At 45.1% G+C, this 72089-nt stretch overlaps 2 protein-coding genes across 2 annotated transcripts in view; both read right to left on the bottom strand.

The window, feature by feature from the left end:
- Positions 1–19660: 19660 nt before the first annotated feature.
- cpne7 (copine VII) lies at positions 19661–51337 on the bottom strand. Its single transcript, XM_018752499.2, has 15 exons — positions 50694–51337; positions 41106–41288; positions 40810–40884; positions 38690–38764; positions 34333–34416; positions 34055–34144; positions 33138–33236; positions 32938–33024; positions 32340–32399; positions 31235–31368; positions 24662–24716; positions 22881–22932; positions 22326–22459; positions 21241–21477; positions 19661–20381 (listed from the first exon to the last, which is right to left on the bottom strand). The coding sequence occupies exons 1-15, from the start codon at positions 50868–50870 to the stop codon at positions 20244–20246; spliced, it is 1680 nt and encodes a 559-aa protein (XP_018608015.1). The 5' UTR covers positions 50871–51337; the 3' UTR covers positions 19661–20243.
- A 15082-nt stretch (positions 51338–66419) lies between these two features.
- gcshb (glycine cleavage system protein H (aminomethyl carrier), b) overlaps positions 66420–72089 on the bottom strand; it is an 11544-nt gene continuing 5874 nt past the window's right edge. Inside the window, exon 5 of the mRNA XM_018752659.2 lies at positions 66420–66448. Coding sequence (XP_018608175.1) covers positions 66426–66448 — 23 coding nt within the window. The 3' untranslated portion in view covers positions 66420–66425. The remainder of the gene's footprint in view (positions 66449–72089) is intronic.

Here is a 72089-nt window from a genome sequence, read left to right as displayed (position 1 = left end):
AAAAAAAATATTGTGTGCACTTTTATAAATGCACGCGAAAAAAAATGCGCATTCAAAATGCGCTTAACAAGGGATATTCAAAGTGGCAAATGAAACATCTTTTCTCCCTTTTCGCAGAACTGGCTAATTTATCGTCCTTCAATATAAATATGGATGTCAGACCAACCACTTTGCAGTTTAAACCACGGTCAGACCAGCTGTCCGAAGGAATACTCTCGCAACGCCTTTCCCATTAAGTCTCTCTTTCTGCGCACAGTGCCGGATGGTGAAGGTTTCTCACGAAACATGGCGTCTGCCGGTGTAACATCCACTCATACGCTCTGGACAGCCAGACACCCCTTGTCTAGTCTGAACGTGGTGGTCTATGAAACGTGCTCAACCGGGAAATCGCTCGCAGTCTGTGCTGCGTTGCCTCAGTCTGGTCTGTTCTCCGTGGCTGCATCAGCACCCCATGACCTGGCCCTTGTCTCCCCAGGGCTCTGTGCGCTGCTTTAGTGCATAATGATTAGTCGGACACTCGCTAGATAGGAGACGTCAGTGAGGGCTGGATGGTTGGATACAAGTCGCTGGACCCGGAGACTGAGCCAGTCAGGTCAGATCGCTGGATCGAACCGCAGGAATCAAACCTGCACCATCACGACCTGTACCCCTTCCAGGTAAGAGCATTAAATACTTGAGTTCCTGATTGGACAACTGGTTGTATACAAAGGGATGACGATCTCTGTTGCATTTGATACATAAATACAAAAACACACCTAGGCTGTCACACACATTTACAGAAAAAATGCAGAGTGTGCTCTTTTTCATGTTCAGCTATGATTTACAGAGCCCACACAGCCTGTACCACACCGGATAACCATGGACACCTATGGATTCAGCCACCAACATCTACTATCACCCCTCTCCCTTCCTTGCCCATATCAAGCTGAAGACTCTGTTATGGCCTACAAGACCATTAGCGGATCTGCTCCTCAATACCTGCTGGACCTGATCACTCTCTACACTCCAAGACTGCTGAGCTCCTCCACCTTTGGCCACTTGTTAATTCCACATGCAAGAGGACTAAAATAAAAAACGACCAAAGGTTCTCAGTTCCGACTACAATGTGGTGGAACGAGCTCCTTCTGTCCCTCAGAGCTGCTGAATCCTTCTTAACATTCGAGAAGGATCTGAAAATGCGTCTGTTTTGGACTCACTTCTCCTGTGATCTCCTATGGGCTCCATAAACTTGAACTATATTATCTGATTAAAATAAAAAAATGACTCCCTATCAGTTGCATGTACTGCTGTCTGTGTACTGTATTTACTAACTGACTGTACTTTGAGAATCGTGTGTCCGCATCTGAATCTCTGTTGGTGAAACGCACTTGTTTTACTCTGAATTGTACATGTTGTTGGATATAAAAGTGGTCTCTCGCAGGAGGCAGGGCCAGCAGCATGTCAAAGCACACAAACACACACACACACGCACACGTACACTCACAGTCTGCGTGGAATCAGCCGATCGCATGCAATTTTCCACCGTCGAACTAAAGGCACGAAAGCAGTCCTGGTGGCTCATTAGACACTTCCCTGGCGGTGTGCACCATTACTAATGGACAACACGAAGCTATTAGCGCGCCGACAGAGGAGACTGGTTCAGTGTCAATCACAGATTTATAAAGTCATCCTAATTTGATAACGCCGTCTCCTGACGCCATGCATCCTGTTCGGTCATAATGGTCCGAGTGCAGTTCTCTCTGCTTCCCAGCAGATCTTCCCACACCCTCCTCCCGCGTGCCGCCTAAAAGAAGCCTGAAAGAACAAATTATTGCACTCAGTCTGCGAAGCACAGCCTAGTTGCCTTGTTTGCCTGTGCTCGTCGTACTTCGAGAAGGAGACTATAAGAACTTTGCATTACCTGTAAGCCTCAAAAACGCCGGACTGGACCTGAAGCCTTGTTCCAAGACCAAGAAGAAAAAATCTTGAAAAAGAGACCAAATATCATAATATTTATTTTTTCCCCACTGTTTAATGAGATATTGTCATCACTGCATCTTAATAATGTGATTTGAAATACTGCAGCTTACTGTATACACTAACATCCATCTGTCACAGGACACTATGTGCATGTGCATACATATACTGTATGTACATGTGCAGCAGGTGGCGTAGTGGTTATAGCCTCGGTCTTGCAACTGGCGGGCAGATGATTGAACACTTTTTCCCATTGTAGTACCCTTGATCGAGGTACTTCCGCTGACTAGAAACGCTAAAACTTGCCCAGCTGCATAAAGGAGTAAATGACTGTACGATGCTTAATATACAAAACTAACGTCCGAATGTGCGTAGCAGCTTACAATGGTGCCAGACAAACAATGGCTAATAATAATATAGGAGAAGCACGCAGCATAGTACTTAAGGACATGGTGTGGTAATCAGATTTTCGCCAGTTCCTATTGCCTAAGGCGCCCTGCTTTTGTTTTTCTGATGATTGTTCCAGTACAATATACAGCTAGAGCTATATGTGCGAAACTGTAAGACGGCTAAGCGAGAAAGCAGTAATACACCTGATTTCATCACGGAATTTGTACCTATTTGTTTGTTTTTCCTTTTGTTATCCATTTTAAAAAGAAAAGAAGAAATTGTTCCGCTGACAAAAAGAAATTGTTCCCCTGACATTTGTAGCATGATAATTACATTTTGGGGCATTCATCTGGAATGAAACAATACATAGAACTTTTATTACCTCACAGTGCCAAATAGCACCTACTGAAAAATGTCTAATATTGCTTTTCTGGGGACTTCTTTTTTTGGATGGTGGAAAAAATAAAAAAGGAATCTTATTCAGGTGAGATAAATTTATAGCGCTATCGGGTGCTGAGAGACCTGCCTGGTATTCTTTCCTTCGCCCAGTGAAAACACTCACGCGAATCACTGATGTGGTAAGACAGTACGTCACACTAACAGAGAGCTTCCGCTGAGTGGGCACCACGTTCGCTGAGCCTACAAGGTGCAAGGTTACAGGTTTTTCACTGTTCTCATCCCACCTTCCCAAGCACATAGTCCAGCAGATCTGGTTGCGTGGTACACCCCGCCTGTGAATTCATGCACAGTTTTTATTAGGATTGTGGCCCCCAGCAAGGCAGAATAGATTTTCTATAGAAAAAAATATGGATAGACTCAATTTTGAACAGACCTGGAGGAGATACAGTAATTAAGGAACCAGATTTGTAATAAGAAGGTGAAAGAGTTGGGGGTGAGATGTTAATGGTCAGCCTTCAAATAGTGCATTGAAGTATTTGACCAAAAAGAGACTCGTCTTTTAAATCCCTCTTACAAAAGCCTAGATGCGGAGTGCAGAGGTCAGAAAAATATTATAAGAGCAGAGATAATGGATGAAGAAAAGTGTTTCAGTTTCTCAAACACAACTGAGCTTGATAATATGACTGGGAAGACTGCCAGAAGAAATTTGTTGAAATTCACTCATCTAAACAGGCTAAAAACAGGTATATTCCAGTATTCAAAGAGAAATTTCTCAGAAACAATATATAACGATTCATTATTACCCTTATTTTTACCATATCTAGTCGATGCATTTCTCCAAAGTAACTTTACAGTGATAAATTTCAATTTTTACAGCAGGACAGTTTTTACTGTATCAATGCAAAGTACCTTGATCAGCACAGTGCTTCAGTGTGACTGGAGGTTGCAGGCAGGTGCCCAGGTGTACATCTCCACGTATGAAGAAGTGCACTCTAGGTTATTACCTAATGACCCGTGGACACAGATTAATCAGGACAACTTGCAAATTATAACAACGATGCACATTACAAAATAAATTAACATACAACCACAACTAATATTTATTAACAGGGGCAGCAGGTGGTTGTTGATGCCTTGCTATCGAAGGTCGCAGGTTCAAATCCCTGCTCCTGCTCTAGTAGCTTTCAGCTAAATACTCACTGTGAATTGATGCAGTAAAAATTACCCTGTTCTATGAAAGGGTAAATAATTGCCAACATCCAAAAGCTTCGCTCAGTGAATAAATAATAATTTTTGTCTTGATTACTTTCCTATCGCTGTTCTCTGGAGCTGATAGATGATCAGACACTGACCGTACTATCAAATAGAGACAACAGTGGTCAGTGATAGAAGGGTTCAGCTGACCAGTGGGGGTCGCGTTGGGAAAAGTCATCATTAAACCTGATCCCATCAGTTCACTGAACGGTCACAGCGTTGGACGTCAGTCTGTGGTGTTCCATCTTCTACGCCCCTTCAACTCATTGATTGGACCCCACACGCACTATGGATCGAGGGACCTGAGCATCAGCACCACTGCTCAAGAGGAGACCCTTTTAATACATTTTAAAGCCTTTTAAATTTGCCTCATGAAGCCTAATCGATTTCTGCACTTAGTGACACTTGGCGAAGCAATGACCGCCGGGGCTGCGGGAACGATTCTCAACTCTCCCCCTCTCGCGGCACCAACCATCCAAGCAAATGCACACGAGTGAAGTCAAGACAGGGCACTTTTCCTTCCCATTAGCCTCCAAGTCCTCGCATAGCTGCAGAGGTGCGTGAAGTGGCCAGGTCTCTGATTGCCGTCTCACTGGAGTGCAGATGAAGAACCCCTCAGGTCAGGCTGCAATGAGACATAACTGCAGGCTGATTGGTTCAAGTTTGCCTGTCCTTCAATGATTTTGAGACTTAGGATTGCAATTATAGTAACAAAGTCGATTTCCGAATTGAACAGTTCACCCCGCGCACTTTCTTCACATTTGCGTTATTATCCAAAGGCATTGCCAGCTCACCCTAGGTGGCCTCTTTCACTTCTGCAGCCAGAGAACAGTGTTATTCATCTTTACTGAACTCTCTTTATGCAGCTGCCCATGTGATGTACAACGGTTCATATGGTGGAATGTGACAAATCGACTGTCCTCCAGAATCACGTGTCTTCATACAGGTCTCTTCTTCTGTTGATGTAATGCACTCTTTGTATTTTTTCTCGGAGATGTATGCTCCTTCGGAGAAAATAACGAATCGATGACTGCATGCACATGGAAATGTCTTGCCTCCCTTCACCTTGCATAATTAAGAAAAATCTGGTGAAATGAAGCAGTCATGCGTGAACTTGTGCTGCGCAGATGGATTCGGAACGTAGTCTTAATAAAAATAAAAACATCATCGGTACTGGGTTTTCCTGTTCTTTTTCTTGCAGTTTTAGCTGGGGCATGGCTGAATGTTCGCCAGGTATCTCCAGCCTCAAAGTAGTAGCAGAGGCTTGACTTGAGGAGAAACTCATTTTTAATGCTTTAAAACATGAACAGACCCTTTGAGACTGGAAGGGAAATAACCACGAACCCTACATCCTGAGCGTTCTCTGTTGTACAGATCTTATCCTGCTCACATTTCTGGAGATATGAAAGACGGTGGTTTGAAACTGGATGGAGCTGGCTGCAGGATAACGCTGGAACGCGATGGTTACACATCTCTCACGTCCCTGGCTACAGTAGCCCAAGGCTTTTAGCTCTTTATTGTGCCCATGACTCGTCCACTCGCAATTTACCCACATGTCAGACTTCATAGAATTTCCCATCACCTTCAACATTGCATCTTACCCCAATCAGGGAATGCTGTGTATATGAAGAAAAATAAGATTTTCATGAAATACGTATGGGAAAAATCACGAAATTCAGATTACATTGGCAGAATTAGTGTCATAAATGCTATGGAAATACCATTGTACGACATGTACACTTTTGAATGACTGAACAGGAAGTCCAATCAAAGGTTTTGACTAGATTAAATAAAAAGAAAAATACTTCCATTTACAGGTGGGAAATGTAGATAATTTTTCAGCTTTCCAGATATATGTGATAACCAAAGCAGATAACCCCTCGAAAAGCAAAAGGTGGCCTTATAGCTTCAAAGCTGCTTCCTTGAACTTGACGGAGCGAGCTTTGAATCCTGCTCCTGCTATACTACCTTAGAACAACATACTTAACCTAAATATAGGAAATGTTACTCAGCTATAAAGGAGTAAATCACCTCAAGCTGCTTTGGCCAGTCAAAGCCTGGCAACGCTCAATGCACCAGACCGGTAGCAACACCTGAGAGGATCCAGTAATAGAATAACCATGAATGGAGTCCCATCTGCAGCCAGTCGGCCAACGGACTCAATAAAGACCCAGAATGTAGGAGTTTGAGAGACGGTGCGAGAAGGGAATGTTTGCTTGGACGGCAATGGTTTTACAGGTTTGTGTCTTTAGTTTACAGTTTATTTTGTTTTCTTGTGTTCTGTTTTATTGATCTGACGGCTGTCTTTCATTTACATTTATATTTATTCTTTTACATCTATTAATTTCGAAGATGCTTTTCTCCAAAGCGATGTACATCTCATAGAAAGTACAATGTGTGCATTACATTAGCAGGAAGAGACACATAGATGCCAACACATGATTCTTAAGTACAGTTAGTTTCTTTCCATCGTATGAACCAATGTTCATCACACAAGTAGCTGCATAAAACTTTATCTGAATATCCACGATTCCAAATTACCTTCCTAGTAATATATACATATGTTTTTGAGATAGATATAAACATTTACATTACATTACATGAGTGGCTGTGTAAAGGTTTATCCAGGCATGATGTTAAAGTTATGGTACATGAACATTTACGTGAACCTGAAAGATGATGGGCAAAGCGAGTCTGGAAAAGGTGAGTTTTCAGACCCTTTGTAAATGTGGACAGAGATTCAGCAGTTCTGAGTGAGAGGGGGAGGTCGTTCTACCACAATGGAGCCAGAACTGAGAACCTCCGCGCTTTACCTTTCGTGCGCGGGGGACCACCAAGCAAGCAGAAGCAGACGAGCGAAGGGGTTAGGGTTGGGATGTAGTGGTTGATCGAGTCTTGTAAATAGCTAGAAGCAGTTCTGTTGATGCATTTCTAGACAATAATCAGGGACTTGAATTTGATCCAGGCAGCTATAGGAAGCCAGTGCAGAGAAATGAGTAGAGGAGATACATGGGAACACTTTGGCAAGTCAAACACAACTCGTGCAGCAGCGATCTGTATCAGCTGTAGAGGTTTGATGGCAGTAGCGAGAAGTATTCAGACATCCCACCTGAAACACCACACCATTTCAGATTATATGCATTTTTATTCTTTTTCCTCTTTATCTCAGGATGGAGTGGATTTCCCAAAATGACTGAGCTTAAAATGGACCTTTAAAATATTGTTCACATTTTATAACATTTGATGAAAGGAAAAGCAATGATTGACACATCATTCTTCTGTTAGGGTTTTCGAAACTTCTGGTCTTGTGCAGAGTCGGAGGCCCAGTTCTCAGACTTTCAGATTTAATTCGGAGACTTGCCAATCCATCATTGAATGTTGCATGCTACTGATTATGTGTTAAGTGAGAAATGATCACTGGGGAGAAGGAAGCCAAGGTTTCATTTCACCAGTGACATACATGGGGTTTTTCTTATAGATACAACACATATCTGCATATGGTGGCAGTTTGGTGGTCGGGGGTTGGTGGTCTGTGGATCTGCGAGAGAAATAAAGAAAGTGGAGGGTGTGGGATGGAGAAAAGGAGATGGACAGCAACTGTCACCCACCTAATGGAGGAGCTCAAGGCTCAGGCCAAGAAAAACCTCAGTGGCTGCACTGAACAGTGTAGTGGAGTGATGCGATAAAGCACTAAATGACACTGTTCCTTACACATACTGCTCATGTTTCTCCTTGAGCCATGTATTTTTTCTCATCTCTAGTGATTTATTTTATGACATGGACAGGACATCTTTAGTAAATGTGATGACATGGACATTAAACGGAATACACAGAGGTGCCAAGTAAGAAAGTGGTCAAGGAAGTTTACTTGTACTCCAAAGGATGATGAACAAAAGGGTCAGATCAAGCATATCTCAAAGAAACCAATAGAGAAAAGTGAAGTTCTATCAAACTGTGTGACTGCACCAGAAGCTAAATGTCACGTTTGACTGAATGGAATCCAGGTGTTTAATGCCTCAGCCGGGGGAAAAAACTTTGGACGCGGTGAGTGTCTGAGACGGATAAAATCAGCAGCAATCAGGATATGTGCACCTGTCCGTTCCTTGGGGATCGTTCTCTTTGGCTTACAGTGATGCGCCAAGATTGAGTTCTCATTTGTGTGACTTCCAGTGCTTCTTTATGCAGTGTAAAACTCATTCATACCGTCTGTCAAGTTATCCGAGACAGGACTGTCAAGCCCAGTCATCACATGGGGAGTGGAAGTCTCTCGGTGCTCCATGCCAACACTTCAACCAGCTGCACGAATACTCCAAAGTGATGAACGGCGAGGTCTTCGCCCGCGGCTGCCTGTGGATTGCTCAGTGACAAATGTAAGAAACCTTACACTGAAAGGACATTGGGATTGTATCCTCGCGATTTCTTGGAAGAGTGTCAAAAATATTTGTCACTTTTCGCACACAGAAACTGTTTTACACTTTTTTCCTTTTAGATTGTTGAATTTTATTCATTTATCTGGTGCTTTTCTCCAAAAGGTTTGTGCACTAAGGTACTTGCAGTGGGGGGTGTGGTAGTGCAGCAGGTTTGACCTGGTCCTGCTCTCTGGTGGGTTTGGGGTTCGAGTCCTGCTTGGGGTACCTTGTGATGGACTGGCGTCCCATCCTGGGTGTGTCCTCTCCCCCTCCAGCCTTATGCCCTGTGTTGCGGGGTGAGGCTCCAGCTCACCACAACCCTGCTTGGGACAGGTGGTTTCAGTCTGTGTGTGGGTACTTGCAGGGATTTATCCATTTATTCACCATAGTATTTCTGGTGAATCACACACACACACACACACACACACACATTTTCGGAACCGCTTGCTCCATACGGGGTTGCGGGGAACCGGAGCCTACCCAGTAACACAGGGCGTAAGGCCGGAGGGGGAGGGGACACACCCAGGACGGGACGCCAGTCCATCGCAAGGCACCCCAAGCAGGACTCGAACCCCAGACCCACCGGAGAGCAGGACTGTGGTCCAACCCACTGCACCACCGCACCCCCTCTGGTGAATCACACACACACACACACACATCTTCAGAACCGCTTGTCCCATACGGGGTCACGGGGAACCGGAGCCTACCCGGCAACACAGGGCGTAAGGCCGGAGGGGGAGGGGACACACCCAGGACAGGACGCCAGTCTGTCGCAAGACACCCCAAGCGGGACTCGAGCCCCAGACCCACCGGAGAGCAGGACTGTGGTCCAACCCACTGCACCACCGCACCCCCTCTGGTGAATCAGTTCAGTATAAATACCTTGATGAAGGATATTACAGCAGGAGGGGAATTCAAACCCAGGTCTTTTGGATGTAAGGCAACTGCTGCAACCACTACACCACCTGCTGCCCCATTCCATCTACCTGAGTTCCAGTCCTCCAAAACACCAAAGGGATGAGCCAAGATATTTTCCAGAACATTTTACCGAGGTATATATTGTAAATATGGGTTGTTACTCCAACAAAACTCATCAACACTCAACCACATTAAACTGACTTTTCCAAAAAACACTGAACGGCCCCAAATGCAAGCAAAAAAAGTCTTTACAGTTGCTTTTTGTGAAGTAAATCATAGCAGTGTTATTACATATTGCTTTTTCCTCCCACTGCAGAACATTTCCAAGAATTTAATATTGGCGGTGCAGTTTTTCATATATGGCATGAATAAAATGTGTAAAAGGGTAAAGCGCGAAGAACTTCAACCTTATGTGGCCATACGACTCGTATTAATAAGTCTCACGTCTGGCAAGAAAAAAGATTCAATAAAAACAGCATTAAGCTTCAAATTGCAGTGATCGAGTGCAGAGGCTAAACAAATTAAATTTATTTTTGTATCGCGCCCTTGCCAGCAAGCTGCCTCAGGACATCGGACAGAGAATACGAAGAGCACAAAGGCGATCGGCAATTAACGGGAGTAAAAACAACAAGATGCACATTTAAACGCTTGTGTAGGAGAAAGGCAGAAAGCAAGAGAAGAGAGGTCACAAAGTATCTATCAGAGCTAGAGCAGAACGAACCTTGGGGGTTCATGGGAATCTGGCTGGCCGCCCCTCCTGGGCACACACTGGCACGTGTACAGTTATAACAAGGTGTGACGTGGTTCAGCAGTGTCCTCTCATTTGGTCGTAAAGAGATCTTCAGTGGGCCGCAGTGAGCGCTTGTACGTATTATTCAAAGTGATGGAGTTGCGTGAGCACCAGGGGGTGACAGATGGGAGAAGAAACATCCATCCGTTTGTCCATCCATCCATCCATCCATTACTGTTAACCACACATCTGGGGCACGGTTGTGTTATTTATGTAGCGGTAACCCTTGACAGCCATGTGGATAAAAGTACCAGCAGCTTCAATCAGAGTACTGTATGTTAAATTTTATTGAAAGGAACCCCCTTAACACTGGTTGGTAGACCCTCCCACAGTTTAGGTTCTCTGTAATTGAAAGCATTGTATACAAATGTTGATTTATTTAAGTGAAAACCTGCATCCTGTGATCTGAGAGATCATCCCGGCCTGTGAAACATTTATTCACTGAGCTAACACTTTTCAAAGGGCTCACAGTGTTTTACCCATTTACACAACTGGGTAATTTTTAGATTTATTTACTGAGCAGATGCTTTTCTCCAAAGCAACTTCCAATGAACTCTATGCAGTGTTATCAGCCCACACACCTTATTCTCCATGGTGACTTACACTGCTAGATACACTACTTACACTGGGTCACTTCATCCACACATCAGTGGAACACACACACACACACACACAGGGTGAACCTGAACAGCATATCTTTGGAGTGTGGGAGGAAACCAGAGCACCCAAAGACTTCCACTGCTGGATACACTACTTACACTGAGTCACTTCATCCACACATCAGTGGAACACACTCTCTCTGTCGCTCACACAATAGGGGTGAATCTGAACAGCATGTCTTTGGACTTTTTACTGGAGCAATTTAGGATAAGTACCTAAATTGGGTACTTCAGCAGGAGGTGAAGTTCAAACCTCCATCCTTGGGACCCAAAGGTAGTGGCACTAACCACTACACCACCTGCTGGCCCATACTGATATGTTCTGATGAATATGTGGAGGGATAATCATATCAGAGCCTTGCAAGTGAGCAGTGCAGTCTTAAAATCTGTGCTTTTCTTTACTGGCCTGAGAGCTGGAGTTCTATGGTCATACTTTCTGGTTTTTTTATGATCTTTGTTGAAACATTCTGGATTAGTTATACTGATGCCATTTTGCAATATCAGTAGTGACCCCAATCCGAAGCAGAAGGAATGTTTTTTTTCTTGACTTCACAATTACATTGTAGGCAATTTTATCCAAGCAATGGTTTTTACCTTCCCATAAATGCATTTAGGAGTACCAGAGTGCTGTGAGAAACTCACGGCAAGGTCACAAATTGAAATGCAATGTTCTGGGCATTTTTTTGCGCATGAAGAATATAGCGATATAGAGAGGGAAACCTACACCACTGTTTTCCCTGTTTATTGTGGCCTATGACAAAAAAATGCAGCTTTTAAGACTAATTTCTCTCGCCTTTTTCTGTCCCATGTTGTCATTTCGGCCTGAAGGAGGCCCTGGAGGAGATTGTCTTAAAAACATTTCAATTCACAATTGTTCAGATGTCGAAATACATAAATAGATGGAACATGAAATTTGTGAAACATACTGGAATATTTTGCAAGTGTGTGCAGTCAGCTGGACGTAACTGCCCATATATTGAGTTTGACCTTTGACTCCAAGAACAGTAATAGCTTTGCTTTGCAATAGCCCATCTGAACAGGATGGACAAAAAAAGTGCATGACAAGAGTCAGGAAAAGAAGTGCTTTAGCTCTGACCTTCTAGTTCGCGACGGCAGGATGGCCATCAGAGAACCCATTCATTTCAGCTAAAAGCCTCTCTGCCGCACAGCCTATAAATAGGACTCCAGAAGCTGTGTGATCTAGACCTTGCTTTGTCCCCTTAGTGTTGATAAAGAGGATAGATGAGTCAAACAGCAACGGACTGCAATGGAGGATTCTGCATTTATTACAATTACCTTTTCACATTTGGAACATCTAATCCAACTGAGACTAAATGAGCTAAAGACAACAGGTAACATCACAGTGGCTCAGGACACATGATTAAGCTAATGCACACAAAGGGTTAATTGGTTAAGTTGATAACTCAGATATGATCGGATGGGCTGCGGAACTTGAACCAGTCAGGTCAAGGTCTTTACCTGAACTACTCCTGTAAAATGTCAAAGCTACATGCGATGAAATTTTATTTCCTTTCAACAGAGGCTTCATCCAAATATTGGCTACACTATAAATTTAGGGCAGCATAGTGGCACAGCAGGTAGCGCTGGTGCCTCACAGCTCCTGGTCTGTGGGTTCAGACATGGGTTCAAATCCTGCTCAGCATGTGTGTGGTTTGTGTGTCCTTCCTCTGGTCATGTGGGTTTTCTCCAGATGCTCTGGTTTCCTCCCACAGTCCAATGAGATGTGCTTCAATGATGAATTGCTCAATGTGTGTGAATGAATTTGTGCACCCTGCCTCACACCCTATGCTTCTGGGACAGGCTCCTGATCACCATGACTCTTCATGAGGACCAGTGGGTGACAGTAATAAATATAAATTTGTAATGCTTGCATATTCAGAGTCAGATTACGACGGGGTTTGACACACAAAGCTGAAACTACATACCGTGTTTGATCGTGAGTCACTAGTGATCTTCAGAATGTGAGACAGTGTGTCAGAGGATGCTGGAAGTTTTCCCCGGAGACAAAGCAGGCTGTGAATCAAAGTTAAAACACCTCCCCAGGTGGACAGAGACAGAGGAGTCGGTTAAGTATTTAATGAGACCATCCCCTCATGGCCCACACTTATTACTTCTGTCTTCATTGGATTCCAGTGCCAGGATTGGAGGCTCGCGCCAGCCAGTGTTCGGATCTGGCTCGCTCTCCAAATGCGCCGTGAAGGAGGAGCCCCCTGGGCCGAGATGGACCCAGCACAACAAACCAGCAGGCCGTTCCTTTCCCTGAGCAGTATGATTTTACAGCCAATAATACGGTACATGTGCTCTTAAGTGGTCTGTGTACAGGGGCGTCTAATTGTACCACTAAATCAATCGCTGCTTCTCCTCAGCCACAACGGTTTGCTTACTGCCTCCCCCTAACTCGACGAGAGGGCCTTCAACGATTTCCTCTCGCGCCACAACTCCTCCAGAAAGACCGAGCCCTGCTATCCACCGTCATCCCTTGAACCCGAGGGTATGAAAATTAACGCAGATATTCCTTTCTGCTGAGAAGGATCGAAGAAGACAGGGTTTTGGTTGTACTGCAATTTCTGTTTCCACTTGGTGAAATTATGCGAGCTCAGCTGCTTGTATTGGCTGGAGCGCCATGTGGTCATGTAGTCGCTAATGTGAGCTCATGCACTATGCCGAGGTGTTATACAATCCACTACCAGGTTTCCACACAGCAAAGCCTCCGTCTCTCCCGGGGCTAGACACTGCCAGCCCCCGCTCCCCTGCGGCCTCGAACCTGCGTCGAGCCAAACAATCAAAGCTTCTCATTCCTCCGAAGCAACCCAATAGCAAGCCCATTGAGTTCAGTGAGGCCCATATAACCGATTCTTTCCTCACGAGCGCAGTCGCCATGGAAACATCCTTTAGTTGCCATGCGCTCACAATGGCAGTTTAATGAAAGGAAAGTGTCTTTAGGAATTCAAGTCCATTCTCACGTAAAATGCGACGCGGAGGCACCTTCATCTGGTTGAAGAGGTGTAACTCAAGGACACGTCCAAAGAGCAGCTAACCGACAATGACCCATTTTACTTGACTTTTTTAAGCCAGAGATAAAGGTGGAAAAATTTACTGGCCAAGATGAATCATTTCCAACCTTGGATGCTGCTGTGCAGACAGTGCTTCGGCTTAACTGTAAATGGAATGAATATTTATGTGTAAATAATTACAGCTCTTAAAAGAAATACCACATTCAGCGAGCCAGTTACTTGCAATCATGTTTTTTGGGGAGGAAGATGTTGCAAGTCACTCTAATTTCACATATAACACACACACACCATCTGAAACCACTTGTGCCATACAGAGTCGCAAGGAACCGGAGCCTAACCCGGCAACACAGGGCGTAAGGCTGGAGAGGGCGGGGACACACCCAAGACAGGACGCCAGTCCATCACAAGGCACCCCAAGCGGGACTCGAACCCCAGAGCCACCGGAGAGCAGGACCCGCTCCAACCCACTGCGCCACCGCACCCCCCCATATAATAACACATAATTCATATAATAAATAACTGCATGTTTAGACATCACTGTGTCATTGTGAACGGTATTTCAGAATTAAACATTTAACTTTTAAAACACTGGCACCTTTACTGCTCTACATGTGTTCTTACACAAAATTGCTTATCAACGGTATTGTAAGAACATGGCAGTTAAACTGAGCCATTCCTGAGACGCTCCTTAAACTTGACACCCTGACTTCCGGCTCACGTGAGTTTATCGAAATCACTCAAGACCCTTGACACGGGTGCGGCTCACACACACACACACACACACGCTGACTGAAACTGCTTGTCCCAAGTGGGGTCGTGGCAAACCGGAGCCTAACCAGGCAACACAGGGCATAAGGCTGGATGGGGAGGGGACACACCCAGGACGGGACGCCAGTCCGTCACAAGGCACCCCAAGCAGGACTCAAACCAGAGACCCACGAGAGCGCAGGACCCAGCCAAACCCGCTGCACCACCATGCCCCCAAACGGGTGCGGCTGCAACTCTCTTTTTCTTTCAGCCTGACGACAGCTGATTTGGCATTAGGGGCTTGGGGGGGGGGGTGGTTGTGAAGGAAGAGGGTTTGACTCTTCAGAGAAGGAAACACTGCAGCTCCCCCCCACAGTGCTTTAGAGAAGATATTTTAGGGAAAAGATGAGACGCACGGCGGCCTGTGTACATGTAATCCAGCGATGGGGGAGGTCACTCTCCTGAAGAGTGGAGAAAGCCGCACAGTGGTGCTCCATGAAAATTATATTCAGCTGGGGTTGTGAATCACTGCCGGGTTGGGGCTGCGGCGCCTCTGCGAGATGAGAATCGCTCTGAAAATATACATGGAGTCGGAATCAAATCAAAACATCGGACAGTTTCTCGGCGAATTCTGTGTAACCGCACATTGACAGGGTGACACTGTTTTGGGTGGGAGAGTGTGCAGTGCTGAAACAGCACATTGCAAAAGACAAGCGGATGTACTGACGTTTTAGCGTGGCTCCTGAAGTTTTCCTCTCCAGACGGAGCCTTTCTCACAAAGTGCTGATGCCTGTAATGCGTACGGGTCGAAGAGAATGACCTCGGATGCGAGAGGACTTGTGGCGGCAGGTTGAGGAGGTAATGGGAACCGGGCTCGAGGAGAACTCCGACACTGGAGGTCCATTTCTCTTCCCACATCCCAACACCCACGGATGAGCGAAACCTTGCAAGCCGCCACGTTTATAAGCACAGGAACCTGCCCCTCTTAAGGGAACCGGGACCCGAGCGCCCGGCACTGCGGTGTGGAACTTGTTGCCTATACTGTATGTTAATCTGTGCTCAGTTCTTGCAGAACTATTTCACTTGGGACTGTAGGAGCAGAGAGGACTGGGTTAATTATTCAGACATTTCAACCATCTGCTGGTTAGTAAAAAATCAGTGACAGTAGTGGTGAGAACAAACTCAGAGCTCCACAGTTACACACCCCGGAGGAAGACAGCGATCAACAGCACTAAATGGGGGAGATAGCGCAAAGTTGTGTGCTTTGTGTGACAGGGAGGCACAGATAGAGTAGGCCGCTGCGTCCAGGTGAGCTGGAGCCTTTTCTTAGCCGGGGAAGAGGTGGCGAGGACATCTGGATATACAAAATGGAAAAACAATACAACCGTCGACTACGCGTGCAATGAAAAGCAAAGCCTTTCGGAAACTGCTCATTGAACTGTTCGCCGTTCCCTAATTTCCTCCACGGTATCAGTCTGTGCTCCGCATCACTGACGAGGAAACAATAATTATAAAGTAAATGATGTTTGCTGGAGCCCCTGGACGGTAGTCTTTGGGCTGTTTTTTATTTGCTACCCCTCTCACCCCGGCGCTGCCTTATTTGCACGTACTCACAGCCGAGTCCTCATTTAGTTTGATGATTGAATGATTTCCCTGGAATATAAATGTGACCACTGGAAGAAATCCATGCTCTTCAGGCCAGTGCAGAACAGCTTCTGTGTTTTTGTTTTTTTTAAAAAATCTCCCAATAGCTATTTACCGTTTGCCATGTTTGTTTTTTTAAATCAAATTGGTAGCTAATTAAAAAAGTAAGTTGAGGAGGTCTTCCTGTAGCTCTTCTACCCACAATTACGAAGCATGCTTTCTATGATCAACGGCTATGGAGTTTCTTAGTTGTTTTAATCTGTGGATTGAAAGTGTTACATTTTTTGTTCATTAGGAATGTAGTTAAGCAATTAGACTAAAACACAGGTTGTGGGGTCAAGTCCTAGCAGGCAGCCCGCTATTATAGCCTTGAGCAGGGAATCTGAACCCGAATGTTTCCAAGAGATGGATATGATACACATACATTCATAATATGTTCATGATCGTATATACAGTAAGTACATCATCATGATCATATCATATCATATCATTGATTTAGACACTCAGTTTGTATTGCGAGGAAAGGAGTGAGACCCTTCTTTAAAGTTGTGATGATGAAGCGAACCAAAACCGTGAACGGTTCAAATCACAGAAATCATCAGTTCGCTTAAAATACGCGACTCTTTATTCCAGGAACTTGTCAAAATAACCAGGAAGCTTGTCAAATAACAAGGAATTCATATTTATTTAGTTTCCTGTTAAAAACACAAAAATTTAAGGTCACAGACAAATACAACATGGTCAACACTGTCATGCGGTTGACGGGTTGAGGTTCTTATTTAGGTCAATGGAAAATTAGGATCGTTCATCTTAAGACCAGGACTTGCGAAAAGGTCGGCCTGCATTTCCTAGTCATATGTATAAAGTACAAACAACACGTTTTCAACACACAGCATGCAATAAAATCAGTTCTTTGTATTGATTCACTATTGGCAAAGTTTGAAATGCGCGCTTTGCTTTAAATTCCCCATTTTCGAAGTCAAAGCAAATGCAAGAAACGTGTAAGCGAAGAAACATTTGGATGAAGATAATATACAGCATCGCACCATACTTCCATGTATCAAGGCTCTATTGGAATATAAGCAAGACGAATCAACCGTGTGCATACTCAAGTATTCTTTTGCATCCATGTGTATTGTGGATAGGGAATCCCTCCCTCTACATTACCCATCATCCCTGCTGTTATGAATACATTAAAGGCAGCAGGAGTTTGATACTCACCTGCTGTGCTGTCCTCCCGTCCCCCCGAGCTAGCAGGGTGAGGGATGGGATGCATGCTTCTTGGGATGGTGCCACACCAACTGCTCCTTGGCACCCCTAGACCCCTCCTCCCACACTGTCTGATTCAGACAGTAGCAGCAGCAGGGAGGGAGAAGCACAGGCTTGTATGTGAGAGCCTTAAGAGGTGATGGGTCTCCTCTGGGGATTTGATAGTACATTTCACATACCCTTGGGTTTGGGATGATGACTCTGAGCTGTGCTGTCTGTGCATGAGAGTGTGAATGTGTGTGTAACCGTGTGTGTGTCTGCTGAACTAAGCGGAGCTCCCAGTGGGCCTGTCTCATGGGGGATTGGTTGGCGCTCCACTCTAGCTCTTTCTCAGTATGGAAATGACAAGGTAAAGGTAAGCGTTCAAACACGTAGGTTTCGCCTTACAGCCCATGCAGCCCCACATTCCACCTCATTTCACAAGGCGGTTGTACACTTTAAATTTTCCTTTGGTGATTATTTCTCCGCAGAATAATTAAAACAAGTGAGACTCAGCGATGGCGGCAGATATCGATTCATGTCGGGTACCTGGCGAAAGCGTTCAAGGAAAAGACGGACTTGAATACTGTAGGAACGGAACCCAACAAACAGTAGGTTTAAAGAGTGAGGTGACTGCCTCGAACACGCCGTTCCTGTGTGCTTCTCAGGAAGTCCAGATGTTCCATATGTACCTGCTGAAATGTGCAATTTGAGCTCCTCGGCCCACAGCAGCCACCGCTGCTCCGGACTCCCGGCCCGGAGCGAGCGCAGCGGAACACTGGTCGCATACCCAGCAGATGTAGGTGTTTATACAATTTTTTTTTTTTTTGCTGAAGTGCAAATTCGCAGAACTCCACTGAGCAGTCTGCAAGCACACTGAATTTTTTAAACACTCTGTCTTTCCCCAGAGGTTGAATAACTTATGTCTCATTATAAGTCCGTCTCAAGATTTTGCTGAGAAGTTCTTCTGGCGACCAGTATATTGGGTGAAGTTCATATTCTGCAGCTGTACTACCGACCAGCCATCATCAGAGACCTCATCAGCTTCCACGAACGCTCTACATGTGTGAGTTCCTTGGACGTTAATGACTGCTGCCGTTTCCGGGGACACAGTTACTGTTGCTGAATGTTCAGTATTTACATGATGAACAGCTAAACTTAAAACCTCCAGAACTGCACATCCTGGATGGCAGGTCAGTAAAACCAGATGGGTACATTAATTCTTAATTTGACTGTGATCATCCAATCAAAATGGGGATTCATCATAAGCACTTTCATCCCAGTCTCTGACTGAGGTGCCTGGTCATTGCTGTGGAACACCTCCCACATACAAATTTCCAGCCCCTTATGTCAGAAAGACTAAACAAAGAACACTGACAAGGGCCAAGCCTTTCAGGCGAACAGCATACAAGGTGGTTCTCATTTCACGCTGCAAGAAAAATTGATGTCTAACCAGTCCACGCTATGACAATGACAGCACAATCCAGGAGGTGTCAGGAAAAAAAACCTCATTCCCAGCAATTAAAATGCATAACAAGTTAAGAATTCACATCACACGTCTTCCAGAGCACATCAGACCTGCGAGTCTATCAACAAACTGGAAGAGCTCAAACCAAGATCTAGCCTCACTGTGAATACTGTTTTCATGGGCTCCGCACTAATGTTTTCGAAGGGTTGACTGAACGCTCTTCACACGACACATTGCAGGTGTAAGCAGATTATTTATACGCCGTGGCAAGATCTCTAGCCCACAAGGCACAAACACACACACACACACACACACACACACACACACACACGCTCATGGAATGCTCGGCTGTACACACTCATACATCAGTTTAAATTTTAGGGTTAAGGGTTAGGGGTTAGGGATAGGACTAGGTTATGGTTGAGGGTTAGAGGTTTGGGTGTGTGGGATGCAGATTCATGGGGATTCATGGGGAATCGCCTTTTTCCAAAAGGATTTTTTGGACTGTAGATATGACAGAGATTTGCTAAACTGGGCAACAAACAGTAAAAATGAAAATATCACAATACATCAGAACAAACATAAAACAATGAAAGGACAGGTGTATACTGAGGCATACAATATTAAATATAATTATTTGATACATGAAACCTTTAAGCATCTTTCTATATTTAGCCAATTCAGACCTGCATGTTTTCATTCTTCTTATTTTTAAAGAGAATTAAAAAAAATAAATGCTGGGAAAAAGGCTCCTAATGAAATGTTTTATAGCAGTTGCTCAGACTGAAATTAAACTGATTTTGAATAGTGGCTATCGATGGATATGCAGTCGGTGCAAATTAATCTCCCATAAATACTGTACATTCATTTTCATAGAATAATAAGCTTCCTTTGTGAAGCGCCAGGAGAGCTGCTGTCACACGTCTTCATGGGCTGATCTTCCACTAGATCTGGGATCTCCTCCCGGTGTCGTGTCTCGCAGTCTGTCAAAATGTTAAGATGTCAGGAAGCGGGTGGAGAACCACGCACAAAAACGGGAGAGCGAAACGAGACCGGAGGAAAGGCGAGCCATTGCAGACGGGTTACAGACAGTCTGCTGGGAGAGTTGGAATGTGGGGGGGGGGGGGGGGCTGAAAGGCAGCGGTCTGGAAACAAGAGCCCCCGTTTCCCTACTGAGAAAGCCTGTGAGGGACTCCTACATGCAGAAGCAGAGGACAGTCCAGAGGTGAGAAAAAGAAACATATTCATAACTCGGTTGCCTTGACAGTGTCCCTTCCCTCCGTAGACCGCCAAGGGGGTTGAGCAGCCAGTCGGACTCCCGATCCATTATTCAGGCGTGCCAGCAATGGAGAACGACGAGTCGGCGATGGGGCATTTGGGAGGAATGCCTTTGTGGCTGTAATACTCCACCACCTGCTTGGGTACCTCGGCCAGGACACACTTGGCCAGGGCAGCTGGAGAGGCCTGGAACACAGAACAGCATCATAAGTACTGGGGATTACATGTTAGTGAGGCAGGACCTGTTGCCAGAAGGTCGTAGGTTTAAATCCTAGAAGGATTCCTGTTGCTGAATATACCAGAAAACCACAGGTTCCTCAGAAAATGATCCCCTGGTTCAAATGGGCAATGTTAATAAAGGCAAAATGTGCAGCAGCAGAGGGCTTTGATCCTAGTTACACTACAGATGCAGATTATAGGGAACAAGGAGGCCAAGCACAGAACCTGTTAAACACAGTGAACCACTACCTGCTCTGTTCCATGGTTATCGACTCATCTCAAAGACGGTGAGTCATTATGACAACAGTACATGGCAGCAACAGAGGGCTGATCGCTGCCTAATCATCGTCGTGCCAAGGGAGTTAGGGGGAAATATTGAAGAGGTCATTTTGAAAAGGGCAGTAGACAGCGGAGAGGCTGCAGACCCAGCCACCAGTCAGGCGCCCCAATGTTGTACCCCTCAGTATAGCTCTAAAACTGAAAGTCTTCAGTAAAATATTCCAGTATTTCAAATATTCAAAATATTTTAAAGATTCCTGGCCATATGGCTTTGAGTACTATGCATTTGAGCATTTATTTATTTATTTATTTATTTGAAATGATTTTTTTACAATGTTTAGACATGCTTGTCCAAGGAACCAGTTTTATCCTTTGGTAAAATTTACATTTTATTACCAGTTGACCTTAAGTATGTTGGTCAAGTTAAATGGAGCAGGCCCTTCCCGGGCTTTGAACCAGCACCTTGAACCATCATGGCCCTCTTCTCTTGCTATTTTCAAATCACTGTACTGGACAGCGAGGTGCAGGGACAGCGAGGCACACTGACCGTTTTGAAGTCTCTGAAGGGGACAAATTGTACAATGTCCCTCAGCACAGGCTCCCCCTTCGGAGAACGCAAGACCCCATCGTCCCCGTCCAGGATCTGCATGTCCGTGAAGTCGGCGTTGCCCACGCCCACGATGATGATGGACAGGGGCTGGTAGGAGGCACGCACGATAGCCTCGCGTGTGTCCGCCATGTCTGTGATGACCCCATCGGTCAGGATCAGGAGGATGTGATACCTCTGTATAGAGGGACAAGGGAAAGTTTGATCTTTCTCATTTTTGTGTGTCCCTCTCACAAACCCACTGGTCTTGCATCCATGTGCCTTAATGTAGTTGGCATGAATCGGGCCGAAGGTCAAAGTCCTGAAGAATTCGATAGCAAACGCTCTCTTTGGAAACATCATACAGTTCTGGATCAACCGGCCTAAGGTGGAGACCTCTGTGTACATAATCTGTCCACTCTTCCCCTGAGAGGACAATCTAACAAAAGATTTTCCTTGCTTGCACTTTTAAATCATGGGAGGAACTCATGATCATCGATCCTTTAGACTGCTCGACAGAAACATGATCTGAAATGGGGAAGGGGTAACAATGGGGGTTGTGACACCAGGTAAATAATAAATGACGATCACCCCAAGGACACAGGAGGGAAGGGGCATTTGTGCTTATCTCCCCAAAAGGCAATGAAGATCACCAATACATAATGGCAAAATGTCCAAGCCTTGCGCTGCCCTTCTATTGTGCTTTTGCAGCTAACGGTCATGTTATTTGCTGTCTGCTTAAGCGGTTACATGGTCTCTCCAACTAGAACGCTACAAATCTTGTCAGTCAGAGATATGCTCTTGATCTTCGAAGAGCTTGTGAACTAATCCGAAAAGATGAGACAAATTTGGCTGACTGCCATTTTCTTAGAATTTAACATTCTCATGTCCTAAATTTCATAAGAAAAACAATGAAGTATTGAACCTGGTTCATATTTGAGTTTACTTTGCCCATTGTGCTTGTTTCAATGCATCAGGTTTGCCTTTTACCATCATGTGACCCTCTGTACCTGCCTGGGTACCAACTGAGGCTAACTGGGGCTTACCGAGGCTTCTACGGTGATCTCCTCCCTGGCAGCCAGCTTTGCCAGTCGGCTGATGATGGGAGCCACGTTAGTGGGGCCATACAGTTGGATCTTGGGCAGGCAGTTCTGGTACGCCTCCACGACACCTTGGATCTCTGGTCGGTGGGAACAGAAAGCAACACTTAGGTTCTCAGCAGGTGCCTGGCGTATGGCGACAGTGTGGGAAACAGCTTGGCAGGAAGACGGAGCCGCCGGAGAGAGTCAGCAGGGTCTAATGCAAAAGCTCACGGCAGACAGCGGGAAAGGAGAAACACTGAAGGTGTGTGGGATGCTGATTCATGGGTAAATTCCCCAGGATTCTTGGGTTAAGCAGAACCATGGGTCTCAGACAAGATATGTGACTGAAAATGAAGAATAAGACACTGAAACAACGTCTCTTTCAAATGTAGTCTTACAGAGGGCATTTTTACAACGAAATATGGCTATATGACTATTTCCGGTGTAGCCATAAGCTGTGTCCCACTGTCCCAAACTCTGGGGTCCTCTACCAGCGTGAACAAAGGAGCTTCCTCTTACCTTCACATTCATCATCATCGGGGTTGAAATTGATGGCAAAATCGTGAGAGACCTGTGTGCGGAAAAAGGAAGCCAAGTCAGACAGAAATGAGACCTACTTTCTCATGATACCTTGAAATCCAGACAGCACTCGCTGAGGGAATCCATTCATAAACCGAGGGCTGTTCTCAACATAGCTCTTGAGCATCTTTGGTTTTGAAACAATCGGCTGTGCAGTATCCCATCTGTGCAAACAAGCTTGCGTGTTTACCCACTTGTACTTGGCTAACTTTCCCACATAATTATTCTAGTCTTTATGTATTCTGTCTGTGAACACAGCAAATACTCATTAGTGAGAACTCATAATATGGTGATACTATATACATATACTGTACAGGTAATTTCCTGAGCTTGTAATCATGTAACAATCACAACAGTTGTTTGTTACCTGTACATGACATTGTGAAATGTAACACAAGTATGGCAAACAAGAGAAGGTTATATAAACTTTTTGAATATTTATGTATGTCTTGAGAACACTGTATCGCTTGTTTCATTTCTGTTAAAATTCCCTTCATGACCGATTCACATTAGCTAAATCGATGTATGGCGTGTTGCGAAAATGTTTTACCGTGCATCGCACCGAACCACAGCAATTCTCCTAGTTCACACTCCAGTATGAAACTGGAGTCTGTGGAACAGTGATCAGAAAACTAAACTTCAGCACAGAAGGTGGCAAGGTCAGATCCACAAAGGAAAACAGAGGGTGTACCAATCTGCATCTAATCTCGCAGAAATTAAAAAACAAAAATAATTTTGCACTTCAAACAATTTCCTGGGGTGCTTATTCAAATCGGTTTTTTTTCCCAGTACTTATTCCTCAGGGCCCAGTCAAAAAAGCATTTCCAGCCTAGGTTTGACATTATGATGACTAATAGTCAGCTCCAAACATCAACAACATCTTGTTTTTTTTTTTTTTTCCTTATAAACAGGGGACAAAAGCTGATTTGACAACCTCTCAAATTAACTGAGACAAGTGGTTTCGAGCTTTTGAGAGATAAAGAAGTCAGAAAAAGTTCACACGATGTGCACTGCCGCATGCAAGGATAGCGAGGCTCAAAGCCAGGAGCCGTGCAGAGCGCTATGTGAAATAATAGGTTCCAGGTCACCGGGGTGGAATTGCCTGTCCAGGACAACTTGAGCAAAACTGATTCCGTTTATTCACCACGTTGTAAGTGACCCTCAGAGAACAACTCCGAAATGTGCGGACCCAGAATGTTTACAGGCCAAACTGGACAGAATTCAGCTTTACTCTTTCACTGCTTAAAAAAAAATTGTCAGAATGAGTATCAGATGCCTGAAAGTATGATTATTTAAAAAAAATTAATTTTAGCAAAAGTTTTCAGATAAGTATTATTATCATTTAATTAATAATTATTAGAGGGGGTGTGGTGGTGTGGCGTGTTTGGCTGGTGCTCCCTGTGCGGTGGGTCTGGGATTCAAGCCCTGCTTGGGGTGCCTTGTGGTGGACTGGCGTCCCACCCTGGGTGTGTCCCCTTCCCCTCCGGCCCCACGCCCTGTGTTGCCAGGTTAGGCTCTAGCTCGCCGTGACCCCGCTCGGGACAAGCGGTTTCAGATAATATGTGTGTGTGTGTGTGTGTGTGTGTGTCAATACCTATTATTACTGGCTTAAATATTTCTAAATATGCCTAACAGGTCATGTCCTTAAGAACTATTATATGGAGGAAGGTCAGATCCACTATAACATACGTGACTGACAGTGGTTCACTGAAAGCACTTACCTCATAATTTGGTGGGATTCTCGCTCCAAATCCTAGGGCCGAAAACCTTTTATCGCTGAAGGAGACAACACAATGAGGTCAGTGACTGAAGTTTCGATGTTCCGTATTCAAAAACATAATGGATACCAAAGCGATGAATGCACAGTACATTAAAGCTCAAACATATAAAGTGAAGTAGAATTTAATTAACTCAATTTATACCATATGTGAGATAAAGCTGAAAAGCCAGACAGTACAACAAAGTAGGTGGGAAAACTGGGTCAAAAAGAGGAGAAAGCGACAGCAGGAAAATCATAAAGACAAGGATTAAAGACACCGAGAAACTGAAACCAAGGAGACAAAGGAAAAAAGGAGAAGCACAGCAGGACAGCAGTAAAGTAAGAGCCACAAAGACGGAGAGTCACAGCCGCACCGTGGAAAAGGAGTCAGAAAAATGGAGATTTATGCAGGTCAGGGATTCCCTTCCTGCATCAGAGGCAGAGGGAGACGCGCTAATGTATTTCCCAACCACAGACAGCAAGGGCCCCTGAGACATTTACGTTACATTTACATTTATTTATTTATCAGATGCTTTTCTTCAAAGCAACTTCCAATGAACTCTATGTAGTGTAACCAGCACACACAACTTATTTACCGCGGTGACTTACACTGCTAGATACACTACTTACACTGGGTCACTCATCCATACATCAGTGGAACACACCCTCTCTGTCACTCACACACTATGGGTAAACCTGAACAGCATGTCTTTTGACTGTGAAAGGAAACCAGAGCACCCGGAGGAAACCCACGCAGACACAGGGAGGACATGCAAACTCCACACAGACTGAGCGGGGATCAAACTCATGTCCTCTTGCACCACCCAGGTGCTATGCCACCGTGTCTCCCATAAGCAGCTAAGGCAAGGCTATAACTCACACACACACACACCGGAGAGCAGGACCCGTCCAAACCCGCTGCGCCACCGCGCCCCCCAAGGCTGTAACTTTATAATTCAAATCTGAATTTTTCATCACCACGGCAATACAGCTGCGGTCTATAATCTGTCGCTGATGCAGAACCTATAGGAGGTCAGCAGATGGACCGGAAATTTGAACGGACAAATACAGCATGATTTCCCATCAGCCCACCAGCGTTGCTCTATGACTGATTCCAGCGCTCCACGGGAGACGCTGGGATAATGTGGCAGATGAAACCGCATTAAGAAAGGCACGTCCGCTTTGACTCACCGGGCCCGCATTTCCTCCACAAAACAATCGTTCCGTAAAAATGATCAATGACTAATGAATCCACTGCAGAAATATTGGTTCCTTATCTGGCTGGTGACGGTGTGCTGTCCGCTATGCCACCCCCCCGAAAAAGCTGCGTCCAGGCGTCTCTGGCTCCCCTCTAATAACATCTCTGTTTCTAGCGATGTTGACGTGTCCAATTAGCTGCTTAATTCATTTTCTGGGGTTGAGGGATGGGGGTAGGGGGTGGACTGGCTATCAGCATGTGCTCTCAACTCAGCCCAGGTTGTCAGGGAGATGGCACTCAAGGATAAGCATCTGATTCCTGTACAGCCAAACTTTTAATAAGCTGTCACAATCAGATACAATGTCAACGTAACGTTGTTATTACCTGTAAGTTAAGTTAATGCCGAATGTGGATTACTGAGGACCGGAACGCAAAGTCAAAGGAAAAACGTCCTACTCCTTTGATTGAATTTGTGTTGTAGAGGCAGGGCAGAGAATGAAAAAGATGACATTTGGGGCCAAAAACAATCGTGACTGAAATACACATTCGGAGGTGTGTTTGGAAGAGCGCAGAAGAGGAACCCGAAGCAGCTAAATCATAACCTAACATGGGTGCCAACACGTTCCTTTCAGCGCACGGTTGAAAAAATGAAGAACCACGCTGTGCGGAAGGCTCGCTCGAACGAGGTGAACGTTTTATTCGTGACTGGTTCGAAATGTAGCCGAAGCACGGCGAACACGCGTAGGAAGCGCTACCTTCTCTGGAGCCTTCAAACCCATTTGGACGCAACTGCAAACAGCAGGTCATCGCTTGGGATCCAGTAGAGGCCGTGGCCAAGCGCCGCCATCAATCTCATTTCATTTGACGAATATTTAAATTTATCGTGAGCACACTGCCGAATTTAGACATGCATAAAATCCAGCAGGTCCACTTTTTTTTTTTTCCCCATCGTTCTTCTTCTTCACGCTTTCTGGCAGAGATTAAATAAGCACAAGTATATGTTTGGTTCCCAACATCAGTGTGTGTGCTGCATTGACATGGAGATGCGATTAAAATGCAAAGCTGTGCGTGTAGCACATCGCAGCCAGCGACCCAGTAGCACCTCCTCCCACGAGCTCCTCTGAACCGCAGTGATCTGTTTTTGTTTTTCCCGTCACTCTCAGGATACACCAGCCCCACGATACAGAAATGTTTTTTTTTTTTTTAAATTCTAGCTTCCCTGTACCATGATTTTCAACCCCTAAGGACTCCCGAGTCCATAATGCTGGCGCTGCTTCACCGTGTTTGCTGTGTTCTCATGTCAAGCCCTCTATCGGTGAGAAGCCCACAGGTGGAAGTTAGCGAAGAAAGCTAAGAGCTACATCTGCTGACCCTTCACCGTCTGATGCTGTTAACACTGACAAGAGAGTAACTCAGGAGAGTCAAGGGGGCATCGCCTTCTCAGTGACTCACAATGAGACTTGGCACCACGTTCATTCCTGAATTCTTGCCAAAGCTCCAGAGATGTCATTAATCATCTTGAGCCACATAACGGATTCACTGAACGCTAACACAACGCAACGCCTGATAATGGAAAACTGTTATTTTCTCTCTCTGACTGCAAATTCTAGAAGCAAATCTCACTCAGACTCATAAATATCTATGCTGAGGTTTTGCAGTTGCACACACACTTTCAGAACTGCTTGTCCCATACAGGGTCACTGGGAACCAGAGCCTACCTGGTAACACAGGGCGTAAGGCCGGAGGGGGAGGGGACACACCCAGGACAGGACGCCAGTCCATCGCAAGGCACCCCAAGCGGGACTTGAACCCCAGACCCACCAGGGAGCAGGACTGTGGTCCAACTCACTGCACCACCGCACCCCAAGTCATTTTGCAGTTGCAAATGCTTTAAATATTTCTAGTCCACACAGCCTAAATAACGGTTAGCCATGCGGTACAGATCAACGGAAAGTTAGCAGTAATGAAAAATGTTGCTTGTGGACATTTCACAAGAGGGAACAGGCGGACGGGATGGCGTGGTGTCCAGGTCTTGTGTGTGAATGGGACGAGAGATTCATTAACATTTACATTTATCCATTTAGCAGATGCTTTTGTCCAAAGCAACTTACATGTCAGCAAAAGTACAATTTATGCATTAAATTAAGAGAAGGAGACATAGCTGCAGACATGTGACTCAAGTAAACCTAGTTTGTTACCTACCACTTGCTGCACTGAGGTTCATCGTTCAAGTAGGTGCATAAAACACAGGATAGACAACTGATACCCTCCTACCATTTTTTTTTTTAAATATTATAAGATACACAAGCAAGCAAATACAATGCCGGAATAGTGGCTGAATAAAGGCTTTATCTGGTGATGCTCATGAAGTTACGGTGCATGAACATTTACACCATACATGAGCTGGAGAGATCTTGGATGAAATGGGACTGGAAAAGGTGAATTTTCAGACCCTTCTTGAATGTAGACAGAGTTTCCGCAGTTCTGAGCAAGAGGGAAAGGTCATTCCACCACAACGGAGCCAGAAGCGAGAACCTCCGTGCTTTACCTTTTGTGCGCGGGACGACCAAGCGAGCAGAAGTAGACAAGCGAAGGGGTCTGGCTGGGGTGTAGCGGTTGATCAAGATTCACAGACTGATTGGGTGCCTGTGCATCTTTAATTAGACTGGAATCCTCTTCCTCTGTAAATTTCACCTATTTTTAAGACGGTTGTCCTAGCTGCAGACCGTCTTTTACATATGACCTCTTATCGATTCTCAGTGACGCTGGTCAGATGCGTTGACGGTCAAATACATCCAAGGGCACCAAAAATGTTGCAGATCGGTAGACTTGCCCAATGTCCAACAGAGGCAATAAACAAAATTTTGAGGACAGCATGGGCAGAAAAAATCAAGGATATTCCGCAAAGCCAGTTTCAGTCAATCCCTATGCTTTCAGAACAATCTCTAAAGCGCTACCCACTCCTGATTTTCTGCTCACTGGCTCGCAGTGGTACCATTGAGAATATGGTACACCAGAATTGAGAGAGAGAAAATGAAATTGAGGGAGAGGGAAAGAAGTTCCTGTGCTTCGGGGTCTATGAGTAGGAGAGGTACCTGTAAGAAAGCTTAATTTGGACACACAGTGACATGTGCGCCATCGCTTCTTGTAGTTGTTCGCAACAGGGCCAATTCCGTAATTATCGATGAAAAGATAGGCAGTCATTGTGGCACCCATAATCTCTGACTCAAAAACATATAATGACTCAAAAACTCTAATGGACTGAAACTCAGGTGTTAATAACCACTGGAAGCACAGGCTTTTTCAGGAGACCAGTACAGCATGATGTTTGCTTCCAGAATGAGCCATTAAAGTGACACACCCACATTGAAACTTCAAATACTCCGATACATTGATTTTGCTTTCTCCTTTTTGTCCAGTGTGGTAAGAATAAAAGGAAAGCATATTGTTATGTGTCATTAATTAGAACAAAATAATTTCCTGGACATTTACCGCAGAGATTTACATCCATCTTAATGAATAAATTCCTCATATGGTTTATACCAATTGGAAGAGAATCTTTTTTTAAATAAACCTCTGTAATAAGTAATTAGAATAATTACTCATTCAGTTCCTTCATGCACATCGGCCATGGGTATCCTCTTTATGATTAAGCCAGCGTTTATTAATCATGTTGAAGTCAATAGCACAGAAAATTGGCGCAAAAGTGACGGGAGAACCTATGCCAGTGAATCTGACTGATCGACAGCCCCGATGGGTCAGTCACACTTAAATCGTAAGAGGAATAACTACTCAGAATCCACACTGCTGCATAACTTTTGGGTACACTCCTGCTGTTTTGTAAAGATGCACGTCTTTTTTGAGCTGTGAGTAATGATAGGATAGTGATAGTCTATCACTTAAAATACCCGACTGGTGAGCACTGTGCTCTATGGAAAAAGGATGAACATTAGAATTTCAGACACAACTGAAATATTTGGGCAAAATAGTGAGTCAAAGTGTGGAAGCTGCAAAAGTTGGCTTGGATAAGAGATCCTGCTGAGCCACTAAATAAAGTAGCAAGTAATGAAATAACTTTAAAGATTTAACAGGCAATGGAGTGCCAAATCAGAAGAAGCAGTAAGAAGACGATCGCAGCCATAGGGTGGTATTCGCTGAACCACAGCGAAGGGTTACTCTAGCACTCCTGTTTAAATATAAAGCCCTCTGTATGTCTCTTCACTCCCAATAGCTAGCAGACCTAGAGAGGACCAAACTGGGGGCATATGCCCACAGGGAGCAGGTGCCAGGAAACACACCACGTGCCTCTGTTTGAGACTCGTATCCAATCAGCAGCTGCAGCGACAGATTCTCTGTGGGCAACATGAAGAGATGCCAACATCTCCGATCTGACCTGCACTGTGCTAACTGGAGGCTCTAATGAGTCATCGCAAATACCCCCCCAAACCCTCAGCCCCGCTGATACCTCATATCCTTCACTCACTGCAATTCGCAGCCTGAAGTCGCAGCCTTATTTTAAAAAAAGCATGGACTCCCATTAGTCATTAATTAAAATATTTTCTTTTGTTGAAAAGTACTTGCATGCTTGACCGAGATGAGAATATCAGCGTTATTTGGCACCCTTGAGGTGAGAGCGACTGTGTAGCACACCAGAGGATGACTGCACAGCACATCCAGTCAGAACCCTCTGACTCCCTGTTGGAAACCAGCCTCTAATGACATCATCATTACTATGTATGCTTTTTAATAAGCAGATAGAGGGTCAGCTGACAGTGTGCCATGGACAGGACACATTTATTGATGAACATGCACAATTAACAGAGGGAGCAACAGTCAGATTGACACAGGATACCAGAGATATGAAATGAAGGTGGCGAGAAGGTAGCAGAAGTATTTTGACAGCCATCCTTTCAGGTGCGACTGAGCAAGCAGATCCCACTTCACTGACAGTACTCGGGTGGCAACACGCCCGCCCTCCAAGCAGGGCAACATGACGCCTGGCAGATAGGCGGTCATATGACATGACGAACCTGGAGCACATGCGCATGGCATGTGTAGGCAAGGGACAGGGCAGAGGATGAGTTGCTGCCATTAACACTAAGTCACTGGACTACGTGGCTGACATGTCACCCTACACCTTATTGACAACTTTATCTGCAATTAGCACATGCTCACATACAACCTCGGCAAGTCATAACTCCTGACTCTGTCATAAAATCTCACCATCATAGGGTGTTTAGTTCAAAAGAGGGCAATATGACTGACACAGCATAGGTTGCCTACTACCCACCAGTCCTTGCAAAAAACATCAAGAAGGGAGAGATGAATGATACCCACCTGTCATAATCCTGACAGATTTCTCCTACTGCTATCAAGGCCTTCAGGTATTCGTTGGGTTGGTAGGGATTGATGTAGTGCAGGGAGCAGCTGTTTCTGGGGTCTCCGTTGGAGGCAGTGAAATCAATGGCCACCTAATCCAGAAGTAAAGTGACAAGTCACAGGGCTATCAACACCATCGCTCAGAGATACTTGGTACTAAGTGTAGTTTTCCAGCTGCCACAACTATGACAACTTAAGACAGTGATCGACTGTCGCTTGGGGGATACGTCACCCTTAGCCATACAAGAACACACTGCAGCCCAGAGTGATTTTTAGCATTATAAGAGTAGCTTCTGAGTGGATATTTTATTCCTACAGTAGGTGTGCTAGGGCAAAGAAATTCTAGATATTCACAAATTTGCTGTTATGCCACTGGTGTGGAGGGGGGGTGCGGTGGCGCAGCAGGTTTGACCGGGTCCCGCTCTCTGGCGGGTCCGGGGTTCGAGCCCCGCTTGGGGTGCCTTGTGGCAGACCGGCATCTCGTCCTGGGTGTGTCGCCTCCCCCTCCAGCCCTATGCCCTGTGTTGCCGGACTAGGCTCCGGCTCACTGTGACCCCACCTGGGACAAGCGGTTTCAGTCAGTGTGTGTGTGCGTGAGATGTGCCACTGGTGCGAGCCTGTTAATGGTAAAGGAGTAGGAGCTGAGCTAAGAGGGTAGAGCTTAAAGGCTATTAGAATTGATTTGGATTTACCACATCTAGCAAGCTCCTGAGTCTGAACACAACACAATTTATATTCTTTGATGGGAGAAAAGCCAAAGTGGCGGCTAGTAGGAAAAACCTTTCAAAGAAAAAAACTGCTCTGCCAGTGAGAATAGGAAGAATAGCAATAGGAACATCTGTCCAGAAAAAAAGAATTCATGCAGTGTAAAACCCTCCAGGAATACACATATGAGTGAAAAAAAATAAATACATACGCAGGGCAGTTTATCATTGTAAACACCCTCACGAATGCAAACAATGTTAAATCTGTGCACTATTTGTATGCAAATCCTAAACCCCTGCGGATGTTTTGCACACGAGCTACGGGACGACAAACAATGGCACAGCAGGCCTCAACTTACGGTGAAGTGTATTTGGCAACCGCCCATGATGTAGTCCAAGAAGGAGTAGACTCTGTGAAGCTCCAGGGAAGGATCACCAAAGGCAAGGAAAATGTTACAATCAGGAACAGTAGATCATCCCAGAAAGAGTTCATTTTGAAACCGAAGGGAGTTAACAGGAAGAAAAAGAGCAGAAGGAATAAGCCATTTCATGTAAATTAAACAGCTCATTAAAAGTACTGACAAGGTTGGGCCAGGAGGAGAGAGATCCCTTTTAATCACCTACAAAGACGCTCAGTGCTAAAGAAAAAAGTTGGGGGTAACACAGGGGCGAGGAGTTAGATGTTAGCGGAACAACTATGGACAGCGGTGCTGTAAATGGAGGAAAACACAGGAATCCTGCGGGTCAAATCACGCATCTATTCCATTTCTCATACAACGTCCAATCCAATAACCGCGCAGGAGCAATCCTACCCCGTTTCAGGTAATTCCATCACGTGGGGAATTCGATTTGCCCGCCCCAGCAGCGCAGATAGATGATGAAATACAACGATACAGACGTGCAGGCTACATTAACGTGGCAGCGCATCGGCTCCCAGAGCGGCGTTAGCGGGCTTACCTTGAGTTCGCTCAGGATGACCAGGCCGGAGTTCTTGTAATGCCTCTTCTTCGACTTATATTTTGGATTCACGCAGTCCCACGTGACCTAGGGTGGCGCAAAGAGAGCAAGGGGGACGTTGGGCCTTTCTGTCTCAAGAGATAACGACAAATCAGCGCTTCTTCTCGAGCTCGAAGGCGAAAGCCTCGCGCAGCACTCACCTTGTTTCCTACCGTTGCCTTCTGCATTTCTCTAAACGTGGTGTAGAACTCCCCGATGAAGTCGTGCTTCCCCCTGGAGTCGTAGTCCCACACCAGACACTAGAACATGCGAACACAACCGTTTATTTAATCATCCGTTAATCACACACACATTTTCAGAACCGCTTGTCCCATACGGGGTCGCAGGGAGCCGGAGCCTACCCGGTAACACAGGGCGGAAGGCCGGAGGGGGAGGGGACACACCCAGGACGGGACGCCAGTCCATCGCAAGGCACCCCAAGCGGGACTCGAACCCCAGACCCACCAGAAAGCAGGACCGTGGTCCAACCCACTGCACCACCGCGCCCCCCTCATCCGTTAATCAGCCGTCTTTAAAAATACCTCAGAAATTTGTGAGCTGAATGGAGAACAAATTCACTCATTCCATTGTTCCTTCATTCACCAGGCCTAGGAATTACATCACACATTCTATTCTTGGGAATCCAAGCTCTGTCACGGCCAACAGAGTTGTTATTCATACTTAGCTAGAAACACGCCAACACAGCAAGCATGACCTAAAGATGAACATGTGCAAGATCCGTTTAAGAAAAGCCCAGAGCGCAGTTGCTCACGTCTTGCTTTTTTTAGCATAATCCAGCTGCACTAATAATCGAGGTCTGGCGTCATATTTGGAAACAGGGGAGTTTTGGCTCTGGGAAGTAATTACAGGGAGAAGCAGGGCGTTGAGCGGGAGATGGGAGAGCCATCCTAACGGCCATCCCTGCGCCTGCGTGACGCAGTGCGAGGTCCTTACGGCAACCTATGGACAGCTCATTAGCTATGGATGGCTCATTAATAGGACAGTTCGTTAACCCGGAGGGAGCTTTTTAAGGAAACCCGCAAACGACTTGTTAAGGGAGCCCACAGTCCGCACTCACCTTTAGCTTCCTGTCCTCGTCACAGCTGCACAGGGAGCTCAGAGAGACCTTGAAGGACTCCCACACGGGGTTCAGGTTGTTCTTGATCACCTGGAGAAGGTGAGGAGCGTGTCAGGCGGAGAACACGTCACTGCAGGCCTTCTTCTACACTGAACATGTGTACTCAACACGAAGGTATCTTGAGAAGGCGCATCAGATGCCAGGGATGGTCCGCGGCTTCCCTCAACCATTTACAGAGCACCCTGGCCAACATTCTTGGCGTTCCAGATCATTCCTACCTCCGTCCTGTGCACCAGCTGCTCAGTGTCGTCATCGTTGATGCGGTAAATCTCCAGGAACGGATCCGATTTACTGAAGAGGTCCTGCAAAAAAGAGCCAAGAAGTCTGATGCTGTCACTGGGTTACGGAAATGCACGCTCAACACAGACAGATGTGCTGTTAGGACACCGCACTGGATTAGAACACACGGAAATGACTCATCTCCCAGCTGTGCTTATTTCATTTTGCTACATTTTTTCTTGCGAGGCTTTTGTCCATCACTGTGACAAATCAAATGCGAAAAGCAACGGAAAGTAGCTACCTGTTGCATCAGGGCAGGATTTTTGGACCTGTAATTTCATGAGCACTTAACTCCGTAGGGCAGGCGGCCCAATCAATGGGCCCGGTAGGGCATAAGGGAGACCATTAAAGCATGCTCTCTCTCTCGAGGACGTGGAAGTGGAACAAGGCATTTAATTCCCCCCGTCTCTCTTCGAATCTGTCTGTCACATCTCCACGGGGACAGAAAGAAGAGCAGGTATATTCCAACTAGTTGTCACGGCAACAACTTGCCCGTGACATCACAGCGGACCGATTTAGACGCGCAATCGTCAACACTTAATCCTCAACGGCGGAGTTGCAGCTGTGGACACTTATCGTCCATTACGGCGGCAAACTCAAAGCTTTGACTGATGTTGTAGCGTCTCTGCAAAGTTCACCGTTCCACGTTTATCTCAGCTTCCTGCCTTCACCTCCCAAAGACTTTGCGTGTGGTGGCGATCACCTTTACAGTCTGTTCAACTTGGCGCTCACATCGTAGGATTCAGCGACAACTCTGAGAAAAAAAGTCAAGAAGGGGAAGAATTGAGTCGAAGCCCTCAAGAATTACCACGAACTGTTCTCCTCTAACCCGCAGAAGTTATATGCTTACACTTAGAGCATACAGAGCTATTTAAGAGGAAGCAGAGCCAACCGCGGAGAGCTGACTGCAATGGAAGGCCTGTCAGGACTGAAATAAATTAGCAGTGACCCACAAACCTGCTTGTATAACTTCAGCCTTCCACACCGTCGGGCCTGAGATGACAGGCCGAGTACCGTGAGCTGCTTCTTCGTCTGCAGTAGGGTGTCCTCTCTCCCATCTGACAGCACACTTAATTAAAATCCCAAACGGTGTTACCGAGCTCCCGCCGAACCTCCCGGGGAAGCGCAGACGGGCGTACTTGAGTGCTGAACAGTGAAGATAACACACCCAGGCTCCTCAGGGTTGGCTCTCCCCATTCCGCAGACTCCATGACACCCTTCCAGCTGATAAATCCCATTCGCAGGCTGCTTCCCAGCCCATCGGTCGCCTTTGAAGCAGTTGGCAAACGGATATTTCCTTCCCTCACAGTGCGTTCTCCGCTAGGCTATTAATCAGGTGGCAAATTGGTTTGTTCTGTTTGTCAACACCTAGTGCTTCCTATTCCGTTTTATAGCTTGTGTAGCAGTGAGAAATGCCTGCGCCTTCCTTGGCTCCGTGCGCCGTGCTTTTTCCCTCAGCTTCAATTTTATTTCATATCCGTGCTAGATTTATCTGCGTATGTAACATTCTGATGTTCTGCCACGGATCAGATTTGGGGCTTGAAAAAGCAGGACTTTTGTTGTCGGAATGGACTTTTTACACCAACATCTGTCAGGCGTGACACGACTGAATAATGTATTGTTCATATAACCGTCTGAGGCTTCGCGCTTGTGCCGTGACAACCATTTGGCAGGAAAAAAGAATCGATCGTGCGATCAGGGGTCAAAGATTTTAAATCCCACTAGGCTGTGTTGTTCTAAATTGGCAGAAAAAAAACTCTGCTGTGGTACAGCTCACTGACAGCACAGGTGGACATGTGAAAAACGGGGCGAACCTGACCTTTGTGTGCCTGACTTTGACCGTGTTAAATGGTCATTCAGAGGCGCTCATGGTAATGTGTGACAATGCCATATCATCTCACCCAGATGACTCCGCTCCTCGTGAATGGGGAAGCAGGCTCTAGTAACGGTTTGAAGTGTTCGGACTCAGTTGGGTGGTTTGGGCACAACGTTTTGGCTCTTTCGCAACTGCACTGAGAGATGTATTTCGCCACATCTGCTCTGGCAAGTACGCAGCACAACGGCTTTGAAATGCGAGCGTGAACGGGGCGCTTTGTCGGAACTGGAACATGAAACGCTGGTCCAAGGTGAATGTGGCTTTCAAAGGAGAGCAGGCACCCGAAGCAACAACACATCTCAGGGGAGACACATTTCTAACAGCGAATAACGACTACAAAGCCGAAACAACGAAAAGCAAAAGTCCAGAGGAGCCATAATAAGTATCCTCCCTATATGAGCTGCTGTAGGTATTACTGAGTCCATTATTATTCTGTGAAAAGTATCATTGCTTTCATGCAACTGTCTAGGAGAGGAGTTGTTTATGATCGAGATAAATAACTGGATAATAAACGTATCGCTCACATAATGTGAATGTATAATGTGAACTGATGATTAATATACTAAACAGCTAACTCTTATTACTGCTATTATGGGGCTATAAAAGGAGCCCAATCGAATGAAGCAGTTTCCTGGTCTATATTCAGTTACCCAATTAATGACAGGTTCATTTGTCACACGCTTCTGCTTTCTGAGCACCTGAGATCAAGGAGGCGAGTTTGTTAACCAAATTTGCATCCAAGTTTGAGTCAACATTTGTAAAGTGATGCTGAAGATGCATTCAAGACCATTCTGAAATTTTGCAGGGAAGTAAATGTATTATTTGACCAGCACAAGAAAATGACATTTCCTCCTTACATTATATATATATAAGTAGGCCTTGTAATCTGGAGTTCACGGTCTCTATTCAGGAGCCGAGTGCTTCCTTCGAGCCAAAGGACTCCTGCGGTCAGAATGCTGTGACTCTTCACGGCTGCCCTTATATGTAGCCAGTGTTGGGGACCACAGCTTTGGCCTCCTCTCTGGACCACAGGCCCTGCAGACTGGCTGTGTGTGCTTTCTCAGGGAGAGCTTCTCTCTTACATTTACATTTATTTATTTAGCTGATGCTTTTGTCCAAAGTAACTTACAGTGTTGGGGTACTTACAATTACGTATTTACCCATTCATACAGCTGGGTAATTTTTTTTTCCACTGGAGCAATTTTAGGGTAAATACCTTACTCAAGGGTACTGCAACCAGAGGTAGGAATTGAACCCGCAACCTTTGGGTCCTCTCTTGGGAGTCTATTTGAAAGATCCCAAATTGGACAAAATCATTTACAGACAGACCAGCAGGATGAGACATGAGAAGAAGAATCTCAAGTTTCTTCACGTTTTGGTGTTTCTACAGGTTTGCCCACAATGGGTCGGTTTGTCTCTAGACAGACACTGGTTGCGACCTACAACACGATCACAGTACCAGCAGGACCTCATCATTTCCTATACAACAGCAGGAGCACCGTGCACCTCCACAAATGAAAATTCTGTAGGTTCTCAGTTTTGATTCTGATGTCTGACCTCCTTCTCTCCCTCGGAACTGCTGAAACCCTCTCAACTTTCAAAAAGAGTCTCGAAACACATTTCTTTTTGCACTCACTTCTCTCCTGCTACATAAACTTGAACTACATTGAAGTACTTTTATATTCTGGATCAATTCCATATGCAGCCACCCATGTAATGTAGTATGCCAGCAAAAACAGCACTATTGGACTGATTGGCTTTACTTCAAGAATTGCATGTCTTCATCTCTGTCTCTCCGTCTGTTGGTGAAATGCACTTTTGTTTACTCACTCATACATCGCTTTGGAGAAAAGCATCTACGAAATGCATAAATGCAAATGTGAATGTACTCTAACATGGTTCTATTACACTCCTGTGCAGGATTTCCACATACCGGCAGTCAGGATGTAAGTCCAGAGAAAGACACCACAGAGATTTACACTTTGCAGGTACACTGACACAGTGAGACAGGCATAGAGAGTCACCCCACCGTACTGTCAGCCGAGCTCACGCAGCTCACACACCCCACCTCCAGATCCCAACGAACACAGAGCCCTGCCTTCCTTTGATAAACGTACATGACAGGCCATTATCCTTCCCATGAAAGAACATTAAAGACCTCTCAAAATGGGATTCTCCATTTCACATCTGAAGCCAAACAACGGAGCGACACTCCGACTCCAAGGGGGTTTTTCTGATGAAATCTGAGTGTGACTGAAATGATGGTAACTTTCCAAAACACAGTGAAAACAAAATGATCCTACGGACACAAGATGCACGAGAGGAGCGGTACAGCAGCTGGCAGACAAAATTCCAGCATGAATAACGTTCTTTTATCAGGTGGGAGGTGGGAGGTAGGAGGCAAAAATGTAAAACCTTACCTTATCATCCAGTTTCTTGGCACAAAAGGAAAGTTCAACGTATCCATTGTTCCCTGAGATCTCCTCAGCGTGCACCTATAGGTTCAAACATACGTGTGAGCGGTTCTGCTTTCCATCACTTATAGCAGTGTTTCATCGAGAAATTAGTAATTCACTATAGGGAATAATACAAATTTTAAACTAATTTGCATTTTACTAATGAATTCAACCAACATCTACAACCACCCTACCGGGCAACACAGGGCGCAAGGCTGAAGGGAGAGAGGATACACCCTGGATGGGACGCCAGTACATCGCAAGGCACCCCAATCAGGGCTCAAACCCACTGCATTTTTATATTATTATGTATATTGATCTTCTGCCACAAAATCAGTTTCTACTTATTTAGATTAATTCATTTCACTGATGCATTTCTACTAAATGATTTACAATGTTAAGTTACTTACAATTTTTACCCATTTACAGAGAAGGTTAATTTTAGGATGAGCACCTTGATCAAAGGTACTGTGATAGTAAGTGAGATTTGACCCACCGCGCTTTGAGTCTAAAGGCAGCAGCTCTAACAACTATACTACCAGCTGTTCTTGTTCCAAGACCCCTTTAAGGACTTGAACTAGGAACTTATAGGTTACAAGGCCACACCCTGAAGCTGTGTGCCATACTATTGCCGAAATAATGAAGACTTGGATAAATAAGGAAAGGCTGGGAATATAGTTGAAATGCAAATCACTTGTAAGAATGAATCAGTTATACAGCAGAGAGAGGGGTACTGTGCATATGTGTGTGTGTGTGTGTGTGTGTGTGTGCGTGTGCACACATTGTTCAGCCAAAACCAAGCTGCAGCTTTTAAAAACTGTATCTTTGAAGTCACGTATGGATCAGCTCTCTCGACGTCAATGTGACTGCATGACGTCAGCGTAACAGAGATACTATTTTTGGCTCTTGTTTACGTACTATTTTCTTTTCCTGGCAGACTTGACATTTCTCCTTAAACGCGTACCTTCAGGATCGACACACACAAAGAATGAAAGCGCCGGTGGTGATTACAGTATTTATAATCTTGCACATTTCCTGTCCAGCGTGGAAGCAGTCGTTCCCCACTGATGCCACCCGTTGTTGCTGCAGTCTTGCTGCGGTATTAGAGGCTCCCATTGCTGTAGTAACTCATAGTAACTCGTACCGTATCAAAGTGGCTTAGCATGACTCTGGCAGGCTGCTCCTCATCAGCTGCCGCTCCCACATACAGTCTCACCCAGTCATCGCGTTTAGTCACCCACATGCAACTCATTTCATTTTTGTTTCGGTCCAAAAGAGTTTGTCAGCCCCCCAATGCAGCTGAAACCATGTTCATTGCACCACCGCCCTCAAGTCACTACCTTCTCAAAGGGATAACCATCTATTCTGAGGAAACTAGAGCCGGATCTTGATTTGTTGTTGCATGTAAAAAGTCAGTGGTCATAGACTGAATAAAGGAACTACATAGATTATGCACTAGTAGAGTAAAAATGAATCAGTGCTTTACAATAAGCACATTTATTTTGTCCTTGGGACTGAGATGACTACCTGGACAATGTGGTTCTACCACAATGTCATGTATCTGCTGCCATGACTTTGACTACATCCCTGCCTCCTTTCACCAGGTGAGATTGTCATCAGCTCCCATCATGCCACCCGCTGGGTCCTGGCCCAGTGGATACAGCGGGAGCTCAGAAATGGTAGTTAAGCGGACCGTGATTCTCAACAAGGGAGAGTGTCACACGAAGACCATCAAATTTCTGCGTGACGCAAAGACCAAAAAGGTGGTGTGTTTTCCGTCAAGCGCACTGAGCTCCGCCACTTTATCCGTGTTAAGATGCCAGAGACGCAAGCTGCTACATGAAGCCTACGTGACAGATGTTGCTACATCGTCTTTATTTGTTGCCCCTTTTCTTAACTCAGACAGAAGGTATCCTCCTGAAGTGACACAGACTTGTAAGCTAGAACAAAACGACTGGCTAGGCAACTAATATTAACACTCATTTTCCATATTTCCTCCACCTGCCTGATGTAAGCACTGTGATCTCTTTGGGCCATAGGTCTGGTCCAAAAAGACAAGCCCATCGCCAGCGTGCTGGACTTACCGTTATAGTGGACTTCCCCGCGTATTTCCCATACTTCAGGAACAGGGGCTTCACCATCTTCTTCTGGGCTACAATCTGTGGGGCGCAGGTGAGCCAGAAGAGACTCGGGTAAGAAACAACCAACACTGCCATGGCAACCAAAGACCTGCACCGGTCTGTCCTGAAAGAAGGTATTATTGCACAGGCGGTAGCACAGTGTCGCCATCAGCGACATGTTTTTGTGATGTCCAAAGCACTTAAAATAATTGAATTACTGTGCTTATGTCACACGTGACCGGTAGGTTGTGCTGACCCACCTGGCCAAGGGTGCACTCCATACCACCCAGGAAGTCATCGTCCCGGGTGCCAATGCTGTGTGTCCCGTGGATGTCGTAGACCTCGAAGCGTAGTTTCTGCACCTCCTCGAAGTAGTAATCCAGGGTGAAGACCTTGGCGAACACCGGGTGAAGATTACTCTTGATGACCTCTGTTCTGTCCAGCTGTTAAGTACAGAGAAACAGCCGATTCACAGAGATTGACTTGTGTGCAATGGCCTCAACCATCAAGGCGTTGGAATAACTAGACTTGTATTATTACTACATACTGTATATTTTAACTAACATGTTCCTTCAAGTGTCACTCGAAACACAGGGGCCTGGGACGGCTGGACCCAAGCGGAGAGTCGTTCGTCCGGAGACGAAGGATGAGGCGAGTTCTCGGTGTCGGGGACAGGCGAAGGGTCGGTCGATCGGCGGTCAGGGTCAGAGCGAAGATCCACGGACGAGGTCAGGGGACTTAGCGAAGGGTCGGTCGAACGATGAACAGGACAGGAACGAGGATCCGCGGACGTGGTCGGGAAACGAAGCGAAGAGTCATCTACTGGAGGACGTGAACGAAGAGCTAGCGATGCTTGTGAACGAAGTGTCACGGGAAAGGGCGGTTGACCCTGACGAGATTCCGCAAAGGTCTGGGAGTTGCGGAGTGTCTTTTAAAGGGTAGGTGCTGAACTGGAGTCAGGTGCTGTCGACTGAGTTGTGGGCGTGGACGTGACATCAAGCTTTCCATTATTTAGCAATTTAGAGAGCAGGGTGATTTACGGGTGAAATTTGCGGTAAGTACCTTGCTCATGGGTGCAACAGCAAGAATATGGAATCGAAGCCGACTCCTTGTATTGCAGAGCAACAGCTGTAGCCCTTAAACTGCCCGCTGCCCCGAGCATGTCTTGAAATGCATAAATACACCCCTAGCAGCTGAGAGCTGAAACTCCGTTCCACTCGCGTGATGTCGAGGAAGGTGGTGGTCAGGGATACGAAGAAGTCAAAGCAAAGCCACAGGAATCCGGATAGACATTTTCAGGATGTTTTGAATATTTACAATAACATAACATGCAACTTCTGAGTGAACCCTCTGGGCCGAGCACCCCGCGTACACCCACTTTCCACTGCTGGGTATTACCTCTAATGCGGATATTAAATCTAATGGCTATGCCGGCAAAAAGGGCCAACGGAGTTTGATTAGCTGAACAGGCAATCCGAGGCTCTTCCTGCACACGGCGATGTTTATGACTTGTTCCCTTTCATCATTGTCTTGTGCTCATAAAAGGCAAATGTTTACATCCATAATACAATTAGACCATAAAAAACGAGTTTCATTATGACACAGGGCCCAAATCGGAAATCTTCACTGGGGGCAAAAATACCCAATACAACTCATTTCAACTTTGAGATACATAAAAATAATAATAATAATAATAATAATAATAATAATAATGACCAAAAGCATATATTTCTACAAAATATCTTGTGAAAATTAATGTAATCCCAGATTACTTTAATGCTGTAATACTGTATGCTGAGAAGTAATTGACATCCATTAAATTACCAACAACAAACCCTTCTATTGGTTTAGTATAGTTAATGGATTTTAAATTGTGACAGTAATACTGAGAAGACATTATGTAAATTTCCTTTGCCATCTCTGCTGTCAATTAAATCGCAGCCCGTGTCAGGCAGCATTTTCATCTTTCCAAGCAAGGATTGGTTCAGGGTGCGACCCAAGGTGCGTTAAAGAGACAACGAGATGAAGACTCGGCAGTCTCCGAATCACAACGTTTTTTTTTCTTTTTTAATGTCACTGGTTATCTTTATCTCTTTTGTCTCATACAAAGATAAAATGCACTGGGGACACCGGAGCAATCAGTCTGTAAGAACAAGAGTGCTGAACATCTAAAACGCCAGCACAGATCCCCTTTCCGGAAGAATCGGTGGGCTTGATGAGCTTCAACAAGCCTTCACAAAGTAGTGCGTTAGCCATCGTCGGCACGTCTCCTGTTCGAACCTCTCAATGGCACGTGGGGCAGATTGTCCCGGCCTTCTGGAACACACGGTGGATGTCCATGAACCAAAGCTGGAACATGTTTCCTTAGCTACTAGAGGGCTGAACCTTCTGGGGCCACTGGTGGACTGATTCATAACAAAGGATCATTTCCCAAGAAAAGTATTAGCATAAGGACTGCTTAATTATTCATATTTTATCCGCCATCTGTCTGGACAGCTCTGTAAACACAGTTTTGTTTGTGCATGAGATGGCAGCCGTACAGGCCGAGACACATCGGCAGCGCCCAGACGGTGAGATGCTCAGACAATGTACCATAGTAAATGCTAGTTGTGTTTGGGTTAGGGCTGAATTTTACTTTTCACTCTCTGCTAATTTACAGATGGCCTCCCAAATAATTAATACGTATTCATGCAGAAAACACTTTCGTCAGCTTAGTCTTGTTTACGCACGTTTCCTTAGTTTTAGATGTTATAATAATTCTGAGTGTTACAGAGGGTTTTGTACTAAGGTGCCAAATGGCAATGTTTGTTTTAGACTATCGTTTTTTTCTGCATTCAATCTTGCCATTCTGTTTGAAAGTATCAGATATTAATAAATATTAGCAATAGTTCCCAATGAGTTTTATAAAGTATTTTGGGGGGGCACATTACAGTTGCTCCAACATGGGGGAAAAACTTTTTGCAAGGCTAGAGAGGGAGGGGACACACCCAGGATGGGACGCCAGCCCGTCACAGGGCACCCCAAGCAGGGCTCGAACCCCAGACCCACCAGAGAGCAGGACCTATTCAAACCCGCTGAGCCACTGTTGCTTTGAGTGCAACATAATAGCTGTTGTCACATTTTCTTTACTCAAATATGCATCACACCACTGATCAGATTGGAACAACGTTTTTTTTTCTTCTACGGAACTGTGGGTGATGGAGAGGCTGGTGTAGCCGGCGCCATGCTGCTGTTATCGAGTGTTTCCTCACACATCTCAAGTCAGCCAGGGAAGAGAGCCGTCTCGCAGTAACACTCTGCCTCAGCTGTGGTCATACAGGACCGACATCTAATCGCAGAAGAACCAGGTTGAAGCTCTCGCATATCTCATGAAACTCCCTCTGAACAGAGCCCAGCTCCAGGTTTAGATTAAAAATCATTACAGAAGGGATTTCTCGGAGAAAGGCAGCTACTTAATTCAATTCCACAGCACACAAGACACTCAACTAATTGCAAATTTCCCTTTGGCTCTTACTTAATAAATTTAAGTAGTTCAATGCGAGTTAAACTTACTCCTGTTGCTGTATTGATTGAGAACAAATTAACATCTAAAAGGAGGAAAATTACTGTCACAACGTTGTATTATTTTAAGGGCTTCTTGATCCTTCTGGAATTATTTTATACAGCCATAATAGCATTTTAATGTGAGCTAATGAATAACTAGTATTTTTGTTGACAGATTTGTTCTGGGTCACTTAAAATGCAAGATACACCACTGTCAACCACCTATAGTCATGCAAACATTTCCACTGCAAAGTATTGTAGCACACATTCATTTGTTTACATTTTTTATTTATTTACTTAGCAGACACTTTTCTCCAAAGCAACTTCCAATGAACTCTATGTAGTGTTATCAGCCCACACACCTCATTCACTGCAGTGACTTACACTGCTAGATACACTACTTACACAGGGTCACTCATCCATACATCAGTGGAACATACAGACACTCTCTGTGAGGAACCTGAACAGCATGTCTTTGGAGTGTGGGAGGAAACCAGAGCACCCAGAGGAAACCCACACAGACATGGGGAGAACAGGTGAACTCCACACAGACTGAGTGGGGATTGAACCCACGTCCTCTCACACCAGCCAGGTTCGGTGAGACAGCAGTGCTACTTGCTGTGCCACCCACATTCACACCCACTAAGGGAAAGTTAGAGTTTCCAGTTCATCTGAGACACATATCTTTCAACTGCATGAGGAAAACCTTGCAAAGGGGGCAAGATACAAAATCACAGAGACTAAGCCATGTTCAAACCCATGCCCGAATCTACAGTCCGAGAGATGTGAGGCACCTCTCTGCCACCACTTCATCCATGTCAAATTGGCAGTATAACATTATGGACAAGTATTTATTAAGGGGTAAGAGGGGGTGGTGGCACAGTGGATTTGACCAGGTCCTGCTGTCTGGTGAGTCTGGGGCTCAAGTCCTGCTGGGGGTGCCTTGTGATGGACTGGTGTCCCATCCTAGGTGCATCCCCGCCTCCTCCAGGCCCATGCCCTGTGTTGCTGGGTTAGGCTCCAGCTCCCTGCATGGGACGAGCAGTTTCAGACAAGGTGTGTGTGCGTATTTATTAAGTGATTGGTTAGTTGATAGATTGTTTTGCTCAACCTGAGACACCTGAAGTGAAACTGCAGCACAGTGGAACAAATGAAGATTCCGGTTCCCAAAGATACATCATGAAGAGATGCCACTGTCATTAAGTCACCAAAAGTCACAGCCCTGACAACCTCAGACCCTCATTAAAGTCACCATTAAGAGACATTTGCAGTCTGAATACGGAAGGGCTGTTCCCTCAGAATAACACCGGAATTATTCATCTCCGGCACTTGCCGTTCGCTCGATTACTTAACACTATGGACACAAGCCATTTGGAATGATAGGCAACCTAATCGACAGGCAATTAAGTCAATGTCTTTGGAACCGCATCAGGACAACTAGATCAAAAATGGGCGGAAAGAAGGATGGAAATCGTAAGAAATGAGGCAACGGCCAACAATTGAGAAAATTGCACGCTGAAAAATTAACTGGATTGTCACCCTGAGAATGGAGCAAGGAAATGTGGGGTGAAAGATATGATGAGGAAGATATAAAATGACAAAGAAGGCCCAAATTTCATCTGTCACACAAGTTATCAAGCAAAGAGTAAATAAGAGTCACCACATTCAATTGCCTTCAATTACTGCCTAACCATTCACTTGTTTTCATTTGTTAATGTGCTACAATAAGCTCCCCCGCTGTGGTCTCTAGGTACCTCGCTGTACCGTATTACAGGAATGACTGCAAATGCATTGCTTAGTCCAGCACTGAGACACAGAGCCAGATCCAAAATGAGACTGTCCAGCATTCTGAAAGGAAATGAGATCTGCAGCAATATGACTCCGATGCCAGACTCCTCCGTCCCTCACGATGAGATACGTTTTGGTACCATCTGCTGCCGCTTTGCACATATATCTTATTCAGTCTGAAATCTAGAAATCAGCGCTCCCCGGTAAATGGCTCAATATGCAAATGTCTATTTCCCTTCTGGTCAGATTCATAACAGACCCCCCGCCCCCACCTCGGCACACCGTCCACAGGCTGCCAACTGACAGCTGTCAAAATGCTTCACTGGACGGTTTTTGAGCATTCTGGTGTCACTCGAACACAGGATACCTGCACAATGGATGAGGCCCGAACGGAACACTTTTATTATCTGGTGTCCTGCCACTCCAAATCGATTCAGAACTGCAAAAGACTGAAATGCATATTTATGGCTCATATAGACTGGAACTGACTGTAGGCTGTCCGGTGCCCAAAAAAGGTTGCCATTTCAAATACATCCCCAAGAAGGAAGTCACTTACTGAAGGGAAAAGCTGTGTATGTTACTGATGTACCGCTTGTGTCCCTTAGTTTTACCACAAAATGGTTATTTAATAGGAAGCTGTCTTTCTCATCTGACGTAAGAGGTGTGAAATGATCAATTCCATATGTTGATTTAAAGGAAATTATGTGTGTAGTAGAAAAACGGAAGTAGTGCGGGTGCAAAAATAAGTGAACCCCAAGTTGCATTGGTTAAACTAAGTAGGGAAGTAGAATCAGGTGGGTAAATCATAATCATATATGCATTTATTCAGTTTTATTAACTTATTCAAGTTTGAGATTTAAATTTTATAAGTTTATTGTAATATTTTATAGAAAACTAATGACCTTCCCTACAGGGTTTACATACTTTGAAGCAGCACTGTATGTGAGCCATGGATGTTGCTTTCTGCCAAAGCCTCTTCTTAGCAAATAAACTGTGCTGTAGACTGTCAACACTCAAGCGAAGTAGAGGCACTAGAAAGTTACTCAGCTTCATTAGACTCTCGAGTCATTCGAGCTTCCCTTCTTCACCTTTGAGTGTGGTGTTAGGGTTAGCGTTTAGGTTAGGGTTTGGGTTAGGGTTAACGTTTGGGTTGTGGTTTGGGTTAGGTTTTGGCCGAAGGTTAGCATTTGAGTTTGGGTTGGGGTAAGCATTTGGGTTAGGTTTACAGTTAGGGTTTGGGTTAGTGTTTGGATTAGGGTTACGGTTAGGGTTTGGCTTAGCGTTTGGGTTAGGCTGAAGAGAGTTACGGACTTCGTTTGGGTTAGAGTTACTGTTTGGGTTACGGTTAGGATTTGGGTTAGGGTTTGCGTTAAGGGTTACAGTTAGGGTTTGGGTAAGGGTTACTGTTTGGGTTACGGTTAAGGTTACAATTTGGTTTACGGTTAGGGTTTGGGTTACGGTTAAGGTTACTATTTGGTTTACAGTTAGGGTTTGGGTTAGGGTTACTGTTTGGGTTAAGGTTAGGGTTAGGGTTACTGTTTGGGTTACAGCTTGTGTTTGGGTTAAGGTTACTGTTTCGGTTACGCCGGTTAGGGTTTGGGTTAAGGTTACTGTTTGGGTTAAGATTACTGTTTGGGTTACGGTTAAGGTTACAATTTGGTTTACGGTTAGGGTTACTGTTTGGGTTACAGCTTGTGTTTGGGTTAAGGTTACTGTTTGGGTTACGCCGGTTAGGGTTTGGGTTAAGGTTACAGTTTGGGTTACGGTTTGGGTTACGGTTACTGTTTGGGTTACAGTTAGGGTTTGCGTTACGGTTACTGTTTGGGTTACAGTTAGGGTTTGGGTTACGGTTACTGTTTGGGTTACAGTTAGGGTTTGGGTTAGGGTTTCTGTTTGGGTTACGGTTAAGGTTACAATTTGGTTTACGGTTAGGGTTTGGGTTACGGTTAAGGTTACAATTTGGTTTACGGTTAGGGTTTGGGTTAGGGTTACTGTTTGGGTTACAGCTTGTGTTTGGGTTAAGGTTACTGTTTGGGTTACGCCGGTTACTGTTTGGGTTAAGATTACTGTTTGGGTTACGGTTAAGGTTACAATTTGGTTTACAGTTAGGGTTTGGGTTACGGTTTGGGTTAAGGTTAGGGTTAGGGTTACTGTTTGGGTTACAGCTTGTGTTTGGGTTAAGGTTACTGTTTCGGTTACGCCGGTTAGGGTTTGGGTTAAGGTTACTGTTTGGGTTAAGATTACTATTTGGTTTACGGTTAGGGTTACTGTTTGGGTTACAGCTTGTGTTTGGGTTACGCCAGTTAGGGTTTGGGTTAAGGTTACTGTTTGGGTTACGGTTACGGTTACCGTTTGGTTTACGGTTAGGGTTTGGGCTAGCCCAACCCTAACCCTAACCCTCGGGTTATGTGCACCGCAGAAACTGGCCCCCTGCAGTGGTACCCATCGCCAATCAGCCCCCAATCAATTAGCAGAGCCCGGAGCACTATTGTCTCCGACACACGTAACAAGCTCTAAAATATGCTAATGATATTCCGAGTTGCCTTTCACTCTTTCCACACACCGTGCTTTATATAACCCCGGAGCTCTTGGGGGAATATGGAGCAAAGGCGCAAGAATGAACATTCCTGAGAGCTTCTCCTCCTCCTCCTCGGAACGTCACCGGTGTTTATTTAACTTCGCAAATATTTCCTCAGTGAACGTGCGACGTGAAGCGCAGTTCGAGTCCCTCGTGTCCCCTGCCCGCAGTGTAAAACAAACACTCGGGTGTCTGTCTCGCGACGGGGTGGGGCCACACGTCACGTAATACAACCTGCATTCATTTACAGGGAATAAAAACATCCCTCTTATTAGCTCTCCGTCGATTGTTCATAACTCGGAAATGCCTCGGTGTGATATTTCATAGTCTCTCTGTCTGTTCTGCCTTCACTGCTTGAAGCAGTCTGTGGGAAAATGTCAACTGTGCAGCGATATTATTCGCCTGTGGAGATTTTAAAGTTGATACGAAGCTGGAAGATTTCATTATTCTTGGACCAGACTTTGTTGCACAGTTGTTATCTCTTTGTGAGGCGCCGTAGTCCTTTCTTTCACAGTTTCCTCCTCTTAGCCTCAGTAAAGGCACCTGTCGCGCGCCGTCGTAGCTCGCAGCGCAGAACAAGCAGAATGCTAACATATTCCATACTAATATGCCGTATTCCATAATATGGATCTCCTTGCAACAAATTCCGGCGCATGCGCACACAAGAACCTCTAAATGAGCTCGTGTTTTAATGCAGTCACATATTTAAATTGTTGTTTTTTTTTTTAATGTCAGACACTCCTCAGGCATGTGCTTTGGCACATTCTAGAAGCTGGTAACTGGTCAGGTGGAGACGTTTGTTTACAAGCAGGAAAAATCATGAGAGTTATAAAAAAGTTGGCTCAGATAACTCGGGTCAGCCGTCAGGTTCGGCTTTGATTTCCGGGTACACCACAAGTTATAAATATTCTCTGTAACAAAATGGATGGCAAGCCAGGCAGCACTCCCACCGAGGACGTGCAATTTGCGACCCATTTTGGGGTATCGCTATTTTTGGACAGATTAAAAACAGAGAATATATCCCACTTGTCCGCACCGCCGCTGAAGGCGAGTGTGTTTTGGCGCGCGCGCTGCTGACAGGAAGTGAGGATGCCCGCGCTTCACAGCCACGCGCACTCATCGGCATGCTCCATCCCATAATAAGCATGCGCACCTGTACAAATGTATATCATCTCTGTTTCCACGGAGACCGCCTCAGGGTGGGAGACAAGCGCTCCAGTGCCGGAGTGCTGTTGTTCCCACACAGCAGGAGCAACTCAACGGCAAAATGAGACAAAAGTCGGTTCAAAAGGATTTTTTCGTTGTTTTTTTTTTTTTTTTTTTTTTTTGCTCCATCCTTCAATACTTCGTAGGGCACATGAGCGATTCAAAAGCACGAAAGCAGAGCGCTGCGAGCTCTCAGGTGCGACGGAATAATTTCCCGCGAAACGCGCGCGCTGTGTGTCAAGTGAGGGTAGGTGCGCAGCGCGGTGCAGGAAGGTCTTCGGAGTAGCGCCTCGAACATCTCCTCTAAACTAGAGAGCTGGGCGCAGTTTCCCCAGAACAAGAACCCGCTGCACCACCGTGCCTCAACTGCTGCTCAACTCCTCACCTCCAGCAGCTGCTGGAACAAGAGAGACAGGGTTCCGGTTGTGTTCAGCCTCAGCCCCCTGATGCATTGCTGCATCCTTTCTGTGGAATAAACAGCCCATCCTCCCCTTTTCTAGCCGAGATTCTCCAAGAGGACAGGCGGCTGGTTACAAGCATATTCAAATTTAAAAAGTAAAAAGACATGCAGTCCGCAGCAATCCCTTTCTCAGCCGAAATGAAACCGTCATTTCCAAATGCATACTGCCATGCACTGGGAAAGTCTGCCAGTGGAAACTGCGGTAAAGGGAGTCACCCACCCCCCACTGTGGGAGGTTAAGGGTCCTCGATGGGGGCAGCAGCTGGGACTCACCTCTGTCCACTGGCCCTGGGACTGTACCATGAGGATCACGCAGGGGTCTGACTTGTTCAGCGTGTCTCGGTCCAACAGCGCCTTGCAGGACACCCGCAGCTCCACCTTGGACACGCAGGCGGCAGGCACGGAGGTGAGGGCGGCGGCGGGCAGCGTGGGGTCCTGGGCCTCGTCCATCCTGGCCGGGGACGCGCAGGTCGCGGGTAGAGAGGGCTGAGTGCTGGCAACTGGAGCAGCGGGGCCTGTTCTTCCAGGGCGGGTGAGTCAGCCTTAGCACTGGGAGCACGGGGCCCTCGGGGGACTCGCGCAGGACAGGCCCTGGGACTCGACGAGTGGAGGGAGGACCTGGGGACCGCCTGCCGCCTTTTCAGCTCCTGAATCGATGAGCCACAAACAGCAGCATGTATCGCCTCCCTTTCCTAACAAACAAGGGGGCGGATCTCTGTGCCAGATCTCTGTGTCTGATTAGAGTGATGGAACCATGTGAAGGAGGCAGACGTGAAATTATTCAAACCTCCGTTCCTAACCTAAAGTAAAAAATACTCCTTCTTGAGTGTGGGGGTTCCAGTCTTCAGGAAGCTGTTCCTCATAAACAGGGAAGAAATGTCTCCACAATAAGATATGTCTGGCAAATGGACTCTTCCTCAGAAATCCTCCTGCACAATGGAACCTAAAAACACGTAGGCTGGAAAATACGAAGGAAAAAAAAAAACACATCAGCGTATCGACTATCCAAATAAGAATATGTGCGGCGAAAAAATGGAATTTGAATAACTGATTAATCTGCAACTAAAACCTTGCAAATTTTGTTCTTGTATCGTTGTGCTGCATGAACTGGAATTAACACTATTTGAATGTAGCTGATGCTTTTCTCCAAAATGACTTGCGGTGTTAGATTCACTCTATGACTTGCCCTCATAACAACAGGGAGTTTTTTACTGCGGCAACTCAGGGTAAGTACCTTGATCAAGCACCTTTTGTTTCCAAGGTGATGACTTTAACCATTACGCCACCTGCTGTTCCTTATAGCTGCTGTTTTTAACGAATCTAAATCTGCATGTGAAGGGACTGAAATGAAGAACATTTCACGTTGTTCCAGAAGCCTAGATGACTGTACAGTTGTTTTCATCATGTTCTCCCTGCATTGCACCTGACCACAGAAGCAAATCCCTCTGCACTGGTTGCTGTTGTCCAGATGAACCACTAATGGCACTTTCCCCCCCTCATCAATAGAAAGCTTTCCTGTTAGCAAAATTTTCAGCTTTTTTTCCCTCCACAATTGTATTATTCTGCCTTTAAGGCTGACATACCTGCATAGTGTCATACAAAGGAACTTGTACTTTGTATTCAAATGAAATTATGATCGTCTCACTGAGCGGACAGCTCATTAGTCCTCCTTATGCAAATCGCCAGGTTATTGAAGCCAAACAGAAGAAGCTCCAAGTCAAGTGCTTTATTTCACCAGATTCTAAATTTTGAGAATCATGCACTAAGTGGGATTTCCTAAAACACAGGTTTCCAATCCTTCACACCATCCACTATTAGGATTCTCCGATCCTGATCCTTTTTCCAGCAATTCAAGGTGTATTTTTGCTCAGTGCATCTGTTTCTGTGAGGGTGCAGCAGGGCATAGATGGCACTGTGGTCCCTCTGAAAACCCCTCCAGTGCTGGATTTGAATCCGTTGTCAAGGATATATTGGTGCTGCTTCCAGATTTATCATACATATATTCTGAATTATGTCCCTCTATGTGTCTCCACCACTTTCACAAGGACCCAGTAAAAAGGAGACGTTTCTTTCTCAAATATTATCCACATTAGAGTAATTTACCAACATAATTCATGGTATTGCTTATGCTTGTCAGGGATTCTACTGTATTTATTGGGGGAAATATAAAGGTTAACCCATAGGGCACTGTTACAGCACCATGGAGAGCTCCTCTCTTCAACCTTGATCTGAAACTGTCACGTCTGATCAGGAAAGAACCCCATGAGAGGCTCTGGAATTGGGCTGGAAAGCAGCTTCAGCTCTTTGATTGGCTCAGTTTTAATTAAAAATCTTAGGGAAAAGTGTGCAGTGTTTTCTGATCTTGTCTGAGAGGCGTGTGTAACAAGTGGATGAGGGCTTTATTGACCATACACTGCTTTTGGGCGAAATATTTCATATGTCATATGTGAAGGATTTCATATATCTCTTAAAAACTCGGGGGCAACTGCACCACTAAAAAACCTGCAAAAAAAAAACCCAGTAAAACATACAAACGTAGCAATAAATACACGACAAGGCTGGAAGTTGACTCATTAGTACTCACTAGTAAATCTTATACATTAATACACATCAAAAGTAAAAATATGCAGGAAGATATTAAATGAAAAGAAATTCACATCCGTTCATATTCATATTTGACCAAAGGAGATTAACACTCAAAGTTAACGTTAAAAAAAAAAAAAAAAAATCGAGCCCAAACTTTGATTTTTTTCAAAGATCTCATCCTGCTGCGCAGCACGGATCATGTCTATCTGAGATATGAAAACACATCAGATAAAGGACTACATTTACTCCGGCTCATTTAAGTGTTACTACATCACATTTCTTCAGGGGGAAACTCACCGGTCCATGATGGACACTTCGGGAGGGTTGTGGAAAAAAATGACTCGACATTATTCCAGAAACGCACCAGCATATACTAGTGATTCATGAGCGCATACAGTATATTAATTGTTGAATATGAGACGCATAGTTCAGCCTTACATGTACACTGACATACACTGAATTTTCCCCCCTTTCTTTCTCCATTCAGCTCCTAAAAGCCATAAATGCCCTCTGAACACATAATCCCATCATCACCCCGTTTGCTTATATATCATAAATACAGAGATGGGGAAATAAAAGAGAAGTGGGGGGAAACTTGCGAGCTTTTCAGTTCTAAAGCAACTTGGAGCGTCTTCAATGAATCACATTGCTACATGAATGTGGGACACAGTGAAATGCACTCATTTGTCGGGGTGATGATGCCGACGGCAATGGAAATGTAAAGTGAGAGCCCTGGAGATGAGATGCGCGAACAAGACGCACACATGATGATGTGGGAGAAGAGGCACCGAACGCAGCCGCACTTTGCCACACGTTCCGTCTGAGCGCGAAAAGGCGTCGGCAAAAAAAGCTCCAAGTGTTGCCGTCCGCACCAACACAAGTGTATGGAGATGATCGTCCCAGGAGAGCAGAAGCACTCTTACCTGTTGTGTCCTCCTCAACTTGAGCTTCTTTGTTCAGGTCTTTCCTCCATCGGAGAGGCGAGTTCCGCGAAAGTGCTGCTGACGGCGGCGGGATGCTGGAGACGCGCGGCGGCGGCCGCTAAGGAAACGCGCGCGGTGCTCGCAGTGCCGCCAGTGGCCGCTAGAGGGCGACTCCACAGGCCGCGGCGCTTCCTCTGTTGGGCGCGTTCCTGTGTGTGTGTGTGTGTGTGTGTGTGTGTGTGTGTGTGTGTGTGTGTGTGTGTGTCCAATAACCCTTCTTCATCGCTGTATGAAAATGCACAGACACTTCTGGGTACCAGTCATAATATGGTGACAATAACTACATTTAAAACATGTGCGCTTTCAATGGGCTGCTCTGTGCGTTTATTCAGACTTAGTTCAGAGTGTTTCCCACCGGGTGTGGTGGCGCAGTGGGTTGGACCGGGTCCTGCTCTCCACTGGGTCTGGGGTTCAAGTCCTGCTTGGGGTGCCTTGTGATGGACTGGCGTCCCGTCCTGGGTGTGTCCTCTGGCCTTACGCCCTGTGTTGCCGGGTAGGCTCCGGTTCCCCGTGATCCCGTATGGGACAAGCAGTTCAGAAAGTGTGTGTGTGTTTCCTACTGTTCTAGGTCCTAGTATGTAGTGATTTTTCTTACAAAACAATCCTGTTAACAGGCTGTATATCCCATATAGTGAGCACAGACTTGCCAAGTCTTTTTTAGTGCATGTTCTTAACTTACTGCCATCATTTCAGACTTTTTGACATAACAGATTAAATAATTTTTGCAGTTTTGTGACCGACGTACTAGCAGACGTGAAACTCTCATCCCTCTCGGATTCTGTGATCCTGTGCTGCTGTGGAAACTCACATGTTCAGGTGCTGCTTTTCACACTTCTTTATAACATGTCAGCAAACAGCGTTCAGTTTAATCTAACGGATCTGTGCAGATTCAGTTATAACTGTGTTTTACTTATTTTACACCCTGAGTACTTCCTAACGTGCTGTTTCCAATATTTCTGAAACCCTTCGCATCTTAGCAATGAAAACCCAACATTTTACATAAGAAGCATTTCAATCCCCCAGTATCACAAACACATAGGTCCAACACTTTTGTAACAGTCATGCGGGTTGATGTACGACAGTCAAAGTGATGCGATCAATAAAGCTCTTTTTATTTTGGTTATTCATTTAGCTGACATTTTTCTCCAGGCAGCATAAAAATTTAATGTCACTACAAGCAAACTGGAAACCCGGGTGTGGATCCAATCGCGGGATCATTTGTTGTGATGGTTCTTGGGACAAGGTAGTACTTGTAGTCAGGGACAGTCGTGGTAAATCCGAGGCGCAGATGTAGTAAGTGGGGAGAATCCGAGGATGTGGTTAATGAGGACATCGCGAGGGTCGATGCCGTAGTAGACAGGAAAAGGGACAGGAGACGGGCGAGGGAACTAGGGCAGTAGACAGGGGAGAGCAGATAGGGTGCTCTGGACAAGAGGTGATCATAGGAGGGCCAGTCATTTCAAAGAGATTCCACAACTGGAATATGGTTGAGTGGTGCTTTTTATAGCCAAGTATTTCAAACGGAGTCAGGTGCTGCTGGTTGAGGTGTGGGCATGGTCATGAGAGTTAAGTCACTACTGCAATCAAACCTCTACAACTGATACAGAATGCTACTGCCCGAGTCATGTTTGATTTGCCAAAGCGCTCCCATTATCTCCTCTACTCATTTCTCTGCACTGGCTTCCTATAGCTGCCCTGATCAAATTCAAGACCCTGGTTATTGTCTACAAATGCATCAGTAGAACTGCTCCCAGCTATTCACAAGACTTGATCAACCGCTACACCCCAGCCAGACCCCTTCGCTCGTCTACGTCTACTTGCTTGGTGGTCTCGCGCATGAAAAGTAAAGAGCGGAGGTTCTCAGTTCTGGCTCCATCGTGGTGGAACGACCTCCCCCTCGCACTCAGAACTGCTGAATCTCTGTCTACATTCAAGAAGGGTCTGAAAACACCTTTTCCGGAATCACTACGCCCATCATCTCTTAAGTTCAAGTATGATGTAAATGGTGATGCACCCTCACTTTATGATCATGCACAGATAAGCCTTTACACAGCCGCTACTCCTGTATTGTATGTAAATGTTTGTGTACCTTTAAAAAAAAAAAATTTGGGAAGGTGATCAGGGTTAGTCAATCCTGAGTTTTATGCACCTACTCGAGCGGTGAACATCGGTGCATCAAGTGGAAAGTAACATATTAGGTTTTCTTAAGAATCACGTCTGCAACTGTGTCTCTTTCTCCTAATGTAAAGTACAAATTATATTTTCTCTGAGATGTACTTCGCTTTGGAGAAAAGCATCTGCTAAACTAATAAATGTATGTCATGTAAATGTAAGTTACTTATAATAATTTAGTCATTTATACAGATGGGTCATTTTTACTGGAGTAATTCAAGGTAAGTAGCATGATCAAGGATACTACAGCAGGAGGTAGGATTCAAATTAGGGACCTTCAAGTTGTTCTAACCACTAAACCCACACCCAGTTTGCCAGAAGAGGTGAACTCCATCGTGCTGCAGTCCCGGGCTGTCTGGAGCCTACCCTGGAAGCAGAGTGCAAAGAAGGGTACACCTTGAGCAGGACACCAGTCCACTATAGGGTACCAACACAGCCAAACACACGATTTAGCCAGCAGTTCACAATGATCTTTAGACTGTGTAAGGAAACCAGTGTGAACACTGGAAGAACATGCAAAGAGCTGAACCCACGCCCAAACAGCTAAAGTGCTCTGGGGCGATTGGGCCATTGGGCACCGCTGAATATTTACTCTTTAAATCAGTTCCTTCTTCCTACAAAGTCCTCCTAGATCATAAAACACATTCTCTTTCGAAAGATGTGCCAGATTTCACCGAGTGCCCTCTGCGGCATCTGTTCCTCTTACAGATCCACATGGGAGATTTTTCCAGTTACTTGAAAGAAATAATTAGTTTTTCTTGTACTTAATAACGACTTACTTTTATTTCCAAAGTATTTAATTACGATTGGAATTACATCTTCATACCCCTTGTATCGCTGGGTTGCAGCACATTTCTGAGTTGTACTAAAATGAGCCCCTAATCCCAGTGCGATCAACACCATGTCAAAGTATTGGACCACTTCTCTGGAAACACAGTAAACACAGTCCTAGATTAAAAAAAAAAAAAAAAAAAAAAAAAGGATTTTGAATGGAAATTCCCCACTGACCGTGATCATTTTGTCCAGCTCTTCGATTGATCTGTTGATCTGGAAAGCCAGCCCACAGAGCTCTAAAAATAAACAAGGTGTTTGACAGCTTTTTTCATCCCTAGAACTGAGCAACATTTACCATCACCCGATGTTGTCCTTGGACAATATTGAGCCATATTTTGACTTCTTTGCTGCCTGAATGATCTAGTGGACAGTCCTGCTAAAATTTGTCCCTAAAGCTTCATATAATACTAGGCCCTGGGGGGGTGGGATAACAGGGCCCTTTGAGCCAGACCCCACCTCACATGGGGGCACCACTTCAGCAAAGAGTGCATTAAAGTATAATATTCACTGTCCACTGGATCAGCCAGGCCTGTGTTTGTCAAGCTATACTAAACAAAATTATACTCTCATGCATTCCACAAATGACAAAAAGAAACTTACATGCCAGTCTTTACATTAAAGTATTTTTACCCCCTCTTCCCAAACAATCTGAGACGGCCCGGGCCTCGCATTAGCTCTCGTGGGCCCGAATAACCCTGAGAGGCTGTGACATTCAGTCCTCGGTACTCTGCTGGAAAGGAAGAGCTTCAGAGAAAGTCTTCTCTACGGGAAACGCTGCTCTGCTGGGCGTTATGAACAAGTCCTCTCATTTGGTCGAGCCTAAGCAGCGCTCCCACTGCCTCCTACATTATAAAGTATAAGCAGTTCATTTAAAGGACTCACTTTACTTTGCCTTACTTGGTCTGGACCCAGTGTCCCGGGAACCGTGAGCAACCTGCCGCTGCAAGCTGACAATACGGATAAAAGGCCACAGCGAACCTTTCTTTATGCTGACTCTTGCTCAACTTCCCTGTACATAAATTATGTATAATTTTCATATTACCTAAGGCTGTATTCATAAATAATTTTTCTGTTGCTAATGATATTCAAAAGCAAATTTGGGACAATGATATATTCTTGCATTCATGAATTAGATCAAAGAAGTGCATATTTTTCCCTAAGGATGGCTTAAAAATATTTATTAAAAGCTTTTAAATTGCTTTAAATGTGTTGTTTAGGGTTTGAGTTTTCATTCCAAGCTATGAGATTTTATATGCCCGATGCATCTAGATAACTGTCCAACAAACTTATAACAAGCTGGTTCAACACAACCATAGAAATTTTGCACATAACCACCGGTCATCAATCCATTATGAGCAACGACTTGTCCATGGTCCAGAGCCTGTCCTGGAAGCATAGGGTGTGAGATACGGAACACCATAGACAGGATGCCGGTTAATCACACAGAAATCACACACACACACGCACATTCACTCACACAAACACACTAATTGCAATATAGAGTCATAAATCCACCTGAAACAAATGTCTTTCAACTGCGGGAGGAAACCAGAGCACCCGGAGCAAACCCATGTGAATATTAAAATATGCAAATTCGACATAGGCAAAGCCTGATTCAAATCCATGTCCAAATAAAGAGCGCAGGCACAGCGTGGCATCAGCACAACCCAAAGTGTCACTATACCTCCCATAGCAGCACTACTGCACTTTCCAATGTGAATATTTGAACCACACTATTTCATAACAAAAAGTAATTTTCAAATGGTCAGTTGAAAACAGTATTAAGCTTGACTAAAGCAACTGTGTTCCAGCTGCTAAGAAAGATTTTTCAGTTGTAAATTTTGCTGAACTTCCATCAGATTCATTGAATTGCAAATTAAGCAGAAGCAGGAGAATAAAAACCAATATTCCTATGCTGGTTAATTAAATGTTTCCCTTTCGAGGGGAAAGAAAAAAATGTTTCCTGTCTTTAACTTTGCCACACATAAGCAACCATCTTCTCTGACTATGGATCGCGTAGAACAGCGGCGCGCCGACGCGGCCGAAAACCACCTCGGTCGGAGGTTCGGACGAAATCAGCCCGATCTTGTCAGGGTGACGTGACGACGCCTCTTTGGCGCGAGAGCCTCAGCGCGGCAGAGCCTGGCAACAGCAAGCGACTGATACCGAGTCCCACGGGAAACGAGGGAGGTGGATCCCGGGCAGCGCAATGACTGTCGCCAGCTGAAGCTGACATGAACAGATGAAGGAAGATATTTTTCCTTTAAAGAAAACGATGAGAAAATGAGCAGGAGACAGGAAAGTCAGATAAACACACAAAGGAAGACCTGCAGGAGGAAATGAGAGGTGTGGACGGGGCGACAACACACAGTAAATTCCCCCGAGTCACTCTACAGCACACACATCAGCGCACACCGACAGCGTCACCTCCTGATAACCACTGCCCCCCGTTGGTGTTGACAGCATGGGCCTGGCCTTCCGGAAGATTCCGACAGTCCTCCTTGGGAAAAGGCTTTCTGGTTGACGCGACAGCATGTCTTTTGAGAGAAAGGCTTTGCGTGTCTTCGCTGGAGTCTCTTGGTTGGGGCTGGTACCACGTTTACTGTAGTATGATTTATAGGTGGTCTGTAACTACGTAAAACATCTGCGGTGTCTGCCTTCACTCCCGCTGTATCTCTGCAAGCGTGTTTCTACCGTGAACAGGTTCAGTTGACACACACACACGCACACGCACACATATATTGATCAATCGTTTGCCTAATTGAGGGTCCTGTTGGTCCTGAGCTTATTACAGAAGCACAGGGTGCGAGGCATGGTACGAACTGGATAGGACAGGAATTAAAGTCATCAATCCACCTGATACATCTTTGGCGTGTGGGAGGAAACAGGAGCACCCAGAGGAAACCGATATAAGCATAGAGAGAACGTGCAATGAAGCACAGCCCCGAAGCTGTGAGGCACTAGCGCTACCTGCTGCTCCATTGTACACTCTGTGGGCGGCGTACATCGCATTACAGCATTGAGCAGAATACTAAATAATCAGACAATGTGTGTGTGTGTGTGTGTGTTGATTTACCTGCTGCAAGTCCAAGCCATTTTTAGGGAGAAAAGAAATTGAATATCAATAAAGCGGTAATAAATCACAACCAAAGAGGGCTTTCTAATTTTATTTTGTTAGCTACAGAATATTTATGAATTACCCATTTCTGTCACATCACAAAAAAAAAAAAATTGCCAGTGCTGCTCCAGTTTAAAGTGCACCGTGTTTCAACTCGTTTTAGAACATCCAAAAAGCCACCTACATAACCAGGTCTTTTTCAGGCCGCCCACGAGCTCATCTTTTTGTGCTCGCGCGAAAATGATGAGAGTCTTTCCTTGCAGGATGACTCTCGCAGGGACCAAACTCCATTGCGTTTGAAGAGCTAAAATAGGAAACACTCTTGGAAGCGTTCCAGGGCAAAGCCTCGGCGCTCGGGGAGCAACGCCGTGGATGTAGGGAGCCAGCTGAAGGACGCCGACTTGTACCCTGAGCTTCTCTGGTTCAATCATGGAAAGTGTCCTGACATTGCTCCAGGAGGATCTCCAGCTGTAGTAAATGAGTAAAATGATTTCACTGATGGTTAAATCACGGGGATAAGTGACAAAAAGCAGTAATTTGGCTAATGTGAGTACTGGCATGCATATTAGTTTTTTTAAGTTTAGTTTAGTTGAGCGATCACCATCTGGGCAGAGGAGGCCAAAGCTGGTTCTCTCGATTCTCATATTCATACCCAGAGCTTCTCATTTGTTGTTCAGTGCAAGTGTTGCGTGTTTGAGCTATCAGTGAGGTGCTGCTGCCTCTAAAGTTTTGTCTGAAGACTTTCGATGACCAGGTTGACCAACCCGACCACAGAGTGAAGGTTGATGGAGTTGCCCTGCAGTTTTGACCAGGTGCGAAAGGGTTCTAGTATTGGTGCTGCTTGTGCTTCCTGCAGGTGTGACTGTTGGTCATCACCCTGAGGCCAGTGACCCTTTCACTTCTACATTTTGTAATAACCCCCATACGACTACAATAAAGAAACAAAAAAAAAAAAATTGATGAAAATCTCCAACCATCAGGTTTCGCTTCAGGGAACAAGAAGCAGTTCAATCAGAACCCACTTTTCGAAGATGTCTTCGGCTTCTCCTCATTCAAAGCCGCCGTTCCAATGGAGACGCCGGGATTTGTTTTGGCAATTTGGCCCGCGGCACCTTTTGATGATTTTGATGGTTTGAAGAGTCGCTGAAGATGCGCCGAAGAGGAAGAAGAGAATATGAATCTAATGAAATAAGTGCGCCCAATCAGAGCTTTGCTGTGGGAGGCGACGCTTGTTGATGGCCAGCACCCCGACGTCAACGCCCAGCTCCGCAGCAAAGAGCAGTGATTTTAATTATTCGCTGCGCTGAGTTCTCATCCCCTCGGCTCATCCACATGCCCAGGAGCAGGAAATTACTCATGCTCTCTGTTTCAGCGCATAATTGCCAAATGTCCCTGTTTTCATTCAGATAAAACTTGCTGGAAGAGACAAGAAGTTTAAAAAAAAAAATACCACAATTGTTAATAAAAGAGAAGCTGTTAGAGATGGCTTGTTGCCTCTGCTTGTTGGTTACATTACAATAAATATAAGTGTGTCATAACTCCCAGGGGACAAATAAGAGCTCTGAAAAAATTTCCCAATGGAAACAAGGCACATATCAAAAGACATGAACATTTTCGCTCAATTTCCACAGTGACCCAGCAGCCTGTAGGCTCTTCAAGGTATATGAGACCAAATTTACCATCTCACAGCAAGGGCTGTCGGAATATTTCATAGGTGTGATTCAAGACTCTGGTCTTCAATCATAGGCACAGTAACCTGCCTATTGCATGTGCTTGAGAGATCTCCTATCACCGTGCACCATGGCCAGTGACACTAAAGCTCCTCCGTCTGAATTTCCGTGGCTGACCAGGCTGACATTTGTTCAGTGTAACTTTTCAGGGTTCACACCGTTCAAATCCTGCATGGCCTTGTCTTGTGCTCAGTGGAATCATTTCCCAGCAGGAGAAAGAAGTCTAATCTGCCAGCTCTGAGTCAGAGGAAGGTCATGAGGAATGACGTCGACTCCCCTGGCCATCTCCACTCAATACTTTTCAACATAACAGCACCACCAGGAATGCATCAACATTTGAGGTGGTTTTGCTGGATTACAGTAAAGCATAAAAGAGACCAATGTTGGGTGAATGAACACTCGCAAGGAGTCTAAAATCAGAAGATCATAGCTTTTCTGTTTTGAGCGAAATGTGGTTGAATGAGCTCCCCCTGTCCCTCAGAGCTGCTGAATCCCTTCCAGCATTCAAGAAGGGTTTCAGTACACAGATACGCTTCTCGCTGGATCTCCTAACCGCTACGTAAACTTGAATCACATCTGTCGTGATCGTCTTCGTATTTTCTATCTGACTCTCAATTCTGTAGGCAACCACATGAGTAATGTGTGTCGGAGAAAGAAACTTTGTTTTGATAATCACGTGTCTGCTGTGAAACAAACTTTTGTATAGCTTGAACTGCGGGGTCTTTCGGACAAAAAAAAACATCTGTGAAATGAATTAATGTAAATGTAAGCACCTGCGGGGGTGCGGTGGCGCAGTGGGTTGGACTGCAGTCCTGCTCTCTGGTGAGTCTGGGGTTCGAGTCCTGCTTGGGGTGCCTTGCGATGGACTGGCGTCCCGTCCTGGGTGTGTCCCCTCCCCCTCCGGCCTTACGCCCTGTGTTACCGGGTAGGCTCCGGTTCCCCGTGACCCCGTAAGGGACAAGCGGTTCTGAAAATGTGTGTGTGTGTGTGTGTGTAAGCACCTGCCAGTGGGAAGGCGTTAACAGATAGGAATTAACTTCAGATGTGAGTACAGTCCAGACTATACAGTAACCTTGTTCTTTTTCCTCCCAAGGCTGCACTTGCTTGCCTTCTTTATCTGAGTTTCTTCAAAGTTCCACCTGACCATCTCCACCTCCGTCGATTCATCGTGCGCCACGATTTATGTGCTGTCATCGTCCCGGCAACCTTGAGGACCTTGCGGTTACCATGGCAATCGGAGAACGTCAAGGATGCCGCTCGGCACAATCAGCAAGCCTGCATCCTGCATCTGACTCAAAGCCCACGTGCACCCTGGCTCCCGGAAAGGAGTTCAGAGGCTGAGTTTGCTGGTCCTTGCTCCTCTTTGAGAGCACAGACCATCCAACTGCAGCATCTCCCACACAACCATCTCAGGTTAATTGGCCATATTTATACAGGCCCTGTTGTAGAGGCCCTTCAGCTAGCTGACATTTTTATGTCGTTCCAGTTAGTGTGCAAAAATCAAGTGTGATTTTCAGCATCTTAAACATCTCAAAGTTCATGAGACCGGTCTCATTGTACTGAAATAGAGTCTATGGGCACTTAACCTGTAGCCTTACTAATTCATATTAAGACCACTTTTTACTTTCCCTAGTAATTACACCAATTTTCCTCTTTTTACGACTGACTGCATCAGCTCATTTTCTAAAAAACTAAGATTTAAAATTTCTGTACACTTAGCTCCTAAATTAACATATTGAAGTTTGCTTTTAATTATCGTAGTTCACAAAACATTGCAAGAGCATGAGGACGGATAAGGCAATCTTCTGTAAAGTGGTCTTCTGAACTCGGCACACTGAAATGAAGCAGTGGCCTCGCTCACGTATCCAGATCTTCTACACCCGCCGCATACAGTGTTGAACAAAAACCACAAGTTGAGATGTGACCATATGTTGGATGGTCTGTGCTCTCAAAGAGTCTGAAGGAATAAACATCACTGACCTGTAGTATGTAAACAGCAGGTAAAGGGTTAAATGCACTTCTAACATGTATAGTGAAATTCTAATAACAGTCATTCTAATAAACATGTTCTTGCAACCCTGCGTTGTTTGCACTGGTGTCTTATAGCACCTGGTTGGTACAAGAGGACATGGGTTCAATCCCTTCTCAGTCTATATGGAGTTTGCATGTTCTTCCTGTGTCTGTGTGGGTTTCCTCTGGGTGCTCTGGTTTCCTCCCACACTCCAAAGACATGCTGTTCAGGTTCACCCACAGTGTGTGTGTTTCACTGATGTATGGATGAGTGACCCAGTATAAGTAGTGTATCTAGCAGTGTAAGTCACCTTGGTGAATAAGGTGTGTGGGCTCATAACACTACATAGAGTTCATTGGAAGTCGCTTTGGAGAAAAGCAGCTGCTAAATGTAAACATGACCATTTTGTTTGAAACCTACCACTTAACTCTTTAACACCAAGACTCCCTTCCTGCTAGTGTTCAGACATGGTGATGAAGACATGGAGAGATATTGCCTTCTGAAACTGTCTCAGAAGGCACCCAAGAAAGGAGAAATCCATGGGTCTGTCACACACTTTTCCCACTGCTTGGTCATCAGTGCACAACTTCATTATATGTCATCAAATTTTGCAAAATGTTATCTGGTTTCCCAAAAGAGAAACTCTTAGTGATATTTTCCATTAAATATGCGGAGTGCAAAAACTACTCAAGTGCTGAAGGCCATGACATCCTTATTTACTGGGCTGTACGGCTCTTTTCGTAAATTGATTATTGTCCATGTCTGGATAGATATGTTCTCGTAACAATCAAAGTGAGATGTAACAAGTCAGTTGGAACATGAACAATTCAAGTGTGGATATTACCACCCAAATGACAATCCTTAAATGGAGAGAAAATCACAGACTGGCCTATAAACATTTGTTTACATCTCACTCAGTCATGTAAGGGTATAGCACTGAAAATGAACAGATTCTCAATTGAGCCTTATTATTATCTGGGAATAAATGAAGGACACTGTGAGTTTAAGATATTCCATTATACCTGATAAAGATTTGCCAGTCAAAGAGAGGTCATTCGTGGATATTTATTGATGCAAAGAGTGCTGGTACCTGCATGTATGACACTGACATTTCAGTGTAACAGGGTCATCAGTCGCAAGGGGCGACAGTAAACGGTTCTCAGTACAAGAACCTTCACCGGTCGCTGTGAGGTGTACCATCGGGGTCTGCTTCAAATTAAAAGGCTGATTTTTTTTTTCTGTTTGTAAAAATATTGTCTATGACCTGATTCTTTAAAAAGTCAGATCCTCGTCTCCATCAGTATTATCATACTCTTAGTTGACAATTGGACGGGATCAGTTCACCGCCTTTACAAACGCTATTATAAATGGAACTCAGTCCGCCTTTGAAAACATAGTATAAGACCCCATAAGCTCACTCCTCTCTCATAAGTTTATAGGGCAAAATAATTTCATCACAGCTGCAGTGTCTGGGGCAGGTGGTAACACAATGGTTAGCTGCTTCCTTTAGATCCAAAGGTTGGAGATTAAATTTAGTTAATGTTATCAGCCCACACACCTTATTCACTGTGGTGACTTACACTGCTAGATACACTATTTACAACGGGTCACTCATCCATACATCAGTGGAACACACTCTCGCTCACACACACAGTGGGGGAACCTGAACAGCATGTCTATGGAGTGTGGGAGGAAACCAGAGCACCCAGAGGAAACCCACACAGGCACAGGTAGAACATGCAAACTCCACACAGGCTGAGTGGGGATTGAGCCCATGTCCTCTCGCACCACCCCAGGTGCTGTGAGACAACAGTGCTACGCGCTGTGCCACTGTGCTGCCCCGAAATCCCATCTATTGCTGCAGTACCTTTGAGGAAGGTATTTACCCTACATTGTTAAAGCAAAAATTCCCCAGTTGTATAAAAGGGTAAATAACTGCAGGTACCTTAACACTGTAAGCTGCTTTGGACAAAGGCGTCTGCCAAATGTCAGCGCTTCTGAGTTGCACCATAATACACAAACAGATTCAGGTGCCACTGGAAAAGGTTGCAGATGTACGGTTGAACAGCTTCTCCGTAGAGCTGCTCTGCAAACAAAGCAGGTGGTACGAACCAGTCCGTTCGTGACAGCGGAACAAGTGCCCAGTCTGCCCTCTCTGAACTCCCTCCCACCCTGGGCGGCCCTTGTGACGCCGCTGCCATCCAGCCGACAGCAGCAGCAACTGACAACAGATGGAAAGTGCAGCATCTCCTTGACCTACCGGACCACAGTCCTGAGACGTCCTTCATCTGGACGGGAGGCAGCCGTGCCGTAGAAGCCCTAGACCCCGAAAAGGCCTTCCCCTCCTATGATTTTCCAGCGACACATATTGCTTCCCTCTTCTCCATGACCTCTATGGCTGAATTTGTTCAATGTGTTTTGTAAGGGGGGGTGCAGTGCAGTGGGTTGGACCTTGTCCTGCTCTCCCGTGGGTCTGGGGTTCGAGTCCCGCTTGGGGTGCCTTGCGATGGACTGGCGTCCCATCCTGGGTGTGCCCCCTCCCCCTCCAGCCTCACACCCTGTGTTGCCAGGTTAGGCTCCGGCTCCCTGCGACCCTGTATGGGACAAGCGGTTCAGGTAATGTGTTGTAATGTTTCACTCTTTACATTTTCATCTGCTCATAATGTACTATACTCTGTTTATTCGTCAGCACCACTATTATATTATTGCATTTATTCATTCATACAGAACCCAGGTTCTGCTGAGTAACAATGACCATTTCTGACCATGGCACGGAAGTAGAGCTCAGTACATCATGCCAGATGTGGTTTTCACGTCGTAATGCTGTTACTCTGTAAGAGCTATAAAAAATGCTGAAATAGTGGGACTAAGGTAAAGGAGGGTCCCGCTCGGCCAAAGACGATTCTCGCTCTCTGGGTCACGAGGACACGAACTTGGACTTTTGAGGGGTCATCAGGAGGAAGACCGGGCCAGCCAGCTATTGCTACTACGCCAGAGTGCCTGTTTTGATGGGCACCCCCCTCCCTACTCAGACCTGATCATTCAGGTGTGTTAAGCACTGATTTGTCCTGGGTGGGGTGTGGGGTCCCCCCCACGTTCAATTTTTTTTGGGTCTAGAGAAAGGTCTCTCCCGAGAGCTGAGGAGGGGGATTATTGTTTGGAGAGATTATTTAATCTTTGATTGTAATTAGATTTTAACATTTGATGATATATAATACTGCTTGAGTGGTATTTATTATTTAGTGTTTTGTAGTTAGGTGGATGAGGTATTTAGTTTGAATTTAGGTGTGCATTTAACGTGCGATACTGTTGCCAGACACAGAAAGTTACGAATTCTTTCTTGAATCTGACAGTTTTTGGAGAGTGATTTTGGTTGATTATGTGGCCGATGGCGTGTTTTTTGATTTTGTTGTCTGTCAGACTGTCTTTGTTAATTCAAAGATGAATTTTTATGTAAGGAAATGGTTATAATTGGTGTCTGTCGTTTTAATAAGTGTATGATAAATGTTCTGTTTCTGATTATTAATTGATTTTGTCTAAGTTTTAGTTTTGTGGAATGTAATTTTTTTTTGTGTTTTGAGAATTAAATACTTTATTTCTTAATAAAGTTTGGGGAAAAAACAATAGGATGAGTGGGAAACAGCTGGAAACCTTCAGCAGAGAGCAGAACATAGCGTGGCATATGTATCCACAGTGCAAAACTTATTTCCAACTTTTATTTTATACACACATTATGGCAAGTATGTTTTGTGATTTTAAATTCTATTTTCAGCTGTATATGACTATCACCAGCCTTGTGACTATTTGAACAAATTGTGCTTTATATCCAAAATATTACATTTACAATAATTGTTAAATGCCAAATGCCATGCTTCAATATTCAAAACTGTTGAAAGAACAAAAAATCCAGACAAATCTGGAAGTTGATTATGGTTGGAAGGGGTTGGGGGGGTAGAACGCTGGTGTGCGATTGCCCTGCGGTGGACTGCGGTCCCATCCACAACGGACCCTGCCCTGTACCTGAAGCTGCTGGGATTAACAGCTCTGGAGAAGCAGTTAATGGGTGAACAGATGATTAAATGAGCACAAATGATTAGATTAAATTACCATAAATTTACAAGGTATTGGTAGAGAAGACAACCTGAAACTGATTGTAAAATCACTGACGACCACTCAACCGAGACACTGGGAGGCATTAGACACTTTAAGGAACAATCAGCACTAAGAACCTCAGTGGAGACTGAAGGTCTGGTTTCGTACCATAGCAACTGATCGCCGCACCAGAGCCGCTCCTGCCACCGTCCAGCGTAGGGGGGCAAAGTGCTGCCCACCACAGCTCCAGCAAGGTAACCACTTGAACGGTTTTTATGGTAAGGAAGCCTATTGAATTGGTTCACCGTTCCTTTTTTTTGGGCATGTTTTTGGATTGCTGATGCATGGCGATCAAGAAAGCTCTGCGTAAACTGAGCCCAAACGTGCAGGTAAATCACAGCGAGGCACCGGAGCCAGTGACTCATTAGCACCTAGTGTCCTCTTCATAGGACAGTGCCTTTAAATTGTCGCGCATGACAAAGGAGGGACAATAATTAATCTCTTCAACGTTAAGACAAGTTGACCCACCTTGGGATTTAGTGCTTTCCTTCATCTTGAGTTTTAATTCAGTAATTTTTTTTATTCCCCCCCCCCCCTTTATGTGTATTGCTTAGGATTATATGTATTGAAATCAATGCAGTTCATGTGATGGCAACTGCTGTAAATGAGATGTCATAAAATCTCTTTTTTTTTCCTATAGATGTATTAGGAAGCTGACTTTTTTCCCCCAGACTCCTTTGAAAAAAAGATGTTGACAAATACTCAGCCCTGGTGAAGAAATTGTGGAGTATCTTTGATCGGAAGAGGATGACATACAGTAAAATTGTGGTAAAATTTTAATCCTACATTTCCTTTGTATCATTTCAGTATCTTCTAAAACTTTAGTTTCCATTGAAATATTTTACTGTATATTTTATAAAAGGTGCTGAACATGTGACTATAAGGAAAAATGGTGTTCAGCAACACAAATCACGTGAGTTCCTGCTCAATGGGTTGGAGTCTCATCTTTCAGCAGAAACTGGAGAAAGAAGGAGAGCAGAAGGGTCACACTATTATTACAAGATGTAATGGAAAATGACAGAACCAGCTGAAACACGCAGGAAAGAACAACATTTCTCCTGGGCTTTGGACCTGCAAGGCCAGGGTTTTTTGAACTACCACCATCTCTCTCTCAGATTATAATTCACAACCATAGTTTGTCTGTTTGACCATATTAATAATCTCATTAATACCTCTCCTTCGCCTGGACCATCCCAGCTCCTCTTGGGGTTTTCTCCAACATCCACCATTTATTACATTAAGTGGTTCTGGCTGCTGATATGCTATGTAAAGCAGTCTTTGCCTGCTCACAGAAAACAGGCTTAGACCTTCAGATACCGTATCTCTCCGTGAAGCCTCATGACAGCTTTGCATTCTTACAGAAAGATCATAACCTTGCAGGGGTCCTCATCATTTGCCATTATAAAATAATTCATTATAGGAGGTGACTTGCAACACTTATTTTAGTAATTTGTGACTGGTCTGACCTGTACATGATACACTACACTTGTGCAATTTTTTTTGGGCATCAACATCCAAAGAACTAAAGATACATGCACAAGGTTGTCAAAGCAGTTTCCCCACTGATGGAGCTATTAGGAGATGAAAGTAGAAGCAATCTGGAAAGAGATGAGGCTTGAAAGCCTTTTTGACTGGTGAGAGGGATTCAGCAGTTCTGAGGGACACGATTTTACACCTCCTGTGTGGAACCAACAGGTGGCCTGAGAGAGGGGAGGGCAGCGGTCTGGTTGAGGTGTAGTGAGTGATAAGCAGGTATTGGAGAACAGACCCACTAATGTAGATTAAGCGGAGTCTTCAGCTTGTCAGTGGCAGCTATAGGCGGTAAATGGACAGAGACAAGGAGGGGCGATACATGGGCGCACTTTGGCAGGTCAAAACTCATTCAGCAGAATTTTGTAGCAAGAGGGACTGCTAGATGGTAGAGGCTGGAAGGACAGACAAGAGGAAGTTGCAGCAGGTGAGGTGGGATATCGCCACAACCTGGACCAGTAGCTGCACAGAGAACATTGTGCAATAAGCGCAGACCCTGCAAACATACAATTTGTGTATGATCACAGTGCAGTGACTTAAATATCTAGCACAGAGTTTCCACTGCCAATGAAAAGTTAACACGGCCCCATGAACCGGTGGCACTTGCTTTCAGTTCACTGAAAAAAACTTTTTTTTTTTTTAAAAAAAAAAAAAAAAAAAAAAAAAAAAAAAAAAAAAAAAAAAAAAGTCTTCACTGTCAGGGGTGTCACCTCTTCATGATCAAGTGGCACTGAGCTTCCTGTGTCCCCCCCACACCCTGTAGCACCTCTCTTTACTCATCCTGTCATGTCAATCCCTTCCTCCCCTCCCTTGCATCAAAATGTTTGCCTCTATTATGTGTTTGGTTATTTGTATGCATGCATGTACATACATTCTGTGCTGAGGCAAAGCAAGTTTCCCTCTGGAATTAAGTTTCATTTATTCATGTGCATCTTTCTTCATTACACTCCTTTCAGCTTTGATTCATCAACAAGACACCTTCCCTTTCCTGTGCTCTCCCAACCCTAAACCCAGCCACTGTACGGCAGAAGTAACCTAGGCCCACGCTCCTCCCTTTGAGTGTGCTCTTACTGACATCTATCGGCTTGCTGCGTAAACACAGGCCGCTCCATTTTAGAAAATAAACATGAAAATTAAGTTTACATTATGCTCAAATTGCCCGATTACAAGCCAAGAAACAAGGGTATAAACATTTCTGCTCAAAAGGCCAACAAGGCAGGTTTGACCGCAATGCAGCAGTGAGGAATATCTGAGAAACATTACATTTACAGCAGTCTTTAGAACCTTCTACTTGCTTCCAGTGAAGTTAAATTTCTAGGAACCATATTGATTACTTATATGGCTCTCTAAGGGTTCGCCCCTGCTTTTCCCTGGCTCCTGCTTATACAAGCAAGTCAATATTTTGTAAGCAGACCCTTGAGCTGTACAGTTGTCATTCGCAGGGCCTCTTAGCGGTGGACCTGTGATTGTCATTGACTCAAGCCCAACATTTACTACAGATTTTTCAGACCTCTAATGACTGAGAAGCTTTAAAAGACCAAGATGTTGAGGGGTTGCAGGTCTGAACTTGGCAGGGTTTAGCTCCAATGTACCTCGGTGCACTGTAGTCAGAGGGATGAACAGACAGATACAGTTAAATGATATGTGCTCAGGAGGGATGGGAAGCTTGTGGGCCTTGCGATCTCAGCTCCGGCATGCCTTTCTGGCTTTTTTTTTTTTTTTTTTTTTAACTATGCATCACAGCTCATTTTGCCACTTCCTGTATACCCTTCTATGCTTCCTAATTCTCAGATCTGAGGCAACTTGTTGGGAAGGCTATATATAAGCAGACAGCTGTTGTGACCAATATTATTCCACATTAGAACACTTAATTATGAAATGCACTAATGCTCCTCCCCCTCACTGTACAGACCTTCTGAGATATTGCTGCCTCCATTAATCATTTATCATGACCCGTCAGCAACATTTATGTCAAGGACAGAACAAAGGTTGAACAGTGCCTTAGGAAAGATAACACCACAACCATATTTGTTACCATCTAGTCCTGCTTTCTCACCATCTTTACATCAGGTTATTTATTAACCTAAGTTCTTTTGCCAAATTTGGATAATCCAACCATGCATCTGCCATCATATGCGCCGCACTCCAAAACTCTGCATGGGAAAGTCTTTCACAAGGCAAATATTGTAAAGGAAACTTTAAAAGCACCAGTGCAACTGGTCTTTGGAACACCAGAGAAAAGCCACATACGAAGCAAGCGGTCATTTAGTGCACCATACATACATTTACATGGTATTAACAGGGGGGAACTATTGCAGAAAGCACAATTCAAAAATCCTTTTGTGAACTCAGTGATGTCAGATTTAACTCAACATGGACCAGTGTTAATCTTTCAAAGGGAACCTCAGGAATCTCCTCAATATGATGAGCTTTGGACATGACCAGAGCTGGAAAAGCAGAAGCAGCCAGTCTGAGATGCCGATCACATCTCCAAACCATGATGCAATGCTTGAGGTGCTCACAATTTAGAGGACAGTTTTTGGCAGATGGCTT

This window comes from Scleropages formosus, chromosome 11 (assembly GCF_900964775.1).
Source record: "Scleropages formosus chromosome 11, fSclFor1.1, whole genome shotgun sequence".
In the NCBI taxonomy this organism is placed as follows: Eukaryota; Metazoa; Chordata; class Actinopteri; order Osteoglossiformes; family Osteoglossidae; genus Scleropages; species Scleropages formosus.
Note: the sequence above shows the minus strand (reverse complement) of the source record. Positions and strands in the feature narration are given on the sequence as shown.

Coding starts and splice junctions, on each gene's coding strand:
- cpne7 (XM_018752499.2), bottom strand. CDS start 50,870: ATGGACGAGGCCCAGGACCCCACGCTGCCCGCCGCCGCCCTCACCTCC. Junction 33,025..33,137: donor AGGCAACGGTAGGAAACAAG/GTGAGTGCTGCG, acceptor GCGCCACCCTAG/GTCACGTGGGACTGCGTGAA. Junction 24,717..31,234: donor ATCTGTCAGGATTATGACAG/GTGGGTATCATT, acceptor TGTCTCCTTCAG/CGATAAAAGGTTTTCGGCCC.